We start from the raw sequence: 72,089 nt of genomic DNA, 5'->3' as shown, positions 1-72,089 counted from the left end.
TGTAGTTAAAAAAAAACCCTACAAACACCTTGTGAAATACCCATTGCGGAATATCCCTGGGTTTAATCTTCCATGAAGGTCATAGTCGACCCTAAGCCGCATCTGCACAAACCATGACAGTACCTCATCCATAAATGTGAAATATAACTGTCCAGTGGGCGACTGTGGTCATCCAGAACAGAGACAGTACAACATATAACGACGCAATGCCCTATTGACAAATACCAAGAAGACAGCACGGCAATACACTTCTCTGCTCCTGACATAGAAATTTGGCTGGACCTCCTGAATGTGAAACATTAGTTGTTGCTCTGCATATAAATTATCCATATGAAATAATTCCATCCCTCCACTTGTATGTATGTTGAACTTCTTTCGTACTATATGTAGCAAACTTTGCTAATCAGAGTTACGAGGGAAGGGCAACGAACTAATAAACAACTCAGTTCCAAAGAAATGGAGTTTCAACCTAGATGTAAAAGTGCATAAGTACCAGTGGCATCCTAATACTACACATCCAATAAAGGAAGCAAATCTTCTCAGTCACATGGGTAAACATATGTCAATGCATACCTCATCAAGCTGGACAATAGATCCTCGTTTAAAGTTATCTCTGGATGTTGCCTAGTGATCAAAATGCAGTGCCTTTACCTCGAGTATTCAGCCACTTATTCTGTCATGATAATAGGCACATGATGATGCATCGATTATTGCATCGCGCTGCATGCATTGCATAGTGGGTTTGAGATACGAGTGTTTGATATTCGAATACATGGTGTGTTGTCATTCCATGTCACCTCGGTGGTCAATAGGAGTTTATTCAGTACATTGACCATGCACAATCTAAAAATTACCCCATACATTATTGAACATAATCATGACCCTGAATTGTAGTTATTTTTAATGTCGCATGGCAGGCGAATCGTTATACGTCAATATATAATTTGTGTCTTTTTTAATTATTAGATATGTCAATTCGGCTGGCTGGGAATGTCACCGCATGTCAGGGCCGGGTGGAGGTGTTCTACAATGGCGAGTGGGGCACGGTGTGTGATGACAGCTGGAGCCCACAGGATGCCAAGGTCGTGTGTCGTCAACTGGGTTGTGGGCTCACTGCCTTTGCCGTGTCATATGCTTACTTTGGATTGGGCAGTGACCGTATCTGGCTCGACGAAGTTCAGTGCTCTGGATACGAGACTCAGCTTTCCGACTGTAGACATCTTCCCTGGGGGATTCACTACTGCAGCCACTATGAAGATGCCTCAGTCATCTGCTTGCAAGGTTACTTAAATGAATGTGTGTTGGTCAATATGTCTATGTGCTCTGTTTTCTTGTTATTGCATACCCAAGAAAATAATGTTAATTGCTATCAAGAAATGTCTTCTTGATCCACTTAAGAAAAATTACACATGTGTTTCATGCATTAATTCGAAAGTTTATCCTTAAACTGATTTTTGAAGGTTTAAATTGGATTCAACAACAATTTCCGCATGATAAGCCATTTAATTGAATTATCATTTGTGGCTATGTCGCTTCTGAAAAAGATTTATAGTACATAGCTCAGTGGGCCTAACCTGGTAAAATAATCAAGGTAAAATTTAAGTAATATTTCAATTGATAAAGCTAACTTCAATAGGCAGAAAATATGTGCAGGCCAGAATAAAAAGTATAACTTACACGCCAAAAGGTGTCTAACATCAACACAATTGGAATCTCAGCATCCTATGCGTGTCCAGATGACATTCCGATTTATTTTCGTGAAATATAAAATTTTCCACTTAAAAATACAATCTAAATATCAAAAGTTTAGTCAATACAATATTCTCACATTTAGAAGTTTGTATCAATAGTAAATCCATTAAGCAATGAATATTCAACTTCAGGTGCTAATAGGAAATGTAAATTTAATATAACATGAAACAATTTAATGACACATTCATTTCAAAATTATTCGATTATGAAAGTATGTTAAAGGGTGGTCACCACATTCACATAATTTGTAATGTTTTAAATTCGTCTGTCTATTAATAATTTGAAAATATTCTCATAAAATAAGTGAAATACTATCTTGATAAAATATCACCCGTGCCTGTTGCAGTGCCAAGTTACATCGTTTTAACCATCACTAGCAAGACTACCACGACCATGACAGTCTCAGGGACGACTTCTCTCCCAGACTCGCTCTCCTACTCGGCCTACTTGCGAGAGACTGCGAGTGGAAACTTGGTTACAACATTCCCGATTAACTCAACCACCGCAACATTTACTGGCCTGGTTCCTGGAAGGAACTACTCCGTGTCTGTGGAGGCTTCCAATACAACGTTTTCATATGAGTCAGATGTGGTCACGGACAGAACTTGTAAGTACCAATGTGGTAAACTGTTCGGACTATTTCGATTTAAAGCTTTCGTGACTGCAGGGATTCATCTTCTTGGTTCTTTCGGTAAAGTCACGTAGAAGGGAAGTAATAAAATAATAAAAATAAAACATAATAAAATTAAATAAATTATTAAAATTATTAAAATAAAATAAATTATTTTATTTTATTATGTTTTATTTTTATTATTTTATTACTTCCCTTCTACGTGACTTTACCGAAAGAACCAAGAAGATGTTCGGACTATATTAATAGAGACAGAAATTTACGTATGCTACTATATATAAGCGCATTTTGTATATTACACATTGTATTTCTTTATTTGGTATTAAAAAAATTTCACCACCTTGTGATGCTGCATTTTTCCTGCATGTATAGTTACGTAGAATCGGTTACGTAGCAGCATAGCACTGGTTGCTGCCAGGAAAGGGGATCTGCAGCTTACAACAGCCCTGACTGACAGCAGGTCACGTGATAGACCAGAGAGGGATCTAGGGGAAGGGTCACAGAAGGGGCACATCGAGAACCCTCTGGTAGGTTCCAGAGGGGGCGTGGACAGGGGCGGATCCAGGCCACGCTGACAGTATAAGAGGGGCCCCGAGAGGGGACCTCGAGGCTGTCGTTTTGGAGTGATATCCCGTCGTGCTGCTGGAGTCTTCACTGTCGTCTCCGTGTAAACCATCTCGGCGTCGCCAGAAAGGCAGTCTACCAGTGTTCCTGTCAGGCTGTTATAATAAACAGAGTGCCTCCTACTCTTAGTGTATCTGAGTCAGTCACTATACATGTAAAATAGAAACATACTCGATGTTTATCATGGTTGGCTACGTACTGGGCCAACGAAGCTCTACATACATACACAAACATACATGCAATAGTGGTGGGCTAGAGACTCCTCGCCCGACCTCCATTACTCGGATACAATGATCCTCCTTAACAATGTCTGCAGTATAAAGCCCAGCCCCTCAATTGAAACAGCCCTGTGGGGCATGAATCTAAACGGCGTTTAAAAATGTTCGTCTGTATTGCTGTAAATCCTTGATATTATGGCTGGGTAGGCCGCTGGTAAACTGCAGAGATCATGGGCATTCTTTATGGAAACTGTGGAACGGTAATCTTTTAGCCATCGTGTGACCAGAACATTTAGCCACAAGCACGAGGGTAAGCAGTGAGAGTTCATAGTCAGGCGGTCCCCACCCCCGTGGATCTTGTTTTGGCGTGTGCATGCAAGGAGGTCGGATGGAGGAGGTGGGCGCTTCGGGTTTTGCCCTCCTTCCCCCCTCTGGGGATAAACGGGGATTCAGTTACCGCCCTGCGGGACTTTTGTTATGACAACTGCACTTGGCATGTGGGGGCTCCCCCAACTTTTCGCCCGGATCCTTTATTCTCCCCTCACCATATTATAATAACCGACGCTACCTCTCGTAGTCCGCATGTGTGTGCGCTAGTGAGCCCAATCTCCTCCCCATCTTTTTACCCAGGGGTATTGAGGGTCTCAGTCCACGTAATTTTTGTACCCCCCCCCCCCTTGTTGTGGTCAATGCCTTATACTGAGCTCTTGTTTTGTTGCAAATTAAACACGTACTTTTCTCATCAATACATAGTTGGACCAAAAAAGGGGGCATATACAAAATATGTGGTGATCGTGGTATCTTATGTGTTATATGCAACTTTAGTAGCTTAAATTAATGACGTAATTAGCCCTTTCACTTCGTCTCTCAATAATTTTATTTGACATTGCAGTGCCTCCTAAAGTCAATGTCACCGTCATCGTCAACAACTCTACTGACATGACGGTATCATGGATGGCTCCTATTTCAGATGTTGACTACTACATAGTCTATATAAATGAAACTAACAACGCATTAGCACGGTATAACTTCATTTTTTCCACCAATGTTACAACACAACTCTTTACTGGTTTTGTTCCTGGTAGAAGTTACCAGATATCTGTAACAGCATACAGTGGCATCAAATCCCAATCATCAGCGATCGTTACTCAAAGGAGCTGTGAGTATTTCCCTGATTATACATTTATTGTCATTTGTGTTATAATTTTTTTACCTATTTAATCACTTGTTCACGAACAACATCGCATATATTTACTCAGTGTTTATACAGAAATGAATACCTCAATCAGGGAATGATCCATTTGTGGATGTTTGCAATGGGTCATTCTCAACTTGGTTAGGTATGGTCATGGACAGATCTGTTAAGTACCGATGCAGGCAACTGTTCAGACTATATTAATATCGACATTAATCAGTGTATGCTACTATATATCACTAAAAAAACTACATTGTGTGTCTTACACATTGTATTACTTAATTTGGTATTGAAAGCGTTTCACCATGCAATGCTGCCATTTTTCCTGTTTCAAATAGACAAATGCACGATTCACTCGTTGGTTACGTTCATGTGGGCTCTTGTTTTGTTGGAAATAAAACACGGATTTTTCTCATTAATATATATTTGGACGAAAAAAAGGGCATAGAGAAACTATATGGTGATCGTTCGATCTAATGTGTTATATGCTAATTTTGTGGCTTAAGTTATTTTGAGTTAGATTGTGGAAAAAGAATTGTCCCGTTAAACCCACCACTACCTGACACAGCCAATTAGTAAGGTTCGGCACGTAAACATAACATGGCACAGACTTGAACTTGGAGGCAACACGTTTATTCAAACGCCCCAACAGGGTAACTGCATAAACGTACAGGATAACGGCATAGGTGGTTACTTCCATGAGTAACTCAGACCACAACGGGGTAACTAGACTACAATGGGGAAACTACATAACCGGGTCAGTCGGTAACATACTGCCTGACCCACAAAGCCGAGCGGAACGACCGAAGACCAAAGAGACGTAGAACGGCGGGTTGATTCCAGAAGACAGCCCCGATCGGCTCTCGGGAACTCCCTTTTATGCGCCTAAGCGTGGCCTGGCTCCGCCCACAGCCACGCCCCCTTCTGGATCATACTAGAAGGTTCTAGGCCATATATCACGTGTCCCACTTGCCCCCATCGGGCCTACCTCACTACCCTGTCTTGGTCACATGCCTTCCTCGGGTTCTCCTAGACTGTCATGTCCTGATGTGCCCTCTCTCTGCCCGTTACCAGAACCATGACCCCTAGGGTCACCTTACATGCCATACACACTGGTGCCAGAGAGAGGCTCTAACATGTACAGCACCCCTCTTCTCTCAGTAGCTGGCGCTAAACGCCGTAGTGACTCAATATACGTCACTGCACTAGCACATCACACCGGTGTGTTGGAAAGTAAATCCACAACATTTACAAAATTCCAGTAAGACGTTTCACCAATAATTATAACTAGCATCATCAGGCAACAGCCAGAGTTGTGGAGACATCCTCCTGTTTTGTTCTTAAATAGAGGGGAAAATATGATGTCGTTATTTGAGCCCTGTTAAGGGATATTTAAATTTGAACTATGTATTCTTTTCAAGTGAAATTTGTAAAAAATAAATATTTATTTCCATATTTACTAAGAATATAGGACATTATCTAAATTTTCACACCGAAATTAATACCGCAATCTTGGAATTATGCCTCTGTCAATGTTGCATTAACCCTGTTATAAAAGGAGTTGAAGAATCACAAACCTATTAGTTTCTTATTGAAAACATATTCACCATTCATGAAGCTCATGTGGAACAAAACATATCAATTGTAGGAACCTTTTTTAAACGAGGTAATTTCACGGGAATTGTTCGTACATGATGTGAGGCATTGTGTCATATCAGTCAATCTAATGTATACATCGTATCCACTCCAGTTGCCGTTTCAGTTGCACTGAAAGTTAAAGTGACCATCACCAAAAAGATACGGACATTCATGATAGTCTCATGGGCGGCCCTTGGTTTGACATAGACTTCTAGACAACCCAATAATTAGAAACAGCAACTTGTAACAAGGTCAGATACGAACTATATACGTTCATATACCACGATATTTTGTGGTTGGAGCCCATGGTGAGCAAAATTTGGTATACAAATACTTACATCATGTAAACCTTATAGAATGCATAGTATGTACTCATGTAAATTAAGATCATTGCCAACATCATTTGTGAGTTAAGTCTGAACCAATCCTGAGCGACCCACCTCCCCCATTCACCGTTTCACACTGACCATGGTAATGAAGTCTCAGCAAATGTTCCTGCAAATACTGACTTTTAAACAACACAAGCTAAGCCAGCCTTTCATTTCATAGTACTCTATGGCAAGTTCTGTGTGCCTCAATTGACACTTTTAAATATCCGTTATTAAATTACATACTTTTTTAATCAACACAGTTGGACAAACAAGAGGACATATATACAACATATATGGTGATCGTTTGATCTAATGTGATATATGCCACTTCAGTGGTTTACATTTATGACGTAATTAGACCTTGCAATCAGTCTGTGCCAATCATGTTTATTTGACATTGCAGTTCCTCCACAAGTCACTGTCACCGTCATCGTCAACAGCCCTACAGCCATGACGGTCTCGTGGGTGGCTCCTATTTCAGATGTGGACTACTACGTGGTATACTTAAGTGAAACCTACAACCCAACAGCAGTGATGAGCTTCATTTTGTACTCCGGTACAACACAAGCATTTACTAATCTGGTCCCTGGTAGAAGTTATAACGCATCTGTAACCGCGTATAGTGGCATCAACTCCCAATCGTCAGCCATTGTCACGAGCATAACCTGTAAGTATATGCATTATTTATATTCAGACCATTATTTCGGTGAGCACCACAGACGAAACACATTTTCACAAGCAAGACCAATCACCATAAATAAAATCCAGGTGTTTCATTACAATAGCTTTGTAAACAACCACAATATAATTTTTTTTACGTATTATTGTTATTGATCCGCGTTAAGAATAATTAAATACAAATTCGAAGATAAATAATAATTCAAATATAATACATTGCATGAAGTATAGCATGCTGTATTGAAAAATATAAAATACATTTCGACTCCTTATTGCTAAACACAACTTTATTTACCAAATCCGGCTGTTTCTATGTCCGTAAACCTCCTATATATAACTAATAATAGTTACATAAAATACCATCATGTGGCAATTGCTAAACAATTTGAAATATCTTTTGGAGAAATACAACTGAAACACGTTAGATAATTATACATAAGGAGCTTTTGAAGGCAGATCTAGATTATGATAAAATAATGAATGCATAGAAAATTAAAAGTGCTCAAAGACTCGAATAAGTGCATGCTGGGATTACACCAAGAGACAGGACATGTCATTAGAAGGGATGACGGCCAGTCGTTGAGTGGCATCAATAGGAGGGAACGTGCCTGAGAGTGTATGCACCCAGGAGATGGTGCGATGAATCAGTTTGTTGCAGGAGCTAGATGGACTGTTACATTACATAATCATTAGGGATGCTGATTTTCCTGGGGAAGCCTTCATCCAAAAGTAGATTGATCATGGTTGATGTTGATGACAAAGCTTTATATGATTTAGAATTACATTGCATAGCACCATCGTTTCCAAGAATCAAAGTGGGAGCATACTTCTCTGATCATGCAAAATACTTCTAAGCTTCCCCCAAAGTCACCATAGGTCCATAATTGCCCACATTGGCATCGAAATTCCCTTAATTGTGTAATAACGATTACCAAGGTGGAACTTCCTCAAAGCTGACTGGGGCCAAAATTAGGAGGCTGTACAGAGAGTGTAGAGCCGAAGGCCCACAACACCGAAATGCTATCACCATTTTATTAGCCTCCTTACTGCAGCAACCAAGAAGAGGATCCCACGAGGCTTTCAGAAAGAATCCAGTCTCTGCTGGACAAAAGAGACCCAGGACCTGCACCGACAGTACACGCAGGTTGGATAGGCCCTGCTAGAGTCTTTAGACTCTGCCAGACGCCAGCGGTGGAATGAGTTCGTTGAAAGCCTGGACTTCACTCACTCCAGCCGCTATGTTTGGGCACTACTATGCAACCTAGGTTCGGCTAATACAACAGAATACTGGCCAACTCTACAGCCTTACTTAGGTCCGAGGCGACCTGGCATAAACTGTACACCAAAACCATTACACTCTGATGAATCCCAAAAGCATGGTTGGAGGCAATGTTCATTGCAATATCCAAACTGGGTAAGCCAACTTATAACCTGGTAAGTTATAGGACAATATCACTCTTGTACACGACCTATAAACTCTTGAAACACATCATCCTCCACCCCCCTTGTCGAGTCTGATCCCTGCAGAACATGCGGGATTCCAGCCTGGGTGCATCTGCTGTGATCCAATGTTGGCCCATGCAATGCACATTGAGGCTATATTCCAGAATAAATCCAAGACCAGCGCACATTCTGAACGTGACCTTCTGCAGCAACAATGTGCGACATAACACCACTCTGACCTATCTGAATGAAGCTGGACCCTACGCTAATATTCTATGACCACCTGAAATAGCCACCAAGATAAAAACAAGGGTCAACCTGGTCGATAAACTGAAAAGCACAAGCTGTGGAGTATCAGTACCAGTGCTAAGGACATCAATGGTGGTCCTTGTGTACTCTAAAGCCGAGTACTATGCATCAGTATGGACCAAAGGTTGTCACACTCGACTTTTGGATGTCCAACTGAACACGACAATGCTCTGTATTAGGTTGACCACAACACCTTGGCTGGCCTTGATGCCACATATCTCTTCCCCACCCATCCACCGCTAAGCTGCAACCACCTGGGATCTCCTGCGAATAGAGGAAAAGAGTCGCCTTGCCATTCATAAGGACCTCGCTAACGTCCCTTTTCATCCATTGAAGTCACACAAGCCCCTTTGGATGAATATGTTTTACCTTAATCAATGCAAGTTCAACCCCGATGCATCCTGGGGAGTTGAATGTAGTTAAAAATAAATCACAAACACCTTGTGAAAGACCCATTGTAGAATATCCATGGTTTTGATCTTCTATGAAGCTCATAGTCCACCCTAAGCCGCATCTGCACAAACCATGACAGTAACTCATCCACAAATGTAAAATCTAAAACTGTCCAGTGTGTGACTCTGGTCATCCAAAACAGACACACCAACACCAACCGCCACTAAGTGACAGTGACGTCACCACAACGCTTGTGCCAGACTATGTGCACCTTGAGTCCACATTAAGTGTCGAACACCCGCTGGCAGTAGGTCACTGGGCAGACCCAGATGCCACAGGTCGACTGAGACGATTGGCTGATGCACCACCTGTGCCCCCTACTGTGTCAACTTTCTGTGCTTTAGCCAACCAGTGCTTCGCTGTTGTGAGCATCCCTCCTCCGCTCTTCGTTGTTGTTGGAGGGCGACTGCCTCCCACTGCCATGGAGCGTCCTTCACGAGCCTCCTCCACAGAGGCCGATCCTGACACCGCTGGTACCAGTCATTGGCAACTGCACTCAGCTCCACATCCTCCTGTAGTTGTTACAGTCTGTGCGGTCCCCCTTCTTAAAGAGGGGGACCACCAGGGCATCCTTCCAATCCTGTGGAACCCGTCCAGTGGTCCAGACTGTTGTTATGATGTCATGTAGGGCAGTCTGTGCACGAACGCCACCCTCCCTCAGTATTTCGCTTGGGAGATCATCTCTGCCCGGTGCCTTTTCTGGTCTCAGTCTCTGGATCGCCTTCTGTACTTCCTCAACAGATGGCACCTCAGCCAGCCACCCACAGCGGGTGACTTCCTCCTCCAATATTTGAGGCACCACAGCCTCAGCAGGGTCATCCCCACGTTGTCCCACGTTTTCCTGGCTGAGGGATTTCCCCTTCTCCAGGACCTCATAAATCCTCAGGAAATCTGCAAACCTGTCCCTGTGGGTCAGAGATTGGATCTCCTTTCTTTTCCCTAATGATGGTAATGGGTGTGGCGCTACAGGTTACTTTTTTATTAAATTAAATAGCGATTTGTTAATCGCGGGCCACTGAGGCAGACTCAATCTCTTCAACAACCCGCGCCCACCACCCATCCTTGCAGCGCCTCACGGCTCTCCGAACCTCCGAGCGAAGGCTGCGGGAAGCCTCCTCATTCTCCGACGTAGGATGCTGTAACCTAGAGTGAGCCTGTTGCTTTTTCTCAGCCAGCTTGAACGCCGCCTCTGTCACCCAGCGTCTCTGGGGAGGTCTGGACCGTGTACCCAAAACAGCCATTGCAGTTGCATGAGCCACAGTCCTACACCTCGCCCATTCCCCCTCGACATCAGGAGTGAGGGACGATGCCAACCCCAGCTGCAAGTGGTGATTAAATTATTGCTTGCAACTGTCATCTGCTAGCTGGGATCATAGCACTCAGGGTTTGAATGGGATCCTAGATGTACACCAACCACCAGGGTGGAAGAATGGCAGGCGCATCTTACAGATGACAAGTCGATGGTCATTGGGCAGATCAGTTGAACGGTAGATCCTCGGAACAGACACAGTACAACATATAACGATGCAATGACCGATTGACAAAAACGAAGAAGACATCATGGCGATACACTCAGCTACTCTGGACATAATTATATGACTTGACCTCCTGAATGAGAAATTGTAGTTTTTGCTCAGCATATAAATTATCCATACGAAATAACTCCACCCTTCTGCTTGTATGTACGTTGAACTTCTTTTGCACCATTAGTAGCAAACGTTGCTGATCAGATTAGCGAGGGAAGGACAACGAACTAGCAAACATAACACAGTTCCAAAGAAATGGGGTTTGAACCTAAATGTAAAAGTGTATAAGTACCAGTGGCTTCCTAATATTGGAAGAGTGTTCCAGACGTCCGCAGAAACGCATCTGGAAGCCCACCATCTACACATTCAATTAATGAAGCAACTCTTCTCAGTCATATGGGTAAACATATGTGAATGCATACCTCATCATGACTGCCAATAGATCATCGTGTAAAGCTATCTCTGGATGTTGCCTAGTGATCAAGATGCAGTGCCTTTACCTTATTCTGAGATGACAATAGGCACATGATGATGTATAGATTATTGCATCGCACAGCATGCATTGCATAGTGGGTTTGAGAAACGCTTATTTGATATTAATATACATGGTGTGTAATCATTCCATTTGACCTCTGCAGTAAATAGAAGTTTATTCAGTACATTCACCATGCAAAATGTAAAAAATACCCCATACATTATTGAACAAAATAATGACCTTGAATTGTAATTATTTATAATGTCTCATGGTAGGCAAATCGTTCCACGTCAACAACAAATTGTGTGTGTTTTTTTACTATTAGATATGTCAATTCGGCTGGCTGGGACTGCCACCGCATGTCAGGGCCGGGTGGAGGTGTTCTACAATGGCGAGTGGGGCACGGTGTGTGACGACTTCTGGAGCGCACAGAATGCCAAGGTCGTGTGTCGTCAGCTGGGTTGTGGGCTCACTGCCTTTGCCGTGTCATTGGCTTACTTTGGATTGGGCAGTGGCCCTATCTTGCTGGACGATGTTCAGTGCTCTGGTTACGAGACTCAGCTCTCCGACTGTAGGCATCGTCCCTGGGGGACGCACAACTGCGGCCACTATGAAGATGCCTCAGTCATCTGCTTGCAAGGTTACTTAAACGAGTGTGTGTTGGTCAATATGTCTGTGCGCTCTGTTGTCTTGTTATTGCATACCCAAGAAAATATAGTTCATTGTTAGCAAGAAATGTCTTTTTGATCCACTTAAGATCAATTACATATGTTCTTTGGTTCTTTTGGTAAAGTCACGTAGGTTTATCGCGGCATCTCTTGAGAAAGGTTAGCGACTCGACCAGTTGTGCCTTCTTGTCTCGAAGTCTGTTAAAAGCTCTAACAGATGTGTGAAAACCCTCCACGTAGAGGCGGTTCAATCTAGATTTTATGTTTTCGCGACTGCAGGAATCCACACTCTTTGGTTCTTTCGGTCAAGTCACGTAGATTTATCGCGGCATCTCTTAAGAAAGGTTAGCGACTCGATCAGTTGGTTACGAGACTCAGCTCTCCGACTGTCGTCATCGTCCCTGGGGGATTCACTACTGCAGCCACTTTGAAGATGCCTCATTCATCTTCTTGCAAGGTTTCTTAAACGAGTGTGTTGGTCAATGTCTGTGTACCCTGTTGTCTTTTTATCGCATACCCAAAAAATGATGTTCATTGCTAGCAGGAAATGTCTTCTTGATTCACTTAAGATCAATTACATATGAGTTTCATGCATTAATTCGAAAGTTTATTCTAAAACTGATTTTTGAAGGTTTAAAGTGGATTCCACAACAATTTCCGCATGATAAGCCATTTCATTGAGCTCTCATTTGTGGCTAGGTTGCTTCTGAAAAAGATCTACAGTACATAGCTCAGTGGGCCTAACCTGGTAAAATAATGAAGGTAAATTTTATTTAAGTATTATTTGAATAGATTAAACTAACTTCAATAGGCAAAAGATATGTGCAGGCAAGAATAACATTATAACTTACACGCAAAAAAGTGTCTAACAGCAACACTTAACTGGAATCTCAGCATCCTATGCGTGTCCAGATGACGTTCCAATTATTTTTCGTGAAATGTTCATTGTTCCACTTAAAAATATAATCTAAATATCAAAAGTTCAGTCAATACAATATTCTCACATTTATAAGTTTATCGGTCAATAGTAAATCCATTCAACAATTAATATTCAACTCCAGGTACTAATAGGAAATATTAATTTATTATCACAAATGAAACAATTTAATGACACGTTCATTTCTGAATTTATGTAAAGGGTGGTCACGACATTCACATATTTAGTAATGTTTTAAATTCGTCTGTCTATTAATTATTTGAATATTTTCTCTTATCTTGATCAAATATCATCCATGCCTGTTGCAGTGCCAAGTTATATCGTTTTAACCATCACTAGCAAGACTACCACGACCATGACAGTCTCAGGGACGACTTATCTCCCGCAATCGTTCTCCTACTGGGCCTACTTGCGAGAGACTGCGAGTGGAAACTTGGTTTCAACATTCCCGATTAACTCAACCACGACAACATTTACTGACCTGGTTCCTGGAAAGAACTACTCCGTGTCTGTGGAGGCTTCCAATACAACGTTTTCATATGAGTCAGATGTGGTCACGGACAGAACTTGTAAGTACCAATGTGGTCAACTGTTCGGACTATATTAAGAGACAGAAATGTGTGCATGCTACTATATAGCACTTTATATAAGCGCATTTTGTATCTTACACATTGTATTACTTAATTTGGTGTTGAAAACATTTCACCACCATGTGATGCTGCCATTTTCCCTGCATGTGTAGTGACATAGAATCGGTCACGTAACAGCATAACGTTGGTTGTTGCCAGGGAAGGGGATCTGCAGCTTACAGAAGTTTCAGTTGCATTTATTTGGTATAGCCCTGTGAGCCATTCGGCTCTTGAATCGGGTGCAACCGCAACAAAAAGAAAAACTTGAACAAGAAAACATCTTAAAGTGACTATGCACAAACAGAAAAAATCCAGGAAAAAACAGCAAAATCTTCCTGAAAATGCACTGTACACCAACGCTGTTTGCAAAAATCCCAGTGGGATGCAAGTCCAACAACAACAACCATAAGACAACTTCGATTAAAGCCATCAGTCTAACTCTATACTACAACAAACAAACAAGGCCAAACCAAAAATCTTTTAGAAATCACCAAAATAAAGCTATAAAAGCAATGTAATAGTGATCATAGTGTAATAAAGGACTCGTTCACTGGGTCTGTCTCCGTTGTCCTTTATTTGGGTTCTTTACACTTGTCCCACACGGCCCTCGCTCAGAGCCTCCCCCGCTTGGCAGCTCGACAGCTGCCTTCGCTCCCGTAGCCTTTCTCGCTCCGATGCAGTTCCGCTGCAGGTTCCCTTTGTGCAGTCCTCCGGCTGCTCTCACTGCAGCTCCACCGCTGCTCCCCGTTCCTCCGTTCTCGGTCACCGCTGGCCGACGGTGCCGAGTCTTACTGTGTGTGGCGATCTCGCCACTCTTCAACCTCCGCCCTGCGTGGCCTCACTCTGTCTCTATTCCCAACTCTCTCCCGTCTCTTCCGGTATCTCTCCCTTAAGACCTCACCCCTCTCTCTCACGTGACCTAACTCCTCCCCCCGTGACGTCATATCCGCGAGGCCGTTTACGCCCGCATTACAATAGGAACTGTGACCAATTTCACAATAAACGACATAAACAACATGTACCACCAAACCCTGTAGCCATCGCGGGCTACATGAGTCACTCCATAACAGCAGGAATATCAGTAGGAGTATCAAGATTTTCAATGCACTTTTAAAGATCAGCGCACTATAATCAAAACACAAGATCATATTTTGCAGTGGTCATCCGGAGCAAAACATTTGATTTCAGGCCACTTAATAACAGTGGCAGCTAGGGGTGTACAACTCTTCTAGAGCAGTTTTGAGTGATGATCTTACAGGTAGTGATCCCAGTTGCAGTTTATTTGCGATAGCATTCCAGACCCTGGGGGCATCAATAGCAAAGGCCCTTCCTCCACTATTTGTATGGCAATAAGGAATGTGAAGCTGGTAAATGAGCGAATACCTTAGGTCATATTTATTCTTCGAAACAGTGAGGAGATCCAGCAGGTAGTCTGCGAATTTTTTTGTAAGTACATCAGCCTGTCGTCTCCGTGTTCACCATCTCGGCGTCGCCAGAAAAGCTGTCCTGACTGGGAACTGTAGTTACTAAGTGTTACTGTCAGGTCGTGTTAATAAACAGTACCTCCTACTCTTAGTGCCTCTGAGTCAGTCACTGCACATGTATAATAGACACATGCTTAATTCACGTGTTTATCATGGTTGGTTACGTATTGTGCCAACGAAGTTCTACATACTTACACAAACATACATACCATAGTGGTGGGATAGAGAGTCCTCACCCGACCTCCGTTACTCGGATACAGCGAACCTCCTGAACAATGTCTGAGGTATAAAGCCCAGCCCCGCAATTTAAACAGCCCTGTAGGGCCTGAAACTAAATGACGTTTTAAAATGTTCGTCCATATTAATGTAACCCCTTGACATTATGCCTGGGTAGGCCACTGGTGAATTGCAGGGATCATGGGCGTTATTCATGTAAACTCTGGCACGGTAATCGTTTAGCCCTCGCGTGATCAGAAGATTTAGACACAAGCATGAGGGTAAGGAGTGAGAGTTCATAGTCAGGTGGTCCCCACCCCCGTAGATCTTGTTGTGGGTTGTGCATGCAGGGAGATTGGAGGGAGGAGGTGGGCTCTTAGGGCATTGCCCTCCTTTCCCCCTCTGGGAATAGTCGGGCATTCAGTTACCGCCCTGCAGGACTTTTGAGCAAGACAACTCCACTTGGCATGTGGAGGCTCCCCCAACTTTTGTCCGGGATCCTTTATTCTCCTCTCACCATATGATGATAACCGATGCGACTTCTCGTAGTCCGCATGAGTGTGGGCGAGAGAGCCCAATCTCCTCATCTATTGACCCAGGTGTATTGAGGGTCTCAGTCCACATAATTTTTGTACCCCGCTCCCTCGTTGCGGTTCGTGCCTTTATACTGCAGTCTTGTTTTGTTGCAAATATAACACGTACTTTTCTCCTCAATATATAGTTGGACCAAAAAAGTGGGCATATATATACGATGTGATGATCGTGGTATCTTATGTGTTATATGCCACTTTAGTGGCTTAAGTTAATGACCTAATTAGCCCTTTCACTTCGTCTCTCAATCATTTTATTTGACATTGCAGTGCCTCCTAAAGTCAATGTCACCGTCATCGTCCACAACTCTACAGCCATGACGGTCTCATGGGTGGCTCCTATTTCAGATGTTGACTACTACATAGTCTACTTAAATGAAACTAACAATGCATCAGTAGCATATCACTTCCATTTTTCCTCCAATGTTACAATGCAGCGCTTCATTGGTTTTGTTCCTGGTAGAAGTTACCAGATATCTGTAACAGCGTACAGTGGCATCAACTCCCAATCATCAGCCATCGTTACTAAAAGGAGCTGTGAGTATTTCACTGATTATACATTTATTGTCATTTGTGTTATAAAACATGTGTGCAACTATGTTGAGAGAATTAGAATTTTGATTGTAGGTTTTATTTTCGTTTGAATTTTGTCCAAAAATGTACTTATTTAATCACTTTTTCACGAACAACATAGGATATATTTACTCAGTGTTTATACAGAAATGAATACCTTAATCATAGAATGAGCCATTTGTGGAGGCTTCTAATGGGTCCTTCTCAACTTTGTCAGATATGGTCATGGACAGATCTTGCAAGTACCAATGCAGTTAACTGTTCAGACTATATTAATATAGACATTGATCTGTGTATGCTACTATATATAACTGCATTGTGTATCTTACACATTGTATTACTTAATTTGGTATTGAAAGCGTTTCACCATGCAATGCATCCATTGTTCCTGTATTTAAAATAGAAAAATGCACGATTCACACGTTGGTTACTGTCACGTGGGCTCTTGGTTTTGTTGCAAATAAAACACCTACGTTTCTCATCAAATATATGTGGACGACAAAAAAGAGGGCATATATAATCTACATGGTGATAGTTGGATCTAATGTGTTATATGCCACTTTTTGGCTTAAATTGATTACATAACAGTTTATTTTGGGTTAGATTGTGTAAAAATAAATGTTTCGTTAAACCCACCACCACCCGACAGCTAATTAGCATGATTTGTCACATAAACAGAACAAGCCAATTTGTTACTAGTACAGCACACCGGCGTGTTGGAAAGTAAAACCACAATATATACAAATCGAGTACGACATTTCACCAGTAATTACAGTATAACTAGCATTATCAGGCGACAGCCATAGTTTTGGAGAAATCCTCCTGTTTCGTTCTTACATAGAGGGATAAAGGTGATGTCACTTGAGCCATGTTTAAGGGATATTCAAATTTTAACCATGTATTATTTTCACATGAAATTTGTCAAATTTTTTACTTATTTAAATCCCTATTTACTAAGAACATAGGATATTCACTAAATTGTCACACAGAAATGAATACCTCAATCATAGAATGATGCCTCTGTCAATGTTGCATTAACACTGTTATAAAACGAGTTGAAGAATCACGAACCTATTAGCCTCTTCTTGAAAACATTCACCATTAATTAAGCTAATGTGGAACAAAACAGATCAATTGTAAGAACCTTTTTATTTTACTAAGTAATTTCGCAGGAATTTTTCGTTCATACCTTGAAGCATTGTGTCATATCAGTCAATCTATTGTATATATCGTATCCACTTCATTTGCCATTTCATAGTTCCACTGAAAGTTAAAGTGAGCATCACCGAAAAGACACAGACATTCATGATAGTTTCATTGGCGGCCCTTGGTTCTGACATAGACTTCTAGACAGCCCAATAGTTAGAAACATCAACTTTTAATAAAGTCAGATATACGAACTCTATACTTTCAAATACTGCGATATTTCGTCGTTGGAGCCCATGGTGAACAAAGTTTGGCATTATATAATACTTACCTAATGTAAACCTTACATAATGCATAGTATGTACTCATGTAAATTAAGATAATTGCTAGCATCAGTCGTGAGTTAAGTCTGAACCAATCTTGAGTGACCCACCTCCCCCATTCACCGTCTCACACTGACCACAGTAATAACGTCTCAGCAAATGTTCCTGCAAATACTGACTTTTAAACTACACTACATGCGAAGCCAGTCTTTCATTTCATAGTACTCTATGGTACATTATTTTTTCCTCAATTGTCACTTTTAAATATCTGTTTTTAAATGACATACTTTTCTAATCAATACAGTTGGACAAACAAGAGGGCATATATACAAAATATATGGTGATCGTTATATATAATGTGTTATGTGCCACTTTAGTGGTTTAAGTTTATTACGTAATTAGACTTTGCAATCAGTCTGTGCCAATCATGTTTATTTGACATTGCAGTTCCTCCACAAGTCACTGTCACTGTCATCGTCAACAGCCCTACAGCCATGATGGTCTCATGGCTGGCTCCTATTTCAGATGTGGACTACTACGTGGTATACTTAAGTGAAACGTACAACACAACATCAGTAATGAGCTTCATTTTGGACTCTATTACAACACAAGTATTTACTGATCTGGTCCCTGGTAGAAGTTATGACGCGTCTGTAACCGCGCACAGTGGTATCAACTCCCAATCGTCATCCATTGTCACGACCATAACCTGTAAGTATATGCATTGTTTATATTCAGATAATTATTTCGGTGAGCACCACAGACGAAACACATTTTCACAAGCAAGAGCAATCACCATAAATATAATCCAGGTGTTTTATTACAATAGCTTTGTAAACAACAACAATGTAATTTTTCTAAATGTATTGTTTTTTTGATCCACGTTAGGAATAATTGAATTATACATCCGAACATAAATAGTCATTAAATTATAATACATTGCATGAATCTACAAAGTCTAGCATGCTTTATTGAAAAATATAAAATACATTTCGACCCATTATTGGTTAATACAACTTTATTTACCAATACCAACTGTGTATATGTACATAAACCTCCTATATATATAACTAATAATAGGTAAATAAAATACAATCATGTGGAAATTGCTAAACATTTTAAATATATTTTGGAGAAATACAACCGGAACACGTTGGAAAATTATATGTATTGGTGCGTTTCTAGGCAAATTCATATTATAATAAAATAATTAATGCACAAAAGATTAAGAGTGCTCAAAGACTCGAATAAGTGCATACTGGGATTACACCAAGAGACAGGACATGTCATTAGAAGGGATGACGGCCAGTGGTTGAGTGGCAACAATAGGAGGGAACGTGCCTGAGAGTGTATGCACCCGGGAGATGGAGCGATGAAATCAGTTTGTTGTAGGAGCTAGATAGACTGTTACATTAATCATCAGGGACTCTGTCTTGGGGAAGCCTTCATCCAGAAGTAGACTGATCATGGCTGATGTTGATGACAAAGCTTTATATGATTTAGTATTACATTGCATAGCACCATCGTTTCCAAGAATCAATGTGGGAGCATACTTCACTGATCCTGCAAAATACTTCCAAGCTTCCCCGAAAGTCACTATAGGACCATAATTGCTCACATTGGCATCGAAATTCCCGTGATTGTGTCAAAATGATTACCAAGGAGGAACCTGATTAAAGCCGACTGGGGCCAATATTAGGAGGCTGTATTGAGAGTGGAGAGTCGAATGCCCACAACACTGGAATGCTATCACAATTTTATTAGCCTCCTTACTGCAGCCGCCAAGAAGCGCATCCCGCGAGGCTTACAGAAAGAATCCACTCCCTGCTGGACAAAAGAGACCCAGGACCTGCACAGACAGTACACCCAGTTTGGCAGCCAGAGGTTGGATGGGCCCTGCTAGAGTCCTTAGACTCGGCCACATGCCAGCGGTGAATTGAGTGCATTAAAAGTCTGGACTTCACTCACTCCAGCCGCAATGTCTGGGCACTATCATGCTACCGAGGTTCTGCTAATCCAACAGAATCCTGCCCAACTCTAGAGCCTTACTTAGGTCCGAGGCGACCTGGCATAAACTGTACACCAAAACCATTACACTCTGATGGGAGGCAATATTCATTGCAATACCCAAACTTAGCAAGCCAACTTATAACCTGGGAAGTTATAGGCTAATATCACTCATGTGCACGACCTATAAACTCCGGGAATACATCATCCTCCAGAGAATCACCCCCCCCCCCCCCTTGTCGAGTCTGATCCCTGCAGAACAAGCGTAATTCCAGCTTGGATGCATCTGCTGTGATCCTATTTTGGCCCATGCGATCCACATTGAGGCCATATTCCAGAAGAAATCCAAGAGCAGAGCAAACTCTGAAAGTGACCTTCTGCAGCAACAATGTGCGACATAACACCACTCTGACCTATCTGAATGAAGCTGGACCCTACGCTAATATTCTATGACCACCTGAAATAGCCATCAAGATCAAAACGAGGGTCAATCTGGTCGATAAACTGACAAGCACAAGCTGGGGAATATCAGCACCACTGCTATGGACATCAATGGTGGTCCTTGTGTACTCTTTAGCCGAGTACTATGCATCAGTACGGACCAGACTTTTTGATGCCCAACCGAACACGACAATGCATTGCATCAAGTTGATCAAAACACCCTCGCTGGCCGTGATGCCACATCTCTTCCCCACCCAGCTGCCTCTAAGCTGCAACCACCTGGGAAGTCCTGCGAATAGAGGAAAAATAGTCGCTTTGCCATTCATCAGGACCTCACTAACATCCCTTGTCATCAGTTCAAGTCACACAAGCCCTTTTGGATCAATATTCTTTACCTTAAACAATGCACGTTTAACCCCGATGAATTCTGGAGAGTTGAATGTAGTTAAAAATAATTCACAAACACCTTGTGAAATACCCATTGCAGAATATTCCTGGGTTTGATCTTCTGTGAAGCTCATAGTCGACCCTAAACCGCATCCGCACAAAACCATGACAGTACCTCATGCACAAATGAAACATTTTAAACTGTCTAATGTACGACTGTGGTCATCCACAACATAGACAGTAAACATATAACGATGCAATGCCCGATTTACAAATATGTAGAAGAGATCACGGCGATGCACTCCGCTGCTCCTGGCAGAGTTTTCTGGCTTGGCTTCCTGAATGTTAAATTGTAGTTGTTGCTCTGCATATAAATAATCCACGCGAAAAAAATTCCACCCCTCCACTTGAATGTATGTTGAACTTCTTTCGCACCATATTTAGCAAACTTTGCTAATCAGAGTTGCGAGGGAAGGACAACGAACAAAGAAACATAACGCAGTTCCAAAGAAATGGGGTTTTAACCTAGATGTAAAGTGCATAAGTACCAGTGGCTTCCTAATATTGGAACAGTGATTCAGATGTCCGCAGAAACGCATATGATAGCCCACAATCTACACATTAAATTAATGAATCAACTCTTTTTAGTCATGGGTAAAAATGTCAATGCATATCTCATCATGACTGGCAATATATCATCGTGTAAAGCTATCTCTGGATGTTGCCTAGTGATCATAATGCAGTGCCTTTACCTTGATTATTCAGCCACTTATTCTGACATGACAATAGGCACATGATGACGCATAGATTATTGCATTGCACTGCATACATTGCAAAGTGGGTTTGAGAAACGATTATTTGAAAATCGTATACATGGTGTGTAATCTTTCAATGTGTCCTCTGCAGTCAATAGGAGTTTATTAAGTACATTCACCATGCACAATGTAAAAAATACCCCATACATTATTGAACCGAGTCATGACCCTGAATTGTGACTAAGTATAATTTCGCATGGTAGGCAAATCATTACTTGTCAGCATCCATTTGTGTGTGTGTGTGTTTTTTTAAATGATTAGATATGTCAATTCGGCTGGCTGGGAATGCCACTGCATGTCAGGGCCGGGTGGAGGTGTTCTACAATGGCGAGTGGGGCACGGTGTGTGATGACAGCTGGAGCCCACAGGATGCCAAGGTCGTGTGTCGTCAGCTGGGTTGTGGGCTCACTGCCTTTGCCGTGTCATATGCTTACTTTGGATTGGGCAGTGACCGTATCTGGCTCGACGAAGTTCAGTGCTCTGGTTACGAGACTCAGCTTTCCGACTGTAGGCATCGTCCCTGGGGGACGCACAACTGCGGCCACTATGAAGATGCCTCAGTCATCTGCTTGCAAGGTTACTTAAACGAGTGTGTGTTGGTCAATATGTATGTGCGCTCTGTTGTCTTGTTATTGCATACCCAAGAAAATATAGTTCATTGCTAACAATAAATTTATTCTTTATCCACTTAAGATCAATTTCATATGTGTTTCATGCATTACTTCGAAAGTTTGTCCTAAAACTGATTTTTAAAGGTTTTACATTGGATTGAACAACACATTTCCATGTGATAATCGACTTCATTAAGCTCTCCTTTGTGGCTAGGTCGCTTCTGAATTTTTTTTTACAGTACATAGCTCAGTGGGTCTTACCTGGTAAAATGATGAAGGTAAATTTTATTTAAGTATTATTTGAATGGATTAAACTAACTTCAATAGACAGGAAATATGTGCAGGCAAGAATAAAATCATAACTTACACTCAAAAAGGTGTCTAACAGCAACACTTAATTGGAATCTCAGCATCCTATGCATGTCCAGATGACGTTCCAATTATTTTTCGTGAAATGTTCATTGTTCCACTTAAAAATACAATCTAAATATCAAAAGTTCAGTCAATACAATATTCTCACATTTAGAAGTGTATGGGTCAATAGTAAATCCATTCAACAATGAATATTCAACTCCAGGTACTAATAGGAAATATTAATTTATTATCACAAATGAAACAATTTAATGAACGTATGTTAAATAGTGGTCACGACATTCACATATTTAGTAATGTTTTAAATTCGTCTGTATTTTAATAATTAGAAAAATTATTCATACAATAAGTGAAATGCTATATTGATAAAATGTCACCCATGCCTGTTGCAGTGCCAAGTTACATCGTTTTAACCATCACTAACAAGACTACCACGACCATGACAGTCTCAGGGACGACTTATCTCCCAGACTCGTTCTCCTACTGGGCCTACTTGCGAGAGACTGCGAGTGGAAGCTTGGTTACAACATTCCAGATTAACTCAACCACGGCAACATTTACTGACCTGGTTCCTGGAAGGAACTACTCCGTGTCTGTGGAGGCTTCCAATACAACGTTTTCATATGAGTCAGATTTGGTCACGGACAGAACTTGTAAGTACCAATGTGGTCAACTGTTCTTACTATATTAAGAGACAGAAATGTGTGCATGCTACTATATATCACTATATATAAGCACATTTTGTATCTTACACATTGTATTACTTAATTTGGTGTTGGATAAAAATGTCACCACCATGTGATGCTGTCATTGTTCTTGCATGTGTAGTGACATAGAATCGGTCACGTAGCTTCATAGCGCTGGTTGCTGCCAGGGAAGGGGCTTACAGCAGCCCTGACTGACAGCAGGCCAGGTGATAGACCAGAGAGGGATCTAGGAGAAGGGTCACGGAAGGGGCACATCGAGAACCTGCTAGGATTCTAGAGGGGGCGTGGCCGGGGGTGGAACCAGACCACGCTGACAGTATAAGAGGGGCCCCGGGAGGAAACCTCGAGGCTGTCGTTTTGGAGTGGTATCCTGTCGTGCTGCTGGAGTCTTCACTGTCATCTCCGTGTTCACCACCTCGGCGTCGCCCGAAAGGCAGTCTACCAGCTGTCCTGACTGGGAACTGTAGTTACTAAGTGTTATTGTCAGGCCGTGTTAATAAACAGAGTGCCTCCTACTCTTAGTGCCTCTGAGTAAGTCACTACACATGTAAAATAGACACATGCTCAATTAACGTGTTTATCATGGTTGGCTACGTATTGTGCCAACGAAGTTCTACATACATACATACACACATACATGGCATAGTGATGGGCTCGAGACTCCTCACCCGACCTCTGTTACTCGGATACAACGAACTCCCTTAACAATGTCTGCGGTATAAAGCCCAGACCCTCAATTGATACAGCCCTGTGGGGCCTGAAATTAAATGGCGTTTTAAAATATTCGTCCGTATTACTGTAAACCCTTGAAATTATGGCTGGGCAGGCCACTGGCAAACTGCAGGGATCATGAGTCTTCTTCATGGAAACTCTGGCACGGTAATCTTTTAGCCCTCGTGTGATCAGAACATTTCGCCACAAGCACGAGGGTAAGGAGTGAGAGTTCAGAGTCAGGCGTTCTCCACCCCCGTGGAGCTTCTTGTGGGGTGTGCATGCAGGGAGGTCAGAGGGATGAAGCGGGCACTTAGGGTATTGCCCTCCTACCCCCCTCTGGGGATAGACGGGGATTCAGTCACCGCCCTGCGGGACTTTGAGGAAGACAACTCCACTTGGCATGTGGAGGCACCCCCAACTTTTGTCCTAGATCCTTTAATCTCCCCTCACAATATAATAATGGACGCTACCTCTCGTAGTGTGGGGGCCGTTGGCCCCCGGGGTCTCTCCCTCACGCATCCCCTATTCCGGTTGCATTGCCGCACCGCCCTATTACCCGCTAGGGTTTCACCGGCATTCGAACGCGACGCCCCTACTGTTACAGCCTCGCGCCGCGCTCCCACGCTGCGAGCATACGTACGCACAGCATCATCAATCAAACGCCATACACCGTCACGTACAGCTCTCGCACGCTGCGAGCGTGTGCCCGTCTACCACCCTGTGCAGCACTCGCCTCCACGTCGAATAACCACGTTACCAATGCGCACCCGTATCCGACACGTAGCGAACGTACGCACATTCACGCACACAGCTCCCCGCGGCACTCACTCACCACTGAATACTCGCGTTATGATCGCGCACCTGTATCATACACGTAGTGAACACACGCGCACCCACAAGCGCAGCTCCGCGCAGCGCTCCCACGAGGCGAGCCGCTGTATATGCAGCACTACATGCGTTCACACTGCTCGACGAGATCACACGAGGCCACGCTTCGCTATTAATGATTTATTGTTTGCTACCTGGAACTGGTTGTTGAGTCAGTACGTATCGACGAGGCTGGCCTATCCTACTACCCCTGGACCTATTCCCTATTTATCGGCTTACGATACACTTTCACCTTGCTACTCATGGTTCGAAGTATTCGGCATCTTGTGGCTTTTCCTCTATGCTCGTCTAGACACGTCACGCGGACGTCCGGAGGGCAGAGCTGGGAGCCGACTTGAACGTGGGCCTCTTGAAGAGAAGTGAGATCAGATATCTCCCTACCTTGCTACGCTCCCTTTTATCCTAATTCCCCGACTCAGGCCCCTCCCCCCTTCCCACGTACCGGGTGCCTTTGATATGCTAATCAGATGTGCCGCAAGTGTGGCGTTACGCAAGTGCGGCGTTAATTCTAATTAATCCCTTTCTCATGCATGGCGCCGTGCTCTTGCGCATCATGCAGCGGCGTCCATCCCCACGGCCTGCTAAACTATGCCGCCCCATCCCTCCTCTGTCTGTCTCGTCGACCCGTGGGGGGTGTGTGTGGGGGGATGCGTTTCAACCGCGGTGGCCGAATGCCCTTCGCCGCGACCATACCATCTTAAGGCCGGTCGCAGCGCCGCGGTGCAACGTAGCATTGGAGGAGGTCGTCCAATTCCCTGGTCGCCGGAAACCGTGAAAGTCAATCCCGATAAGGGTTTCTCGGATAAAAACCGGTCGAACAGGTGACCTCCCCTTCCAGCTCTATGGGTGGGGGGAAAATGCGTGCGGGTGTGTTCATGTGAGGTGAGGGGGACGCGGGGTCGGCTCCGTCGGCTTCGTGGCGGCGGCATCACATAGCCCCCCGAGGTGCCAGTCCCTGTCCCGGGTTGACTGGAGCACCTCGCTTGGGCCGCGCCCACGAGGAAACGCTGCGGGGTCCGGGGGATCCGTCCGGACCTTGTGGCTGCTCTCGGGGCGGGTGGCTCGGTCCTCTGTAGCTCCTGCGGCGGCCTCCTCCTCCACTCCAGCGGCTCTCCCTGTCCCTCGGTACCTGCGGGCTGGGGCACAAACTCAGCAGCAGAAGGGTTTAGGAGCTGTCGTCCGCGTCGTCTCCTGACTGGATCGGGGCATCTTGGGGGCCCGGCGGGGCCCATGTAGTGTGCGAGGCCCCCCAACACGAGGGGTGCGGGTACCCCGGGATTTCGGGGCCTTCGGGCGACGGGGTTCTCTCTCGCCGGGGCCGCTTTCCATGGTTTTAAGCGGCGGACGTTGACCACCGTCTCTCGACCCCTCTCCCCGCCATAGATTAGTACCGTCCAGGGGGAGATCTGCCGCACCACGGTCCAGGGTCCTCGCCAGTAGGTCGTCAGTTTCCCTACCTGCCCGGCACCGACGCGAGGGGTGTGTAGCCATACCTTAGCGCCTGTCAGGAATAAGGGGGGTTCCATGCGGGGTCGGGTGCCCTGTTCCTGCCGCCGATGTGCAGCTTCCCCTTGCGGGTATGCTCGGCCTCGGGCTTCTCGCAGGGTCTCCAACAGGTGTTCCACGGGGCGGCTTCCCTCCTCCGGCTGGAGGGAAGGAACGCCGAATAGCAGATCTGCGGGTAAATGAGACTCAAGGCCGAACATCATTAAAAACGGGGTTTGTCCCGTCGACGTGTGTACGGTGATGGCGTAGGCGAAATGGGCGTAGGGGAGGTGTTTGTCCCAATCCCGTTGATTTGCGGCCGCCATACGTTTGAGTTTGCCCGCTAGGGTCTGATTCATGCGCTCTACCATACCGTTCGCTTGGGGGTGGTACGCTGTGGTTCGGTCCTTCTGGATTCCGAATTCTCGGCACAGTGCCTGGAACAGCTCGGCCTCGAACTCGCTACCCTGGTCGGTGAGGACTCGTTCTGGGATCCCGTGCTTAAGTACGTAATGTTCCACGAATGCCCGGGCCACCACCAAGGCCGTTTTATCAGGGATGGCCACTGCCACGGGGTAGCGGGTGAAATATTCTACTGTGACTAGGATATACCGGTTGCCTCGATGGGATCGCGGGAATGGCCCCTGTAGGTCGATCCCGACCAGCTGATTCATGCGGCTGACGCGGAACGGCCTTAGGGGTATCTGGTATCGTGCCGGTTTTGGCCCGCACTGCTGACAGGCGCGGCAGCCCTGTACCCAGGCCGCCACTTGTGCCAATTTGGGCCAGAGATACTGGCGACGCAGGGTCTCTCGAGTGCGTCGTTCCCCATCGTGGCCCCGGAGTGGGTGGTCATGCACCAGCCGTAGCAGCTGGGGTCGTACCTGGGCTGGAACACAAATGCACCCCGGCTGGCCGGCCTCGGTTAACTCCCGTACCACTCCGTTCTGCACACACAACCGGGCATACAAACCGCTCCAGGGTCCTGGTAGGGCGCTCTTTTCCTCCCGCAGTGCCGCCTCCACTGCCGCCAGATCGGGATCCCGCTGCTGGGTCTGTCTCAGCTGCTCGTTGTTCAGGCCCGGGAAGGCGCAGCTGACGTCCTCCTGGATCCGTCCGATCGGGGCGGGGTGATCCGCCGGGTCCCGAGCCGTGGGTCCCGCGCTTGCCGGGCGGTCGACGGGATCCTCGGTGCCACCTGTGAGGGTCTCTGTGGCGCACACTGCACTCTTTATCACTGGGGGGGGGGTCAGTGGCCACGGCCTCTCAGGGGTCCATTGCCTACCGGCAGCGTCCCCCCGTGAAACACGGGCAGGCCTCCTCTGCCCTTGTCTCGGCGTACACCGTGGGCCGCCTTGACAAGGCGTCCGCGTTTGCATGCGTCCGCGTTTGCATGCGTCCGGCCAGCCCGATACTCGATTTGCAGGTTGTACTCCTGCAACTGCGCCAACCACTGGGCCATCTGCCCCCGTGGCTCCTTGAATGTAAGAAGAAACTGCAGAGCATAATGGTCAGTGCGTACGCGACATTTCCTGCCGTACAAATACGGCCGGAACTGCTTACATGCGAAAATCACGGCGTACAACTCTTGGTGGGTCACGCAAGAGTTCAGCTCAGCCCCACTCAAGATCCGGCTGGCGTACACGATGACTCGTTCCATCCCATCCTGTACCTGTGACAACACCGCGCCCAGCCCGCTGCTGCAGGCGTCGGTGTCCAAAATAAAATCGGTGGTAAAATCGGGGAAAGTGAGGGTGGGGGCGTGGGTGAGGTGGTCTTTGATAGTGGTGAAGGCCGTCTGGCAGGCCCCCGTCCACTGATAGGGGTGCTTAGGGGAAGTGAGTTGGGTGAGGGGGCGTGCAATCTCGCTGAATCCCTTTACAAATCGACGATAATAGGTGGCGAGCCCCAAAAATGATCTGATCTCCGTCAGATTCCTTGGCCGTGGACACTCCACTACGGCGCGTACCTTCTCCGGATCGGTGTGTACACCTGCCTCGCTGACGCGATGCCCGAGGTACCCCACCTCGCGTTGTGCGATGTGACACTTATGTGGCTTGAGCTTGAGATGAGCCGCTCGCAGTCGCTGGAATACCTCTCGTAACCTGGACCAATGCTCAGACAAAGATCTACTGAACACTATCACATCATCCAAGTAAGTCAGGCACTGTTCCCATTGCAAGCCCCGCATCACCAATTCCTCCATCAGCCGATGGAACGTCGCGGGCGCATTGGTGAGTCCGAACGGGAGTACTCGAAATTCGAATAGTTCCATCGGGGTGGTGAATGCGGTTTTCGACCGATCCTCCTCCGCCATCTCCACCTGCCAGTACCTGGACGCGAGATCGAGGGTGGAAAAATATCACGCTCCGGCGAGGCTGTCAAAAGTGTCGTCGTTGCGGGGTATGGGGAAGGCGTCGCCGAGCGTGACTGCGTTCAGTTTACGGTAATCGACGCAGAACCGGGTTGACCCATCCTTTTTCGTTACTAGTGAAGTATTCGGAATGACGGCAGGAAACCACTTGACGGGTAGCACACTTTTTATTAAACCTTGACTTGTCACGATACAACGTGTGGTCACTATTCCTCACACTACACACACTTCACTTGACACGTGTGGTCACTATTCCTCACACTACACACACTTCACTTGACACGTGTGGTCACTACCTTTCCCACTACACACTCCACTTGACACGTGTAGTTACTATGGCTCACGCTGCATGCTCACACTGCATGCTCACACTGCACTTCAGCCCCGTAACGTCCGTGGAGCCTCCAGGCCCACCCCAGCTTGGGCGTGGGTCACAACCTCTGGGTCCCGAGGGCCGGCCCTCACACGGACGTTCGGCCCCGTGTCCCAGGGTCCCGCCTCTGGGTCACACAGAGCCCCGGCCCTTACAAGGACAGCGGGACTAGGTGCCGCAGGGCCCTATCTCTTCCTCCTCCGTCTTCAGTCTTCGCTGGTCACAAACTCCCCGTGCGCCTGTGCGCACCACCTTATATAGCCCCCGCTCTCGGGAGACGGAGCGTATGCGGACCTCGACGTGAGCATCCCCCTTAGTTGACCAATCCCCGCGCGCTTGTCCCAGGATCCCATCGCTGTCAGCGCGTGTCACCGATACCCAGCCAATCAGTGATCCCATCGCTGTCAGCGCGCGTCACCGATACCCAGCCAATCACTGCCTCATAACCCCCGACCCCGCGCTGACCCCTGATCCTTCACCGTCAGCGCGCGTTACCAACACACACAGCCAATCACTACGTGCTGGCACACGATTCCCACCCCAGCGCGTATCACCACTATACTAGTACCACTGGGGCTGACCAGGGGCTCGCCGAGGGCTAAATTATGTTATCGCGAAGCATGTCCCCAACTGCCTCATTGATCTGGACGCGTTCGCGTGCGCCCACTCGGTATGCAGGGAGTTTGATGGGTCGGGCTGCACCGGTGTCAATTTGGTGCTTAACAAGGTCGGTCCGACCCACGTCCGAGTCGTGTTCACTGCATACGTCGGCATACTCCCACAGTAACTCGCGCAGCCGATCAGCCTCTCCCTTAGGTAAATCCGCCCATGGTACATGTAACGCGTCGAGCAGGAGAACGACCTCGACTCGGGGAGTCGGGCCGACTCGCCAGGCCAGGTCCTGGTCACCCTCAGGACGACCGGGGTCCTCAGCCCAGAGTGCGAACACCGAGTCGTCAGAGTGTCGTGCGTGCAGGGGGTGTACGGTGGCTATCGGGGTGCGCCGTCGCAGTTTCGCTGGGGTACTGTGCGGGTTAAACATCCGCATAAACAATCGGTCCCCATCAGCGTTTACCAACGTGGCGGATCCCACGACCCCATACCGTTTTGCCAACTCCGGGTGAGGAGTCAGCATTACCTCCCCTGATGGTCGGAGCGTGGGGTCGGTGGGGGATGTTGCCACCGGCACCAGCATCTCGGTGAGCGGCCCGATGGTGACTGCCATCGCCAGGATAGCGGCCACAGGTGCGAAGCGGGGGCACGTCGGTTCTCGTCCCAGGAACGGTATCCGCTCGCCGTTGCTCTCCATGGTGGCGCATCGCTGGCGGGGTTGCACGTTGAGTCGCAGCTGTTCTAAGAGGTCGGTACCTGCGATACACTCGTGACACAACGCACTCGACACGTAGAACTCCTGGGTGCACACCTGACTGCCTATGCGGACCTCTAGGGTGGCTCTCCCCAGCAACCCCATTCCGGCTCCGCTCGCCGTGTGCAGCGCGCGGTCCGGTGCCTGCAGGTGACGCACATCGACCCCGATCGCGCTGCAGTGCGCTGCACTCACGAGCGAAGCCACCGCCCCCGTGTCCAGCAGGATTCGGGTACGCATTCCGTTTACCTCCCCTTCCACCAGCGACGTGGCCCCCGTGATCCCCACCACCAGCTCCTGCAGCCAGTCGCCAGGAGTCACCGTTTCCGTGGGCGTTGTTGCTGGAACCTGTGTGGAGATCACTCACTCGCCATTATTACTACAGCTTGTTTGTGTCGGGGCTACGTCGATTTCACCCCCCGGTAGTCCCCTCTCTAGGGGGGCCTTAGTGTTTGACCTTAGCTCTTGTCTAGCTCGGGCGACCTGAGGACAGTCCCTCCTGAGATGCCCTCGCCGATCGCACACATAACACGCCTGGGGGGGGGGGGGGGTGGCGGCTCCGTAGTGGGCTCTCTGCCTACTCCCTCCTCCCCCAGTGCGCTGCTGCTCATACTCTGCTTCTAGTCGGGCTATCCTTCCAGTTAGCCCTCCTACCGTGGAGTCTAGTTCCCCCATCTCGGATCGGATGGAGGATTGCAGCTTGGTCATATTCTTACCTACGTGGGTTACCTTACCGTCCATTTGGTCTACCCGGCCAGCAATATCTCCCATGCCGGTCTGTAACCCGGCAACCCACCCCGGGGTTGTCTCGCTGGGTCTCTGGGGCTCCCTTGCCCGTCCCCTTACTGCGATGGCGAGCTCTTCCTCCTCGTCGGAGAGTAGGCTCGCTACGGCGCACTCTCGTCCCCTCCCTCGAGGCTGCGTGCACTCACCCGAGAGTTTCTCGCATTTGCGCGCGCGCTTGACGAGGGTGTAAAAGGAGAGGCGTGCACCGTCTACATTTGGCTGCCACCATGGGGTGTGTGCCAAATAACGCTGGACCTTCCCGGCGGCGAGGCCCTCAATTATTTTTGACTCGTACTCCGGGTACGCGAGCTGGGTCAGCGTGCGTACGTCCTCAGCGTAATCTCGCAAATCCTCGCCGGGTTGGCGGCGGCGTGCCTCTAAGGCCGCCTGCGCCTCCTCCTCGTTATACGTGCCGAAGTGCACTTCGAGTTGGCACATTAGTTCTTCCCACTGTGTGTGTGCGCTTGCGGGCAAAGCTTCCACAAAGTCAGCTGCCCACCCATCTAAATGTAGCTCTAACTGCTGCAACGCCTCCTCATCTGACCACCGATTAACCTTTTTAGCCCCCCTGATGCTGCGGGCAAACGATTTCCATGATGGAATTCCTTTGCCCGTAAATGTGCATTTGATTTTAATCTGGGTTGGGGGGCCTCTTTCCCTTGGGGGTGCGGGGGATCGTCCCGTTTCTGACACCAATATGTGGGGGCCGTTGGCCCCCGGGGTCTCTCCCTCACGCATCCCCTATTTTGGTTGCGTTGCCGCACTGCCCTATTACCCGCTAGGGTTTCGCCGGCATTCAAACGCGACGCCCCTACTGTTACAGCCTCGCGCCGCGCTCCCACGCTGCGAGCATACGTACGCACAGCATCATCAATCAAATGCCATACACCGTCACGTACAGCTCTCGCACGCTGCGTGTGCCCGTCTACCACCCTGTGCAGCACTCGCCTCCACGTCGAATAACCACGTTACCAATGCGCACCCGTATCCGACACGTAACGAACGTACGCGCACTCACCCACACAGCTCCCCGCGGCATTCACTCACCACTGAATACTGCGTTATGATCGCGCACCTGTATCATACACGTAGTGAACACACGCGCACCCACACGCGCAGCTCCGCGCAGCACTCACACGAGGCGAGCCGCTGTATACGCAGCACTACACGCGTTCACACTGCTCGACGAGATCGCACGAGGCCACGCTTCGCTATTAATGATTTATTGTTTGCTACCTGGAACTGGTTGTTGAGTCAGTACGTATCGACGAGGCTGGCCTATCCTACTACCCCTGGACCTATTCCCTATTTATCGGCTTACGATACACTTTCACCTTGCTACTCATGGTTCGAAGTATTCGGCGTCCTGTGGCTTTTCCTCTATGCTCATCTGGACACGTCACGCGGACGTCCGGAGGGCAGAGCTGGGAGCCGACTTGAACGCAGGCCTCTTGAAGAGAAGTGAGATCAGAGATCTCCCTACCTTGCTACGCTCCCTTTTATCCTAATTCCCCGACTCAGGCCCCTCCCCACTTCCCACGTACTGGGTGCCTTTGATATGCTAATCAGATGTACCGCAAGTGCGGCGTTACGCAAGTGCGGCGTTAATTCTAATTAATCCCTTTCTCATGCATGGCGCCGTGCTCTAGCGCATCATGCAGCGGCGTCCATCCCCACGGCCTGCTAAACTATGCCGCCCCGTCCCTCCTCTGCCTGTCTCGTCAACCCGTGGGGGGTGTGTGTGGGGGGATGCGTTTCAACCGCGGTGGCCGAATGCCCTTTGCCGCGACCATACCATCTTAAGGCCGGTCGCAGCGCCGCGGTGCAACGTAGCGTCGGGGGAGGTCGTCCAATTCCCTGGTCGCCGGAAACCGTGAAAGTCAATCCCGATAAGGGCTTCTCGGATAAAGACCGGTCGATCAGGTGAACTCCCCTTCCAGCTCTATGGGTGGGGGGAAAATGCGTGCGGGTGTGTTCATGTGAGGTGAGGGGGATGCGGGGTCGGCTCCGTCGCTTGGTGGTGGCGAGGTCGTAGATGGGGCGCCTGCTGAACGGCTTCTTGGCGGCGGCATCACAGTAGTCCACATGTGTGTGGGCTAGTGAGCCCAAACTCCTCCCCATCTTTCGATTTAAAGCTTTCGTGACTGCAGGGATTCATCTTCTTGGTTCTTTCGGTAAAGTCACGTAGAAGGGAAGTAATAAAATATTAAAAATAAAACACAATAAGATAATTCTCACGACGTTTCGGCCACAACGCAAGCAGCCGTCCTCAGGTGAAAACCAGGCCTGTCGAGGCGACAGAGTCTGAATGAAACATTGTATTGGGCATATGGATGTTGTGCTGTTTGTTAGTATGCACTGTACTATTGACCGTCGTGTGAAAGATACTATAGCAATACAGTATATAATTTAATGTTGGGTTTGTCTATGGCAGTATATAGTACGGTGTAGACTCGTGTGATTAAGAGAATAAAGTTTAGATGGAAGCATATTATATAATTTTTATGACGTAGAATTGTAATGTATTACTTACTGTTAGTAACTCAGCTTATTGTAGAGTATAGTAAGTATACTGATGATACTATGTAGTTCATATTTTAGTTGTTTACGTGTTGGTTTTAGTTACTGCAGCTACATACTATTAACACTCCTTCCCTTTATTAATGCTACCCCTATCCCCTCCCTTTGATGCTGAATTACCACTATTCACACACCTGCATTTCCCATATCCTCTCCCTTTGATGCTGTTAATCCTGTATAATGCACATGCATATGTAGTACTAATCACATTCCTGCATTTCCCATAAATATGCTAAATTCCTCTTGATATGCAAATTCTTTTGTCAAGGGGCCCAGCTTATATATATGCTCCAAGCTCGTGTGCTGTTTCATTCAGACGCTGTCGCCTCGACAGACCTGGTTTTCACCCGAGGACGGCTGCTTGCGTTATGGCCGAAACGTCGTGAAAATTATCTTATTGTGTTTTATTTGTATTATTTTATTACTTCCCTTCTACGTGACTTTACCGAAAGAACCAAGAAGATCCTCCCCATCTATTGACCCAGGGGTTTTGAGGATCTCAGTCCACATAATTGTTGTATCTCCCTCCCCTTGTTGCGGTCTGTGCGTTAGACTGGGCTCTTGTTTTATTGCAAATAAAACACATGCTTTTCTCATCAATACATAGTTGGAGCAAAAAGAGAGGGCATATACAAAATATGTGGTGATTATGGTATCTTATGTGTTATATGCCACTTTAGTGGCTTAAGTTAATGACATAATTATCCCGTTAAATTAATCTCTCAATTGTTTTTATTTGATATTGCAGTGCCTCCACAAGTCAATGTCACTGTCATCATCAACAACTCTACAGCCTTGACGGTGTCATGGGTGGCTCCTATTTCAGATGTGGACTACTACGTCGTATACTTAAGTGAAACGTACAACACAACAGCAGTGATGAGCTTCATTGTGTACTCTCTTACAACACTAGCATTTACTGGTCTGGTCCCTGGTAGAAGTTATAACGCGTATGTAACAGCGTACAGTGGCATCAACTCCCAAACGTCAGACATCGTTACTAAAAGGAGCTGTGAGTAATTACCTCATTGTACATTCGTTTTCATTTGCATTACAGTGTGCAGCCGTGTTTACAGAAATTCGAATTTCGAATTTGTACGTTTTATTTTTGTGTGGAATTTTGTACAAACATTACCTATTCACTAACAACATAGGACATATTTACTAAGTTTTTTTTAATACAGAAATGAATACCGCAATTATGGAGATGCCTTTGTCAGTGTTTGTAATTAAACCGAGGAATGTTGTCACATCAGTCAATTTGACTTGAATCTTTTTTATCCACTCCAACTGCTGTTTCGCAGTTACATGGAAAGTCAATGCGATAATCGGTAACAAGACATTGTCAGCCATGACAGTCTCATGGGTGACTCGTGTTGCTAAAATAGACTTCTACACAGCCTACTTGTTTGAAACAGCAACTTGAACTTGGTCATGTATATGAGCTCTATACTTTCGAATACCACAATATTTATCAGTCTGAGCCAATGGTGAAAATAATTCTGCACTACGTGATAGTTACATCGAACGTAGTTTAATCTACGCATTTTTCGGTAGAAACAATACTCACTTTGAAGAGTGCTTGTGCTTGTTGTGGAATTATGATATCTGTAAATTTCCTATAAACGATTGTGTTCAATCCATGTTCCAATTTGCGACCCATTTTGCTGAGTGAAATTTGTGAAGTCCCATTGCACGAGAAAAGATAGCAGCGAATCATGATCTGGGAGATCAGGGCCCAATGTTGGCAAATAATCTCGCACATATAGGTCTTTTTTTAGAAGCATATGGCAATCATAAATGATAGCAAAAACGAAGTGGCTTATCGCGTGTAAATTTATAGCAGCCAAATACTCGAAACGCCTGACTTTTAAATCAGGAGGGAAAAACCAGAAGACCCGGAGAAGGGGTGAACTGGAAAGCATGCGCACCGAAGGGAATCGGGCCCAATGTTGGCATGCTCGTATTGCCAATAGAGCCGACAACTTTAATTGCCAACTGTATCTCACATGCACGCACATTCTCATAACCGAGCATCTGCAATGGGTCAGTTTTTTGTGCCATTGTGTTATGAATCAAATGGGTTTGATTAATGGCTATGGTAATATCAGAGGTGAGTTACATCTTCACCAATCCTGGATCCCCTCCCCCCCAACTACCCCATTCATCAACTTTTCCCCCCCAGATCCAACATCTGTCAGAGACTTTTCTTGCTTCACGTATTCCTCGGAGAATGTATCCTGCAGTTGGTCACTCCCCGATGGTGTATGGAGCATGCTGTACCTGCGAGTGATCAACAGCAGTAATCTTATGCAGGCCGTAAGCATCTTCAATGACAATTTCACAGTCATAACCATGTATTCTTTGAATGAAATAATTATGGATCCTCATGGAAATGGAAGAACAAATTTAACATTTGCCATGCTTGGACGTCTGAAGCCGAACACTGAATACTTAGTCAATATCACCACCTACTCAGGAGATCTTCCCAGTCAAACTCTACAAGGAAAAGCACAGACCGACATAAGCGGTGAGTTCATACATTTTTATTGGCACATGAGTGGTTGTGATTGTTGAGTTTTTTTAACAAATGTGTAAACAAATTAATTTGTCTCCCTAACATAAATGTGTGCAATGCATTTTGGAGACAATCAGGTGGTCTGGTCTGGTAGCAGGGGGTCCATGTCCAGGCATCCAGGCACCCATCCACTCACACCAACCTGTATCAGTCATTTTAATTTCTTAACCGTTTCCTAACTTTCTGACATGCCAGTAACAATAATTTCGTGCGTGATATTTTTCTAAAGAGTTCAAAGTTGTCATCGTACACACCCAACAACTTAAGTTAAGTTCTGGGCCTCGCCTTACTCACCTGTACCTCAAATTACCACCTGGTTAATTGTTTAAACATTAGCATTTTTATTTCTCCTGCACCTCCGATTTAGCATGAGTGGCTACGTACGGTGCAAAAGAAGTTCACCTTATATACGTACAGCACTGCAGAGGGAAAAGCGGCTGGTTCTGGGAGTGGCCTTATCAACTCCCTTGTGAGCGGTGTCACCTTTGAAATGGCTGCTCAATAAGAGCACATGCCATGACGACTGGCTGTTCAAAAACGGCTCCGATGGATTTTTGTTTAAGCCTCACTTGTTAAGCTGGAGCAGTGGGCACCATATTTAGGGTGTTGTGCTACGAATATAGCGACCCTCCCCCCATGCATTTTCTGACTATGGTAAATATCAGCATCTGAACTGTTGGTAGCTCCACCAGCCCTGGCTTCGCTATCCCGCACTGACCAGCATGGAAAAGTATAGTTAAATAATGTCCATGCCTTCATCCAGTAGTGGATTAACAGATGGCTCTAAATTACGACAGTCTGTGTACTTGTGCTTATTTCCAAAACTGCCATGTTCATGTGGGTAGCTCCTCCGCCCGTTCCGGAGACGGTGAACATCACGACGGTGCAGAACCAGGTGACACCGAGCAGCCTAACCATCTCCTTCAGCTGCAGCTGGTTCCAGAACACAAACGGCGACCTCAAGTCCTACACGGTCATCGTCAAGCAGTCCGAGGGTAATGCAATGGACGTGCCATGAATACGGCTCGGTCAATTAATTCATGCACGACTAAAATGATAGTTAACTTTCTTAGGGAATGAGATGAGACATTAGAGTGCTTGCTAAGCATACGAGAAGTAGCGGCATTAATAACTGCATCTTCCACAAATACCATTTTTTTTATCCAGGCCTTGGTAGCTATGCATGTCTGTAATCCACAACAGTGAAGGTGAGGATTGGTGAATTACTTTGTGTGGTGAAACGCCCTACCCATTAACGGCTTGAACCCGTAGCCCTCTTTTGCCAGGAGAAGGCATCTGTATGGAACGGTCTTGCCCTACGTGAGTTTTCTCTGGGTACTCTGGAATCCTTCTGGATGTAAACACTCATTAATTGACCGATAACACCTCAATATACAGACGACTGTAGAGCTAACTTGGGGTGGTAGAGGGTGAGAGTCTGGGTCTGAATTTGATGCCAGCTCACTTTCTGGCTGCTGCTGCATTTCCATCTTGCCTGTGGTTCCACCATTCACCTCTATGAGTCATTCTCCATCTTCGAGTTGAAATCTTTACAGTTATGAAAACCGTAGTATATGCACATTTTCAATCTGAAGTGCAAATTTTCAAGTGCAATTTAGTTCCACGTTTAAGGAGTATACCATTGAGGATTTATTTTGGAAACTTTACGTGCAACTTTTTATGAATGTATGTTAAAAAGGAATCCACCGATGAATGGATTCACTCTGTCTGATCACACAGAAACGAGCAGCGAAAGTCCAGAGAAGAGGTGGCCTCTGAGCACGTACTCAGAATATGCAAATGGAAGCACGAACGTGTACCAGGTGGACGATCGTGTCTACCCCTCCGAGTGCTCCAACTCCAACTCTGTCGTCAGTGTCAAAATTGGTACCGGCAGAACAAGCGGCAGCTTCTCTGATGGCCCCTTGAAGCAAAACACTGCCTACAGGTATGTCCCCCGCCCGCGTGAGTTTTTCTGTGAGCTTTTTTCAACGAATTAAAACCCTGCTGAAATGTTGAAACGATATTCCCGTAAGGAGGGTGACATCGCGTGGTTCCAAGAGCAGGGGCCTTGACCAGACCTATGTGGAACATGTTTGTAAATTGGAGAGGTTAAACCGGTGCAGTTTTCCTCAATCTAACAGTAGCCGATGAGAGAATCTGCCACGCTGCTCTGCTGCTAAAAAATGCACCTAGCCTGGCACAAGTGCCATGTTGTAAAGTTGCAATGACAAGAGATATAACAGGCATATGTGGGAGGTATGAACCCTCAATCACCTCTTCCATACAATGCCAATGGATGCATATTTCCCCACTCATCAGTTGTCTAATCTCTTTTCCCCATTCTCGTGTTGTTCTTCGACCTTGCCCATTGTCACCATTCAGGATCAGTTTCCGCGTCTACACGTACCTCCCAAATGCACGCTCTGTCCGCGCTGGAGGGGTAGCCATCTACACGGACACACGCTTCTCTCTACCACTCATGACATTAGTGGGTGGCATCGGGAGTAAGTATTCCCAATTACTGCCATTTAGCATAAGAGCATACCCAATCAGCTCGTGCACATGTGTATGTATGTTGAACTTATTTTCCACCCTACACTGCCAACTGTGCAAATTGGAGGTGCGGGGAAAGGACAACAAACTAAACAGAAAAATTTGTTCCAAAGAAATTAGTTTTAAATTTAGATGATTTTCAAGTGCATAGGTCCAGTGACTTTCTAATATCAGAAGTAAGAGCATTCCGGACGGCCACAGAAGTGCATCTGAAAGTGCCGCATGATGCGCTGGTCATCATTGTACGATGGCTAGCCAAAGGCCGCTGCTGCTGTGAGAATGACCGGAGTTTGCGTGATGGTTTATGCTTCGTGATGAGATCAGTAAGGTGTCACTTTTAAATTGTGGCAAATGCTTTGTATGAAATCTAGACGTGAAGTCAATGATGCTATGAAACTCGGACTCAGTTTAGACCATCTTGCATCTTCACTACAAACCAGTCACAATTGTACAGTCTCCAGCAAACCAAATGCCATTGGATCAAGCTTAATATGCTCATGGCTGAAGGCCTGTCAACGCTGTCTTGACCATGTTTCACCACACGTGGGAGTTGCGTGGCCATGTCTCACAACACGTTGGAGTTGTGTGGCCACGTTTCCCCACACTGGTCAATGTGCGTTGGTGAACAGGGGTTGAGGACAGGACCGGTTCAGACATCAGTCACCCCTGACATGAACTACATTCGGGAATTCAACTCTGGTAACCAGGTTCATTGAGCACTGAACTCATCAGTACGCACAATAAAAGTTAGTGTTAAATATTGACCATTTACAATGCGCATTGTTAAATGAAATTATTTAATCGAAACTGTTATTTATTGCTTTGGCCGGCACGGTCCCGGTTCCAGAAAGGGTGTTGTCAGTGTTCTGAAGAATTTTGAAAAAACTGTGAAAACTGAGCAGTGGGCAGGGATGCTGGACAATGAGGGGTAAGCAGCAGGGCCAGTGTCTGAGAGAGCAGAGCGCCACTTACTGCATGGGCCACAAAAATGGTTACGTGAGGCCATACACAAGTGGGGGCTGACAGAGGTCGAGAGAGGAGAGGAAATTAATGAGAAAAGATGACTGCTTAATGTAGAGGGGTAAACTTCTTCCAGTGAAGGGGCTGGGAGGGAGAGAAGAGAGTAGGTGGGCGAGTCCAGACCAGGTAGAGCAGGTGAGTGAGTCAGGGCCAGGTAGAGGAGGTGGGCGAGTGAGGACCAGGTAGAGTATGTGGGTGAGTTACGACCAGGTAGAGTAGGTTATTGAATCAGGACCAAGTAGATTATGTGGACGAGTCAGCAGAAGGTAAGTAGGTGGGTAAATCAGGAGCAGGGTTCTGGATTATGCCGACGAGTGGGGACCCGAGGTGGTGGCACCGCACACTGAGGGGGGTCAGGAATAATAAGTACTTTCACAACCAATATTGTTCACTAGCGGTAAGTACCTGGCATAGCCCGGGCCAAAAAGGCAGACACACACATGGACTTACACACAGACATCGATCCCCACACATAGAAACACATCGACTTACACACACACACATATGGACTCACACACAGAGACATCCACTTTAGATACACACACATGGAGTTAGACACACAAATAGACATACACACATACAGCGAGTCACACACACATACGTAGACTCTCACACATCGACCTAAGCACACATATGCACTTACACACATTGACGAAGACACACATGCACATGGACTTACACACAGACATATGGACTCACATACACATCGACGTAAACACACATATATGGTTAAACCCAGGATGGATCGTTGGCAGGCCAGCCGAAATGTTTGTAACCAGCGAAGATGTTCCATTAGGGGGGTCCACGTTTCGCAAGCCTAGAGAAGGGAGGGAATTACCATGGCCAAGAAGACCTGGAGCTTCATGTGGAGCGAGAGAGCAGGTAGCTTCCACACAGCGTTACGCAGCCGATGAAAATATAATGGTGCTCGACTGATTCGGAGTGATACATCTGCTGTTAAACTGGAGCTGGTCATGACCAAACTGGCCAGGTATGGGAATCTCTCCAATCTTTCCAAAATTGCCCCATCAGCAATTATGAGTTGTGGAGGTGGATTGTCCAATGGTAGAAAATACCCAGGCAGGTGCTTAGTTTTGATGGGGCTGATTGCCACTAAGAGGTGGGGCCTTACCATCAGCCCCACTTCTTAGTGGCAAGCTCCAGGTTCAGCAGCAGTGCCTCCAACTCCTCCTCTGAGTGAGCAGCAATCACCAGAGCATCGGCATACATAACATGGTTGAGCAATAGGGAGCCATCCCTTGACCGCACCCGGGCATCGATCAGCCTCCCATTGTATCTGTACCATATGGTAATTCCTCCGGTACAGCCATTGAAGGCTTCATAAAGTACGTGGTCAAAATATATGTTAAATAATGTGGGAGCCAGAGGACATCCCTGTCGCACTCCAAGGTGTAGAGGGAATGGCTCCGACTCACAGCCACGTAGTTTGATGCGGGGCCACTCACCATCATTAAGGTCCTTAAGGATCGTGAGCAAAGGGTGAGGGACTGCGAAAGCATGAAGAACAACCCACAGGCCTTGACCAGGTAAGTAAAGCACACACGTAGACTCACACGCACACATGGACCTACAGACACGCAAAGAAAATTACTTACACTGACTCACATGGAGCCACAGACACAAAGCGACTAACACACACGCACATGGACTGACACACACACAGACATATACAACAACAAAAACCGCCATTCGCCATTAAGTGGCGGTGACGTCACCACGACGCTTATGCAAGGCCATTTGCACCTTGAGGCCACGTGAAGTGTCGAACACCAGCTGGCAGGAGGTCACGGGGCAGACCCAGGTGGCACTGGTCGACTGACTGAGATAACTGAGATGACTGGCTGATGCACCACCTGTGCCCCCTACTGTGCCAACTTGTGCTTTAGCCACCCAGCGCTCTACTCGTTGTTGTGAGCGTCGCTCCTCCGCCCTCTGTTGTTGTTGAAGGGCGACTGCCTCCAACTGCCCAGTAGCGTCCTTCACGAGCATCTTCCACTGAGCCTGATCTTGACACCCCTGGTAGCAGTCATCGGTAAGTCCACTCAGCTCCACGTCCTCCTGTACTACATCAATACATCTCTTCTCTAGCCCGTGCCGCGCCCATTTAGCCCCCTCGATCCGGCCGAACAAAAGCTGTTTAGGCATGCGGTGGCTGGGCATGCGGGCGACATGACCCAGCCAACGCAGCTTTGCCTGCCAGAGGAGCTCACTGATGGGACTTTGCCCAGATCTTTCAAGGATTTGTGAGCTCCTCACACAATCCAGCCTGGTTAAACCCAGGATGGATCGTAGGCAGGCCAGCCTAAATGTTTCCAACCGGCGAAGATGCTCCATTAGGGGGGTCCACGTTTCGCAAGCGTAGAGAAGGGAGAGAATGACCGTGGCCGAGAAGACCTGAAGCTTCGTGTGGAGCGACAGACCAGGTAGCTTCCACACAGCGTTACGCAACCGATGAAAAGATAATGCCGCTCGACTGATTCGGAGTGAGACCTCTGCTGATAAACTGGAGCCGGTCATGAGCACACTGCCCAGGTATGGGAAACTCTCCACTCTCTCCACAACTGCCCCATCACCGATTGGGAGTTGTGGGGGTGGAGTGTCCGATGGTACAAAATACCCAGGCAGGTGCTTAGTTTTGGTGGGGCTGATGGTAAGGCCCCACCTCTTAGTGGCACTCTCCAGTCTCAGCAGCAGCGTCTCCAACTCCTCTTCTGAATGAGCAGCTATTACCAAATCATCGACATACATAATGTGGTTGACCAATAGGGAGCCATCCCTTGATCGCATCCAGGCATCGATCAGCCTCCCATTATATCTGTACCAAATGGAAATTCCCCCGGTACAGCTATTGAAGGCTTCACGAACTACGCAGTCGAAATAAATGTTAAATAATGTGGGAGCCAGAGGACATCCCTGTCGCACCCCAAGGTGTACAGGGAATGGCTCTGACTCCCGGCCACGTAGTTTTTTTACCCAGACATATGGACTCACACACACAAACACATTAACTTATACACACAACAACAACAACCGCCATTCGCCACTAAGTGGCGGTGACGTCACCACGACGCTTGTGCCAGGCCAAGTGCACCTTGAGGCCACGTGAAGTGTCGAACGCCCGCTGGCAGGAGGTCACGGGGCAGACCCAGGTGCCACGGGTCGACTGACCGAGATGACCGAGATGACTGGCTGAGGCACCACCTGTGCCCCCTACTGTACCAACTTGCTGTGCTTTAGCCACCAGGTGCTCCGCTCGTTGTTGTGAGCGTCGCTCCTCCGCCCTCCGTTGTTGTTGGAGGGTGACTGCCTCCAACTGCCCAGTAGCGTCCTTCACGAGCCTCCTCCACTGAGGCCGATCTTGACACCGCTGGTACCAGTCATCGGCAAGTCCACTCAGCTCCACGTCCTCCTGTACCACATCACTCCATCTCTTCTATAGCCCATGCCGCGCCCATATAGCCCCCTCGATCCGGCCGAACAAAAGCTATTTAGGCATGCGGTGGTTGGGCATGCGGGCTGCATGACCCAGCCAACGCAGCCTTGCCTGCCGGAGGAGCTCACCGATGGGACTTTGCCCAGATCTTTCAAGGATTTGTGAGCTCCTCACACAATCCAGCCTGGTTAAACCCAGGATGGATCGTAGGCAGGCCAGCCTAAATGTTTCCAACCGGCGAAGATGCTCCATTAGGGGGGTCCACGTTTCGCAAGCGTAGAGAAGGGAGGGAATGACCGTGGCCGAGAAGACCTGAAGCTTCGTGCGGAGCGACAGACCAGGTAGCTTCCACACAGCGTTACGCAACCGATGAAAAGATATTGCCGCTCGACTGATTCGGAGTGAGACCTCCACTGCCAAACCGGAGCTGGTCATAAGCACACTGCCCAGGTATGGGAAACTCTCCACTCTCTCCACAACTGCCGCATCACCGATTGGGAGTTGTGGGGGTGGAGTGTCCGATGGTACAAAATACCCAGGCAGGTGCTTAGTTTTGGTGGGGCTGATGGTAAGGCCCCACCTCTTAGTGGCACGCTCCAGTCTCAGCAGCAGCGGTCTCCAACTCCTCTTCTGAATGAGCAGCTATTACCAAATCATCGGCATACATAACATGGTTGACCAATAGGGAGCCATCCCTTGATCGCACCCGGGCGTCGATCAGCCTCCCATTATATCTGTACCAAATGGAAATTCCCCCGGTACAGCTATTGAAGGCTTCACGAACTACACAGTCGAAATAAATGTTAAATAATGTGGGAGCCAGAGGACATCCCTGTCGCACCTCAAGGTGTACAGAGAAAGGCTCCGACACTCGACCACGTAGTTTTACCCGGGCCTGCTCACCATCATGAAGGTCCTTAATGATCGTGAGCAGAGTGTCAGGGACTCCAAAAGCACGAAGAACAACCCAGAGCCCAGGCCTACTGATGGTATCATAGGCCTTGACCAGGTCAATAAAGCAGAGAGGTAGGTCTTTTTGGAATTCCCTACACCTCTGCTGTAGCAGACGGATGGAAAATATGGCATCTGTGCAGGACCGCCCTTTCCTGAAACCGCATTGGGGCTCCGCAAGCCTCTCCTCAGCATGCCGAGCAAGGTGATTTTGAATAATCCTTGCCAGGACCTTTCCCGGCACACTGAGGAGTGAGATGACCCTGTAGTTGTTACAGTTGGTACGGTCCCCCTTATTAAAGAGGGGGACCACCAGGGCATCCTTCCAGTCCTGTGGAACCCGTCCAGTGGTCCAGACTGTTGTTATGATGTCATATAGGGGAGTCTGTGCACAAACGCCACCCTCCCTCAGCATTTCGCTTGGGAGATCATCTCTGCCTGGTTCCTTTCCTGGTCTCAGACTCCGAATCGCCTTCAGTACTTCCACAAAAGATGGCACCTCCGCCAGCCACTCACAGGCGGTGACCTCTTCCAATATTTGAGGCACCGCAGCCTCAGCAGGGTTATCCCCACTTTGTGCCATGATGTTTTCCTGGCTGAGAGATTTTCCCTCCCCCAGGACCTCACAGAAATGGTCAGCAAATCTGCAAACCTGTTCCTGGGGGTCGGAGATTGGATCACCGTTTTTTCCTCTAATGATGGTAATAGGTGTGGCGCTGCAGGTTACTTTTTTGATGGAGTTAAATAGTGATTTGTGATTGCGGGCCACTGAGGCAGACTCCATCTCCTCAGCAACCCGCTACCACCACCCATCCTTGCAGCGCCTTATGGCTCTCCGAACCTCCGAGCGAAGGCTGCAGTAAACCTCCTCATTCTCTGACGTGTGATGCTGTAGGCGATGAGAGTGGGCCTGTCGCTTTTTCTCAATTAACCTGAACACCTCCTCTGTCAGCCAGGGTTTCTGGGGAGGTCTGGACCGCGTACCCAAAGCAGCCATTGCAGCTGAATGAGTCACAGTCTTAAACCTTGCCCATTTACCCTCGACATCAGGTGGAGTGGGGGACGATGCCAACCCCAGCTGCAAGCGATGATGAAATTCTCGCTTGCAACTTTCATCAGCTAACTGAGACCAGGCCACTTTTGGTTGGAATGGGGTCCTGGGTGTACACCCACCACCGGAGTGGAATAATGGCAGGCGCATCTTACAGATGACTAGTCGATGGTCAGAGGGCAGATCAGCTCCACGGTAGGTCCTAGTGTCAAGTACATGGGCTCGCATCCGCTGGTCCGTCACTATGTAGTCCAGCAGATGTTCTTGCTTGGACCCGGCATGCATCCATGGTGTTGTGTGGATACGCCGATGCCGGAAGAGCGTGTTGGTAATTAATTGCACAAAAATCTATCAGCCTCCTACCGTTGTTATTGAGCTGATCTGGCCCATGCCTTCCAATCACTCCAGACCAGGTGCCAGCATCATGACCAACTCGGGCATTGAAGTCACCCAAGAAGATGACTCTGTCCTGAGTGGCCACTTTAGCCAGCACCTGTGACAGGAGGTCATAGAAGGCATCTGACTCATCGGCTTTGCCTGCATCCCTCCACGGATTTTCGTCTTCGGTGGGGGCATAAGTAACCACGACCACCACTTCTCGCCTCCGGTTGATGGGAAGGCGGGCCCAAAGTATCCTGGGGCTTACAGCTTCCCACGCCTCACCGCCACACTCCCACGCCCCCTTCATTCTTTTGTTCAGAAGAAGAGCCACACCCTGTTGTTTGGCAGTCTCCTGCCCCGAGTGGAGGACTGTCCACCCCTCATGGTGGCAGGAACCAGAACCGGTCCACCGGATCTCCTGAATGCCACAGAGATCCAGGTGGTACCGGTCCAGCTCCCGACAAAGGAGTGGCAGCCTCTCCTCCGCAGTGAGCATTCGAACATTCCACGTGGCCATCCGCAATGGTTTTTCGTTGTTTCTGGAGGAGCCCCGAGGGTGAAGATTCAATCTCCTGGCTCCGCCAAATGGGGTTTGGCCAGGAGACGTCATAAAAGCCTGTCCCCCCGGGGCCACTGGCACAAGCTTATTAGTTACAGGTTTATGTTTAATTCGTGGTTTCGTGGTAATTAATTGAAGGTGGAGGGGTTACCAGCCCCTCGCACCCGTCCAGAGCCCCCGTTTAGCCACTGTGGTGGTCACAGACGCCATGAGGGGAGAGGCCAATGGGCATTGGCCCTCCCACCATAGCAATGTCCACGACAGTGTTGCCCATCCGGCACCGCGAGGAGGTAGCAGGTTGTTTTACACATACACACATATGCACACACACATATGGACTCACACACACACAAAGACATCCACTTGAGATACACACACATGGAGTTACACAGACATATCGACGTACACACATACAGCAACTCACACACACACACACAGACTCACACATTGCCCTACAAACAAATACATATATTGACTGTGACACACAGGCATCTACTTAAGATACACACACATAGATTAACACACACATATCGACTTACACACACGCATTGACTTACACATTCAGATGGAGCCATGCACACACGTCAACTAACACACGCACATGGACGAACACACACACAGCGACTGATACGCACACAAATGGACAGACACGCACACTTGGACCTACACGCACACACATATGGACTCAAACACACACATCGACTCACACACACACACACATCGACGTGAACAGCAATCCCCGATGATGGCACAGCTATGAGCATGGCAGTCCTATGTATCAGTAAATGGCGTGACGTGAGCAATCGAAACAATAGAAATGCATTGAAGAAATAAGCAGAAATAATCAGCAGGCAGCAGGCCACATCACAGACTGGCAGTAGACCGTTGTGGCATCATAAAAGCACAGCTAAAAAAGTCACTATTTAGCAACCTAATAATGAAAATTTTGTTTGTGCAACACAAACATTATTATTGTAATATCTGCCAACGTATTTGTTTAATAATAGTAAACAATAATACGACATTGATGCTTTGTAAGCACTGTAATAATATTCATATCTAGGTACTTCATAGCAGTAACTGCACGCATCATGTTGGGGGGCAGGGGCAGCGTTGTGTATATTTATTGCATTTTAAACGCGTTAAAAAAAAATGTCCCCCGTGAGCTCGACCGAACGCGCATCACTTGGCAGGGTCCCCCCCAACGCATTTGGCGTGAGTTGGTACAGTCGATGTCGCAGAATAAATATAGCAAAATCCCACTAAATCGCTAATTTAACTAATTTAAAGGTGACGGACGTGAAGAAGGAATAGCCTATTCCCATCGCGGGGCTTAGGGCGTGCTGGCTGGCAAATATTTTTGTACGTGAAGCCCACCGTTCGAGAGCCAAATTCCTCGCAAGCGCACGCAGATACTTTTATATATAAGACTAGCGGCAAGTACCCGGCATTGCCCGGGCAAAAAAGGCAGACACATGTAGTTACACACACAAATGGACTCGCACACACACAGAGTTACACACACAAATCGACTCACATACATACATAGACTGAACAAAAACCGGCATTCGCCACTAAGTGGCGGTGACATCACCAGAACGCTTGTGCCAGGCTATGTGCACCTTGATGCCACGTGAAGTGTTGAATGCCCGCTGGCAGGAGGTCACAGGGCAAAGCCAGATGGCACAGGTGGACTGACTGAGACGACTGACTGATGCACCACCTGTGGCCCCTACTGTGCCAACTTGCTGTGCTTTAGCCACCTGGCGCTCCACTCGTTGTCGTGAGCGTCGCTCCTAGGCCCTCCGTTGTTGTTGGAGGGCGACTGCCTCCAACTGCCCAGTAGCGTCCTTCAGGAGGCTCCTCCACAGAGGGCCGATCCTGACACGGCTGGTACCAGTCATCGGCAAGTTGACTCAGCTCCACGTCCTCCTGTACCACATCACTCCATGTCTTCTGTAGCCCGGGCCATTTAGCCCCCTCGATCCAGCCGAACAAAAGATGTTTAGGCATGCGGTGTCTGGCCATGCGGGCTACATGACTCAGGCAACGCAGCCTTACCTGGCAGAGGAGCTCAACGATGGGACTTTGTCCACATCTTTCAAGGATTTGTGAGCTCCTCACACAATGCAGCCTGGTTAAATCCAGGATGGATCTAGGCAGGCCATCCTAAATGTTTCTAATCGGCGAAGATGTTCCATTAGGGGGGCGCAAGTGTAGAGAAGGGAGGGAATGACCGTGGCCGAGAAAACCTGAAGCTTCGTGCGGAGTGATAGACCAGGTAGCTTCCACACAGGGTTACGCAACCAATGAAAAGATAATGTGGCTCGACTGATTCGGAGTGAGACCTCTGCTGTTAAACCGGAGCCGGTCATTAGCACACTGGCAAGGTATGGGAAACTCTCCACTGTCTCAACAACTGCCCCATCACCAATTTGGAGTTGTGGGGGTGGAGTGTCCGATGGTAGAAAATGCCCAGGCAGGTGCTTAGTTTTGGTGGGGCTGATGGTAAGGCCCCTACTTCTTGGTGGCAAGCTCCAGGTTCAGCAGCAGCACCTCCAACTCCTCCTCCGAGTGAGCAGCAATTAGCAGATCATCGGCATACATAACGTGGTTGAGCAATAGGGAGCCATCCCTTGACCGCACCCGGGCATCGATCAGCCTCCTATTGTATCTGTACCAGATGGAAATTATAGCGGTACAGCCATTGAAGGCTTCAGGAACTACGTGGTCCAAATATATGTAAAATAATGTGAGAGACAGAGGACATCCCTGTTGCACCCCAAGGTGTATAGGGAATGGCTCTGACTCATGGCCACGTAGTTTAACGCGGGGCCGCTTACCATCATGAAGGTCATTAAGGATGGTGAGCAGTGGGTGAGGGACTCGGAAAGCACGAAGAACAACCCAGAGCCCAGGCCTACTGATGGTATCATAGGCCTTGAGCAGGTCAATAAAGTACACACATGGACTAAGACGCACACATGGGCCTACAGACACGCAAAGAAATGGACTTAAACTGACTAACATGGAGGCATGCACACACAGCAACACACACGCACATGGACTCAGACACACACACATATGGACTCACACACACAAACACATCGACTTACACACACACACATATGGACTGACACACACATAGACATCCACTTGAGATACACACACATGGAGTTACACACACATATGGACGTACACACATACAGTGACTCACACACATACATACATAGAGTGACACACACATTGCCGTACACACACATACAGACTGTCACACATAGACATCCACTTGAGATATACACACATGGAGTTACACATATATCGACGTACAAACATACAGCGACTCACACACAGACATACGTGGACTCACACACACATTGACGTAAACACATATATGTACTTACACACATATGGACTAAGACACACACACATGGACTTAGACACACATAGATAGACTAACACACACACAGCCCTACACACATACGACAAACAGACATCTACTTGAGATACACAGACATTAACACACATATGGACTCACACAAACGCATTGACTTACACACACACATCGAGTGAAACACACATGTATAGACTTACATACACATGTGGACTAACACACACACATGTGGACTAACACTCACACACATGTGGACTAACACACACATATGGACTAACACACACATATGGACTGACACACACATACACATGGGCGTACATGGCCACATCACAGACTGGCAGACCATCGCGTCATAAAAGCGCAACAAAAAAAGGTAAAATTTAGCAACCTAAAAATAAGAGTTTTGTGCACACAAACATTATTATTGTCATTTTTGTCAACTAATGTGTTTAATAATAGAAAACATTGGACTTGATTTGTTAGTGTAAGAAGGTTGGAACTTTGTACTTACCATAGGCGTGTTGAGGCCTTGTGCCATGCGTAGCCCCCCTCCTGGCCTACATTGGCGAGGCGGCGGAGTTGGCACGTTGCCAGGCTAGGGGCTGGGCCGCTACCCCCTCCCCCAGCATCCCCTGCCCGTGCAAGAATAATGGTATGTAAGCAGTAAAAAATAATTATCTAGGGAGTCTTCTGTAGTATAAACTGGACACATCGTGTTGGGGGGGGGGGGCGAAGAGGACATTACACTGTGAAGAAATATCCGCAGCGTCATGTGCGTATGTGTTGGCTGTTAAACGTGTAAAAGGAAATGTCCCCCGTGAGCTGGAGCGAAGGCGCATCACTTGGCAGGGTCCGCCCCCCACCCACGCAATTGGCGTCAGTTGGTACGGTCGATGTCGCGCAATAAGTAAATAATTAATAATAGAAACGGCACAAATGTGTTAATTAAACTACTTTAAAGTTTAGGGATGGGAAAATAAAATCGCGTATTCCCACCGCGGGGCTTAGGGCGTGCCGCCTGGCAATTTTTTTTCTATATATAGCCCATCGTCGAGAGCCAAATCCCCCGCATGCGGGAGCGCGCGGAGACTTATATATAATAAAGAAAGATAAAGAAGAAAAAGAAAAGAAAAAGAAAAGAAAGATAACGATTTTTTTTACATCACGTAAATATGAATGCATCGTTAATCCCGCCACCACCCGACAAGGCCAATTAGTAAGGTTCGTTGAATCTGGCCGTCGTCTGATGAGGCTGGTTGTAATTACTGGCGAAACATCGTACTCGGATTGTAAATGTTGTCGGTTTACTCTCCAACACATAACCGCTTAGTGCTGAACTAGTAACTGATTGGCACGTTTATTTTTAGAAATATCTCAAGTATTTTCGGTCTCGACACAGCACTGATGCCGCCCGTCTCCACTTTTTCTTCCCTATCAGGCTCGGGAAGCATCGTTGGCCCTGTGGTGGGAGGTGTGCTGGGAGCGTTGGTGATCATTGTTGGAGGGGTCTTACTCTACATACGCCGGGAGCAGCTGTACGTTCTGAGTGCAAACACACACATAGCACAGCTGCCAACTTCACATTCACTGCGATATCAACTTTGGTCACAGGTGTACATGAACAACCCGTCGTGAATTCACTGCTGGATGAAGACTTGTCCACACCACACGGGATCTGGGGTTATTTGGCAATCCTTCGAGACCCTGATCAGTGTCTCTCTTAACTCACGCAGCCTCATTGTAAAAAGCCAACTCTGCTTTCCTAAATAAAGTGATTCATTAAGTTTTGGTAATTATGTGTATTTCCCTACAGTGCTGTTTTGATAGTGCTATCGATGTTTCTTATCCTTTCAGATCTCTGTCAGAGTAGTGCATTACCCCGTGTTAGACAACGACGGTCTGCGGGAAATAGATATCACATAACTACGACCAATATTCCCTAAAGTTATGTCTGAATCAGTCACACTCCGGCCATCCTTGCAGCGGCAGCGGCTTTTGGCTGGCCATCGAACAAAGACGGTCACTGCATCGCACGCTTTTGGATGCACTTCTGCGCCCATCTAGAATGCTCTTCCATCCGATATTAGGAAGCCACTGGAGCTTTGCACTTTAAAATGATCTCGATGGGAAAACCAATTTGTTTAAATTATTTTTGTGTTTAGTGTCTTGTCTTTCCCCTGCACCTCCGATTAGCGCGGCTGCCACCTACTGTATACATACAGTCACACAGTAGGGGGCAGCAGATTCCTACTCACCCAGCTACGGAATAAGCAATATTCACTCTAGATTTGAAGCTTTCGTGACTGCAGGAATCCATACTCTCTGGTTCTTTCGGTAAAGTCACGTAGGTATACAATTAAATAAAACATAAATCACGACGTTTCGATTGCAACACAAGCAATCGTCATCAGGTGGGAAAACCACAGCAAGAAAATATTTTGCTGAAGTGGGAGAGAAATACCGTGGTAAGAGGTTATATAGCTAAGAGAGGGGGGAGAGGCAAGGAGGGGGGTAAGGGAAGGGGAGCGTTGCATGGACGCGAGGAGAGGGAAGTGAAGCTGGACGGGGGGAAGTGGACGGGGCTGGAAGTGGAAGGCTGAGAAAGCTGGGGATGCGCGGGGGGGAGGATGCAACAACAACGCCACTGCAGAAACAATGCCAATGAAGCCAACAAAGCCAATGCAGCAGCAATGCCAAACGCTGGGGATGCAATTAACTGTTGTTGCATCCCCCCCCCCCCCCGCGCATCCCCAGCTCTAGGCCTCGGCAAGGTAAGGTAAAAGTTAAACGGTAAAAAAAACAAGACAAACTTTACCCTACCTTTTACCTTACCACAATACAATCGTTCTACCCTACCTTTTACCCTTTAGCAGGTAAAGTAAAAGGTAAACGGTAAAAAGCAACTAGCTTACCTTTACCCTACCTTTTACCCTTACCCAATACAAATTACCCGATTACAGGGTAATTACTAGGGATCTACTACACATGAACAAGGTTTATAACGGTAAATGCTAGGTAGAGCGCTTTATACATATAGAATACTCTCGATGATTCCAATTTTACACGCTTTTACCCGGTAAAAAGGGTAAATTACCTTACCTTGCCAAGGCCTAACCAGCTCTCTCAGCCTCGCACTTCTAGTCCCGCCCACTTCCCCCTGTTCAGCTTCACGTCTCTCTCCTCGCGTCCACGCAACGCTTCCCACCCTCCCTTGCCCCTCCCCCCTCTCGTAGCTATATAACCTCTTACCACGGCATCTCTCTCCCACTTCAGCAAAAAATAAAACATTCTATGGTTTCCCCACCTGATGATGATTGCTTGTGTTGCAATCGAAACGTCGTGATTAATTTAATTTAATTTTATACCTACGTGACTTTACCGAAAGAACCAGAGAGTAAGCAATATTCACCACATGGTACTCAAACCTATTATTTTAATATATTTTTGTGATACTGCATTGGCAGTAGTTCATGAGCATAGATAACAAAAACTAAACGCATTTGTTAATACCACTGCTCTAAAAGGAAATACAATGATGACGCTTTTGATAATGGTCCTTTATCTATGTGTTATAAAGAAACGCCATTGCATGAAACATAATCTAGTATATATTTACTTGCAGGAAAGTTTATGACTGAGTTTGTAATTCTCAGAGCTGGAATTTATAAAAAGTGCAGAAGCAAGTTGTCAGGTTTTTGTTCATTCCTTGCCAACTGGGTTGAGCCCAGTTTTAAAAACAGGCATCTGCCCAGATTAAACGCCAGGAACTCAGTTCGTTCCTAGACCTATTAGTGCTTTTGTCAGTCCATTCATCTGTGGGTCTGTCCACCTAGTAGTCTGCCTATTGGTTAAATGTTCCCAACATGTCCCTCTTTCTACAGGAACTGTTTCAAGAGACCCGATTCCACACTGCAAACTAGGTAAGTATTCATTCCTCTTATCCACTTGTCTTAGTACCTGCATGCTCTGCTTGTCTCTTCGACGAATCGTATGTGCTTACCACTGAGAATCTCCCGCTTTTGTATGTACAGTGAGGGAAAAAAGTATTTGATCCCCTGCTGATTTTGTACGTATGCCCACTGACAAAGAAATGATCAGTCTATAATTTTAATGGTAGGTTTATTTGAATAGTGAGAGACAGAATAACAACAACAAAATCCAGAAAAATGCATGTCAAAATTTTTATAAATTGATTTGCATTTTAATGAGGGAAATAAGTATTTGACCCCCTCTCAATCAAAAGGATTTCTGGCTTCCAGGTGTCTTTTATACAGGTAACGAGCTGAGATTAGGAGCACACTCTTAAAGGGAGTGCTCCTAATCTCAGCTTGTTACCTGTGTAGTAAGTAGAGGAGGAGACGATGTCGAAGTTGAGACACGCTGTTTATTAACTCCGGGACAGATACAATAGTTGAAGGGGTATCGGCCCCTTCACCCGTACTATGGGAAACCCACCCTAGTACTAAGCCCTCTGTCCTGTCTCCCAGTCCTCCTCTACTGGGCTACGGGAGGCTGACTGATCTGGCCCTGGCAAGCACAGATCTCGGCACCAGCTAACCAGCCTTGCCCTGATAAGGGCAGCGGTCTGGCTTACCCGGCTCGGCCCTTATAAGGACGGCGAGACCGGGGAGTCCCAGGGCCTAATCTCCGAGTCTTGGATCTTCACTGGTCAGCTTCGTGTCGAACCCCCCTCGAGCTCTTTGGGTTCCACCTTTTATAGGGATCGCCTCCGAGGGCTGGGGGCGTGGGCAATAACTGATGCGGACGTCGGTGTGACCCCCCGTGTATGTGAGTGCCGACAGCCCTGTGTTTGTTGTCCGCCGTTTCTCCCGTAATAACCCCTACATCACCCCCCCATGTACAGCTCGCAGCCGTCCCGGCTGCAACAATCCCTCAACCCCCAAGAATAAAGATTAACACCGTCAATACACGTGTGCCTCGTAACAGTAACAATAACAAGAACAAGCGTAACATCAACCGATGGTTCCCTATAAAAAAAAACCCCCACCCAGAACCGCAACACATATACAGAACGGTATAACAGCACATGCAATCAGCATATCGCGATCACACGCGTACATTGAAGCACAATAGCAAGCAAATCTGCAGGCGACCAACACACCATCAATCCCGTCGTAACTTTTCAACCACAACACAGTTATTCCCTCTCATGCAACGACCGCATCGCACACAGCACCTCGCAGCACAATACAGCCCAAAAAAAACATTTTTTTTTCTTTTTTTTTCAATTAAGCCCATCGCGCACGGTGACCCACGAGATGGTACAGCACAGGATACCCGACGCTCCCACGTTAATAATTAACTTTACCATCAAGATAACAACTCCACGCAGCAGCGCACACACTCCCTTTGAAACTCAGCAACCACAGCAGACTCTCCGTCCATTCCCAACACACGCACACACTTACATGGACAGCAAGCAACAAGCAGATAGCGTGGTCATCGTTATTACACACACATACAACCATTAAAAAAACATATATACAATGAGCGGGTTCCGCAGCAACGGAACACGCGCGGAAAGCTAATCATAACAACCGGCGCGTTTTGGCGCGAGTCCGTGCAGCGGGCCCGTCACAAGGGGCCGGCTTGGTAGAGTCGGTGGCAGGTGTCGCATCAGCAGGTGCCTGGTCGTCCGGTTTCCCGGACGTGCGAGCGCCGCCCCCCACGGGGGAGGCTGGCAGCCAAGAGGGCTTCAGTCCTGGGGCTCCTGAAGACGGGACAGTCATTAGTGGATCAGAGGCTGGCATCGATCCCGCCCCCCCGGAGTCAGAGGACTCCCCACATGTTCGGCCATTTACGTGGGAGGAAGCGTGCGGAGCAAAAAATGGCTTTAACCGTGAAGGGTGCACAAACCACCGACGCTTCCCCCACTTAATGCGCACACATTGAGGCCGCACAACCTGCACAATTTCAACGGGGCCCCTCCATGGTCGCAACAACTTAGCCGAGGTGGCCAATGGCACCTGGGGGCAGTGCAACCATGCTCGGTCGCCCGGGTGCCATTCGTGCGTGTGAGTCCGGCGCGACCGCAATCTCTCGTTTTGTTTCTGGCGAGAGTCAGAGTTTTGCATGGCCGCCTGCCGTGCCTCCGCCAAGCGAAGGATGTTAAATTTAACATGGTCGGCGATTTTCGACTTAGCATGAGGCGCGGCAATCGTCAGCTGAGTCGCGACAGGCGGGTCAACCTCGCGACCATACATAAAAAAAAATGGCGAGAACCCGGTCGCCGCGTGAGGAGCCATCCTGTATGCCGCCAGGACTCCCCCGATCCGTAGATCCCAATCGTTTTGGGACTCAGATACCTGGTGGGATAGCATGGACGTAAGAGTCCTATGCAAGCGTTCCACCATCCCATCCGTTTGTGGATGGTAAGGCGAGGTACGAACTTTCTTTGTACCCAGAAAGCCACATACCTCGTGTAAAAGGGTACTAGTGAAATTCTTTCCCTGATCGGTCAACAACCGTTCCGGAGCGCCCTTGTTGAGGACGTAGCCCTGAACAAAAGCCTCCGCAACGGCCGCTGCGGACTGGTTGGCGAGGGGCCAAGCTATAGGCCATCGCGTGAAATATTCCACGCCAACCAGCAGGTACTTATTACCCCTCGGCGTGGAAGGAAACGGTCCCAAAATATCAAGGGCGACCAGCTCGTTAACCCGGGTGACCGAAATGGACTGGAGCGGTGGACTGGCTCCCTTCGCCGGCGGCTTCCGTTGTGCACACTGGGTACAGGACCGCAGCAGATCGTCCACGTCTCTTGCCATGCCCGGCCAAAAGTAGTTAAGCTGGAGCATGGCAAGTGTTTTGAGGGTACCCAGGTGCAGGAGCCGTTCATGAGCAGCCCATACAGCCCTACCCCTCAACGTGGAAGGCACCACCAGCCTGTGACGGCGGATCGTCCCGTCCCAATGCATGAGTAAGCCCTGGCACCACCCCCATGAGTCAACGCCCGACTTCCCTTGACCTGATCCTTCCGCGCGACGTCGTAGCGCCAGGAGGGTCGCATCCTCCATTTGGAGGCGACCCCACTCAGCACTTGACAAGCCAAGTAGGGAATCACTCCCACCCTCCGAAATAGGACCAGCGTCCGAAGGAGTATCAACTGCGGCCGCAAGAACCCGATCCTGGCCGTCACTTGCCGATTTGCAACGGCCCGAACCCAAGAAACAAGTGCAATCCGGGGCGATCGGCAGGCGTGATAGGGCATCGGCATTGGTGTGGCGAATCCCCTTCCGGTAAGTTGTCTCAAAATCGAAATCCTGCATGATCTCGAGCCATCGGGACAACTGCCCCGATGGCTGGTTAATTCGTAGGGCATACTGCAACGCTGCATGATCTGTACGGACGGTGAAATGCCGGCTGTACAGATATGGCCGGTACTGTTGGATAAAGAACACGATAGCCAACAGTTCGCGGCGGGTGACGCAGTACCGCTGCTCGGCCGGGGACAGTACTCTACTACCAAAAGCCACAACGCGCTCCACGCCACCCACAATTTGTGACAGCACGCCTCCAATCCCGGTATTGCTTGCGTCCGTGTCGAGCACGAACGGCATGGAAAAATCGGGGTAGCTTAACGGCGGGGCCCCCACCAGGGCATCCCGAAGAGAGACAAAAGCGGCGTTCTCCACCGGCCCCCAATGAAATTTGACCCCTTTTGACGTCAAGGCATGTAGTGGCTTAGCGATGGAAGCAAAGTCCGCAACAAACCGGCGGTAATATGAAGCAAAGCCGATGAAGCTTCTAACCTCCCCCACCGAGGTGGGAATAGGCCAGGAGCTGACACAACGCGTTTTGGCGGGATCGGTTGAGATACCTGACTGGCCGACGATGTGACCCAAATATTTAACAGATTCGCGCAGCAAATGGCACTTTTGTGGCTTGAATTTCAAATTAGCAGCGCGCATCTTGAGAAAGATGGCCCGAAGCCTATCAAGGTGTTCCTCGAACGTCTTACTGAATACGATAACGTCATCCAGGTAAATCAAACACACCTCCCATTGCAAGCCAGCGAGGACCAATTCCATCAGGCGCTGGAACGTCGCGGGAGCAGAGTGTAATCCCATGGGTAAGCGATTGAATTGGAAGAGGCCGTGCGGCGTTCGGAAAGCTGTTTTGAGCCTAGATTCGTCGTCCAAGGGAAGTTGCCAAAATCCTGAGAGCAAATCCAAAGTGGAAAAGAATCGCGATCCCGCGAGGGCATCCAGCGATTCGTCCATTCGAGGAAGCGGATAAGCATCGGCCACCGAGATCTTATTTAATCGCCGGAAATCAACGCAGAACCTTAGGGACCCGTCGTGCTTTTTAACCAACACTATGGGTGCACCCCAAGGGCTGGTCGAGGGAGAAATGATGTCCGATTTCAACATGTCATCTACAGCCGATTTGACATGATCCTTTTCCGCGGGACTTAACCGAAAAGGATTTTGGCGGATAGGAGCGTTGTCACCGGTGTCAATATGGTGGCGTAGCAATTTGGTACATCCGATATCGTATTTGTGTTTACTGAAGACGTCGGAAAATTCTCGCAATAAGGCGCGTAATCTAGCACGTTGTGCGTCGGACAGGTCAGGTGACTCAGCACACAACGCATCCAGCCAACCCTCGTCAGCGTCTGAGGCTAATCGCGTTTGAGAATCGGTGGCCACCTGGCCAATGATCGGCGTTTCCGCAGGTACCGGAACCGCATGTGCGAACACGGTACCTTGCGAAACCACTGCCGTCCGTGTCCCGACATTGAGGACCGCGATAAACGGGTCCCCATCCCCTTTAACAATAGTCTGGGCCGTCACCAGATCTGGCCCACTCACCCCGGCTCTAGATGGTCCCAAAATAACGCCCCGGTCAGAGACCCCTTTATCGAACGGTCGACGCAAGCGCAGGGGTACCAACATCTGTGCCCCCGGGGGTACACGCACCGTCCGAGCAACAAGCGCCTGTACCGTAGCACAGGCAACACGCAAGGCAGGGGTGGCAGGTAGGAACGTCATACGTCGGCCCGATGGAAGCTCGATGCATTGCTGGTCAATCAGAATTTTGATGGGCAATTTGGCCAAAAAGTCTGTCCCCAACAGGCACGGAATAGCCAGCGAGGAGGAGACGAACACCGGGCCAGATAGTTTAATGTCCCCTATCGAAATTTGCGCTCGAATTTGACCGATAATACCCAACGAGCGCCCATTCGCAGCGTAAAACGGTATATCGACAGGGAGCAACGGGCGACTCTGAATGGGCAGGATATTATAAATCAAATCCGAAATGATAGTTGCCGAAGCTCCCGTATCGACCAATAGCCGTACCTCCACCCCGTCAATATGCCCCGCGACAACGGACGACCCCGCCGATGCAGCCACAACTCGGTGAGCCAACTCGGACCATTGGCCCGGTTGGAGCGCCCTCCCCGACATGCCGCGACCCGACGCACCAGCATCCAAACCCCGAGAATCGTGTGTCGGACCTTGTGATAGGAAAGTGGGTGTGTGCAGGCCGAACATGTGGGGTGCCATGACTTGCCCGAGGATGTTGCGAAGGCTTGTGAGGAGGGCCGTCCGCAGCTCCAGGTCTCGCACCGCGCTGTCGAGGAGCCCGGCATCCGGACGCCACGTGGCCCCGGAGGCCACAATTATAGCAGACGACGAGCGTTCCAGAGGACTTGGGCTGGTCTCGGTGGCTTGGAACGTCCCGAGCCGGTCGCTCGGCAGATCGCCATCCTGCAGAACGATCCGCAGCGAAGGCTCCCTCCATTCCGGAAGAGGTCGCCGCCACGGTGTGTCGTGCAGCTGCTTTGTTCGCCTTCCTCCGCTGGGAGATGAGATTGGCGTGAATGTGCCTTGCAGCCCGCAGTGATGACATATCCGCATCGTCCTGCGCTAAGATGGTGAAGTCCAAATCGTCAGCCAGCAGCAAAATTTTCTCGGCCACCATCGCATCGATCCCCTCTTCATCCATACGCGGGAAAGCGTCCTTCGCCAATGACAGCAGGGCCGTGCGATAAGCGAGTGGCGATTCCTTGTGACCCTTCTGCCGTTCATAGAAGAGCTGGCGACAATCGGAGGGCGGCCCATAAACGGTGGCCAGCAGCTGCAGCGCCGACTGAATGGTGGAGCGAGCCGACTTGGGTGCAGCAGTGAGGGTGCCCAGGGCGTCGCCGTCCAGTAACGCCGGGAGAGCACACAGCGCCTCGTTGTCCGACCAGCCTGCCATCTCTTGGTGGGCCAAGAACCGGCGCTGGAACCCCCCCCAATCGCCGTCGCTTGCAACAAATACCTGCAGGGCCGGCAGGCGTTGCTGGAATGTCGGCTCCGTCTCCGATCCTCTTGCAGCATCCGTAGCGCGTCCCCGTACTGTATGAGTAATGGCGGACTCTAATGGGTGTCGCGCCGTCAGTGACGTGTTGGTCGGGGCTTGGTCGGTGCTGGCGTCCGCTGGTGGTGACGTTGCAACCCCTGATAGGCCGCCACCGCGACCCGCCTCCGCCGATGACGTGGCGGCTGCTGGCTGGGCACCGTCCCCCGCGTGACGAGCTGGGACTCCTCCCTCCGCCCCTACTGTCTTCGTGGCGGGAATTTCGAGTCGCCCCGCTGTTGTAAAGGCGGGAGTTTCTGGCGGGCGTTGTCCATCTTCCCGCCGCGTCGCTCCTCCCGGCCCCAGGCGAGTTATTTGTTCCAGCATAGCGGCCGCTGCATACAAGAGCTCCGCCAGCCGCGAGTGAGCCAACGCCAACTCGTCAGTCGACGTCCCGGCCCTCTCCGACGACCCCGCCGATGTCGGAGCCGGCAGCTGTTGTGCAGGTACGTCGGCGGCGATGTCTTGCACTGCCCCTCCCTCGTCGTCATCCTCTCCTGGGTCTTGGGCACGAGTCTTCCGTCTCGTATCCATGCTTGGACCACTTCCAACACCAGATGTAGTAAGTAGAGGAGGAGACGATGTCGAAGTTGAGACACACTGTTTATTAACTCCGGGACAGATACAATAGTTGAAGGGGTATCGGCCCCTTCACCCGTACTATGGGAAACCCACCCTAGTACTAAGCCCTCTGTCCTGTCCCCCAGTCCTCCTCTACTGGGCTACGGGAGGCTGACTGATCTGGCCCTGGCAAGCACAGATCTCGGCACCAGCTAACCAGCCTTGCCCTGATAAGGGCAGCGGTCTGGAAGCTCTTGGGCCGCGCCACTGGCTTACCCGGCTCGGCCCTTATAAGGACAGCGAGACCGGGGAGTCCCAGGGCCTAATCTCCGAGTCTTGGATCTTCACTGGTCAGCTTCGTGTCGAACCCCCCTCGAGCTCTTTGGGTTCCACCTTTTATAGGGATCGCCTCCGAGGGCTGGGGGCGTGGGCAATAACTGATGCGGACGTCGGTGTGACCCCCCGTGTATGTGAGTGCCGACAGCCCTGTGTTTGTTGTCCGCCGTTTCTCCCGTAATAACCCCTACACCTGTATAAAAGACATCTGTTCACAGAAGCAATCAATCAATCAGATTCCAAACTCTCCACCATGGCCAACACCAAAGAGCTCTCCAAGGATATCTGAGACAAGATTGTCGACCTATACAAGGCTGGAATGGGCTACAAGACCATCGCCAAGCAGCTTGGCGATAAGGTGACAACAGTTGGTGCGATTATTCGCAAATGGAATAAACAAATAAGAACTGTCAATCTCCCTTGGCCTGGGGCTCCATGCAAAATCTCACCTCGTGGAATTGCAATGATCATGAGAACGGTGAGGAATCAGCCCAGAACTACACGGAAGGATCTTGTCAATGATCTCAAGGCAGCTGGGATCATAGTCACCAAGAAAACAGTTGGTAACACACTACGCCGTGAAGGACTGAAATCCTGCAGCGCCCACAAGGTCCCCCTGCTCAAGAAAGCACGTATACATGCCCGTCTGAAGTTTGCCAATGAACATCTGAATGATTCAAAGGACAACTGGGTGAAAGTATTGTGGTCAGATGAGACCAAAATGGAGCTCTTTCGCATCAACTCAACTCGCCGTGTTTGGAGGAGGAGGAATGTTGCCTATGACCCCAAGAACACCATCCCCACCGTCAAACATGGAGGTGGAAACATTGTGCTTTGGGGGTATTTTTCTGCTAAGGGGACAGGACAACTTCACCGTATCAAAGGGACGATGGACGGGGCCATGTACCGTCAAATCTTGGGTGAGAACCTCCTTCCCTCAGCCAGGGCATTGAAAATGGGTCGTGGATGGGTATTCCAGCATGACAATGACCCAAAACACACGTCCAATGCAACAAAGGAATGGCTCAAGAAGAAACACATTAAGGTCCTGGAGTGGCCTAGCCAGTCTCCAGACCTTAATCCCATATAAAATCTGTGGACGGAGCTGAAGGTTCGAGTTGCCCAACGTCAGCCTCTAAACCTTAATGACTTGAAGATCTGCAAAGAGGAATGGGACAAAATTCCTCCTGAGATGTGTGCAAACCTGGTGGCCAACTACAAGAAACGTCTGACCTCTGTGATTGCCAATAAGGGTTTTGCCACCAAGTACTAAGTCATGTTTTGCAGAGGTGTCAAATACTTATTTCTCTCATTAAAATGCAAATCAATTCATAACATTTTTGACATGCGTTTTTCTGGATTTTGTTGTTGTTATTCTGTCTCTCACTGTTCAAATAAAATTACCATTAAAATTATAGACTGATCATTTATTTGTCAGTGGGCAAACGTACAAAATCAGCAGGGGATCAAATACTTTTTTCCCTCACTGTATGTACACATGTTGAACTTGTTTCATACCTTACGTATTCAGCGGTGCTCATCGGAGGTGCGAGAAGCACAAACGAAACATAAAACGCAGTTCTCAAGACATGAGTTTTAAATCTAGTTATTAAAAAGTGCATGGCTCCCGTGGCTTCCGCATTAAATGGCAATTTTTAAATAGCAATTTTGGAAACACTACAATGAGCTAAAACATGTAGATTCCGTAAGTCACAAGTTGGAGGGCAGGAGCTTCCATTGATGTAAACTGTCTATTTGTAAATATGTTTCGACAAAGAAGAACACGATTCAAGTCCTTATTTCTGAAGTGAATAATTACATTAAATATTATCGGGCATGGAGTGACAGCGCAGTGGATAGTGTTGTTGCGGTTTGAGGCCGGCAACATCAGTTTAGCTACCTTTCCGATAGCAGTACTTTATGCACATTGCCTGCATGTTGAAATAAAAAATACTCAGCAATCTAATGTAATGCCATTTTATTTTTAAAGCACAAGAAAATGGGACGATCTCCCAGCTATACCAAGTGACATGAAAAAGGATGTTTGTGATGCAAGTTATAAGGCCGGCAATGAATACGTGATTCCTGACGACTCCACTTATGAAGATCTGGATAATTGGTACGTGGGCAAGTCACAATTACATAAAAGTGACACAAGTTGCTATTAGTATAGGTAATCCAATTTTAAACGAGTTATAATCATGCTGAATGTAAGCGCCTAGTTCATGCAATGAACAATTATATGGGTAATACTTTATATAAGCTAGAAACATTTACACTTTACATTTAAAATGTATCACATTCTGATCCAGGTTTCGTCGATTTAAAAATCTAAATCGAATTCAACTCGATTTAGTAGCAGTCCTTTTATATCTCACTATTCCAAAATGAAAACAAACGCAAATTAAAATATGATGTTACTTTTGAAGTGAATACACCTTCAAAACGTCCAGACATTGCAGGACATTGCAACAATGGATGAACGCTATCAGGGCAAATGGAGCCCATCAATTATTGCAGGCTATTGCTTGACGGTGACAAGATATGATCAATTTAATGCATACAAGAGACAAGCCAAGAAGCGCAGAGTAGACACTGAATAAGGACTAAACTATGTACTTATATATACTTAATAGTGTTTTGCCTTTTGTTTCATAACACATTTTATTTATATAACCCTTTTGCTGATTTATTGACATGTTATCATGTAAAGCAACCATAAACATATGCAAATACCTAGGTTTACAATTTATGAGTAAAACTCTATCTACACAATATACATAGACGTAAAATATTAAAACTTAAATATCTTGGGAACAGTAGACAATCAGTTGTTTTGATTGTCACATTTGAATTCAGCACATCAAAATCCATAATAAACAACACATTTCATCTCTGAAGCAGACGTCTAAAAAATTGTAGACCAGTGTAATTCTTAAATGTGTCTATTGTTTTAACGTTATATTAGTAACAGTCTGTGCTGCTCTCCAGCTTTTTGTGTGAAAAGTGAGTTAAGTTTAGCTTAATTGTGGCAAGTTGGCTCAACAAACTCAACTACAATCGAAAGTTTTGTTTCATATTTCGTACTCTAACGAGATATTTAAGCATACCATTGATTGTGATTCATCATCAGAATTTAGGCCGAGGTAAAAAAAAACTTTCTGAATCGTGAGTTACCGGCGTTGGTTCGACTATATTTGTATTGGATTTCATTATCTTTGTATTCCTTATAAAAACAACAAAATTATTTACGTCAAAATCACTGACACTTGTTTAAATAACTCGCATAAAAATGTAATGTTTCCGACGGTTTAAACTTTTAATGCATGTTATTATTATTCGCTTTCATCACAGTTCTTCATTTTATTCGAGTTTCGGGCGTAATTGAAAGTTATTATCAGCTTTCTATTTCGCTTAGATTGTATCTATACTTGTGAGTGGCGCTTTGTAAAAATAGGGATTATTATTATTATGTTACATGTGTGTTGGATCATCGTACTCAAACGTTTCTTTTCATCTTATTCAAGTACACCCCAAGTGGACCACCACTCAGGTATACCATCGAAGACAGGAGAAGATGATGCCAAGACCGAGGGCAGTTCCGATCCCACCTATCTCGTCCCCGACAATCCATACCTCATTGTGAAATAGCCATTCAAGTCACTCACCACTTCCTTCTGTTCGATGTAAAAAACGGCTCCCCTACTGAGGAGCCCTGAGAACAACTGTTTAAGGGCTCTTTATAAAATGTTACTTATTATAGGTCTCTGTACGAGTCTAAGGGTACCTATGCAAGATTAATGGTCTCAGTGGAACTCTATAAATAAGTCTTCGAATGGCTGATGTAGGTGAAGAGTAACAACTATAAGTTTTATACTCTTTGGTTCTTTCGGTAAAGTCACGTAGGTATAAAATTAAATAAATAAATCGTGACGTTTTGGGCGCAACACAAGCGTCCGTCATCAGGTGGGACAACCACAGCAGGAAACAATTGCTGAAGTGGGCTGTAACAAGAGGCCATATAGGCAAGAGAAGGGGGGGGGGGGGGGGGCAGGGAGGAGAGACAGGGAGGGTGGGGGTGTGGGGTAGGGGGAGTGGAGGACACAAGCACGGCAAAAATGCCCGTGTGGGGAGGGGAAGTGGGCGGAGCTGGGAGTGGGAGGGTTAGGAAACTAGAGATGCGGATATAAAGGCAGGCCAAAAGCAGTATTGGATGGTTTTAACTGGTTAATAACATCCTTCCAATGATTGCTCAATCTGTATCCATCTTCCGGGTTGAAGTTATTTCTGCGTGTATTAATCTGGATAGATTCATTTTTTTGCCGTGCTTGTGTCCTCAACTCCCCCTAACCCACACTCCCACCCTCCCTGTCTCTCCCCCCTGGCTCCTCCCCTCCTCTTGCCTAGATGGCCTATTGTTGCAGCAGCACTTTTGCCCAGTTCAACAATTGTTTCTTGCTGTGGTTGTCCCACCTAATGACGGACGCTTGTGTTGCGCCTGAAACATCGTGATTTAATTTATTTTATTTTATATCTACGTGACTTTACCGAAAGAACTAAAGAGTATGGATCCCTGCAGTCACGAAAACTTTTAAACTATAATTTTACATTGAGGTGGTCGTCCCAGATGACTGCGTCATATGCAGTCGATTGCACTGCTCTGATGATGCCTCCCTCCTTCATATTTGTGAATTGGGCATTGAGGCGTAATACCTTCTATGGTCGACACTGGGTAACCACAGGCACAATACCAGCAGATAATTGTTATGTTTATTTTAATGTACGCTTCAAGTATCCGCAAATGCCATGTTTTGTATGCATTAGATTTTGGGTTGTGCACATAATTTCCGTGGAAGATCGATCAAAGCCATGGATTGTCTGCATCGGGTCCACATTCTGGGTAAAAGTAGAGACAGCTGGCCCGAACAATACGAAGCCATGGATGATGCCAAATATAACATTGGGTGATATAAATATATGTATTATTTACTTACATAGACTATATAGGGGTGAATCAATCAAATGTGTTCATTTGTTGTTATTCTTTAAGAGAATCGGTTGACTGTCGGGACTCCTTTGTGGTCACATGGTGACGACCGAGTCACGGACACGCAGGATGGAAGACTGAGATACGAATCAAACGTGCATGAAATAATATAATTTTCACAAGCACGGTAAATGCCAAACCTGACCCCTTTGCAAATTCCACGTTAAAATGTATTCATTTTACCAATTGTATGGGTAAAGGTACTCTTGTAACATGGATGGTGCACCACCATATCTGCATGTATAATTATTTTTGATTTCTATTTACTATAATGTATATGTATCCACTTTATAAGACAATGTAATCGATATGTATCCACTACGCAATACAACTGGTTTAAAGGTAACCTGCAGGTTTAGTTATCATACATGAAAGTAAAGGGAAATAAATGAAACATCTTACATTTTCATACCCATTTGTTCCATTTAAAAATGTTACTTAATGACGAAACTTTATCATTCGTTATGACACGTACTTAGCTTTATCAGGAGCATCTGCTTTGAAAAAACTTTACCGACACCCGCATCAATTTACTCATATTTTTCACAAACACTTCTGCATGAGACATGCAAGGACGGATTATCGAGCTAATTTTCTGTAAGTTTCAGCTGCTATCAAAGTGTTCATCAGAAAGTTTACTACAAGAGGTCGCTATCAAGGTAACATGACACGCAGTTTGATGCCATACAGCAAACCCTTCCCTCTCGCGGGTTTAGCCATCTCGGTTTTTCGGCAAATGTATCGAGGTGTAGAGTTCGCCAATTGCACCCTCCGCTGACAGCTTGACCATTCGAGGTTTACCCCACGAGATTTCTGCTGTACAGCTTCGGCACCGCACTGCTCGTAATGATCTTCTTGGTTCTTTCGGTAAAGTCACGTAGAATGGAAATAATAAAAATAAAACATAATAAAATAATTCTCACGATGTTTCGGCCACAACGCAAGCAGCCGAGACAGAGTCTGAATGACTCTGTCTTCTCGACAGACCTGTTCTTCACCTGAGGACGGCTGCTTGCGTTGTGGACGAAACGTCGTGAGAATTATAAAATTATTTCTTATTATTTCATTATTTCCATTATATGTGATTTTACCGAAAAAACCAAGAAGACGAATCCCAGCAATCACGAAAGCTTTAAATCGAAATTTTGCTCGTAATGATGTTGCTGCTGTAGCACAGCGGCCATCTCGTCTCCATTTAATCTCCCAGGCCACGTGGTGGTGCTCCCAGCCAGCTTCCAGTGAGGAGAAAGCAAGGATTCAGCCACCCGCAATCTTTTGCCCTGTAGTGTGAAGTACCGTACGCCGATACGTGCTCAGTACCGCGCGTCGATACGTGTACAGTATTGTAAAGCACATTTTTTTTTCATTCTATACATTAACCGTGCAAGGTATATTTAAACACTCGACAATATTTATATTTTACATTAAAAATACTTCCTGTGTAATGCTTCGATTGATGTAGGGTCACATAAGATAAACGTAGGGTGTCGTATTACAAAATCAGAATATTTATACTTCAGGAGGAATCTGATGACCTATAAGGCTCCTTTCCATAGATGTCACAGTAGGGGGCACGGGTTCAGAACGCTACAAAAACAAACACAATAAACACAAACATGATGGGGGTTAACAGAACTGCGAACCAAACCCTCGTTTTCCCATAAGCTTTTAGAGTTAGCAGATCGTGAATTTTCCGATTGCCGCTCTTTTCAAGAAAGTAACCCCTGCCCCCTTCTGCCACGATGGGCAAATGATTTTCTGTACTCGGACGGATTTTCTCATCAGGCGATGTAATTCGACGCACGAGTTTCCACATGGTACAACTCATCGCTCGCAATCTTAGCAGCAAATCGTTATCATTTTTTTTACGATTACCTCCATGGAATACACACCTTCAAATAAAGTGTATAACCTGCCACAAACTATCGTAAGAAAGTTGTATTTTTATTTATTTTTTATTAAATTTCGTTGCGTTTAGTTAGTCGCCCCCCCCCCTCACACCTCCGATTAGCAGTTGGCTACGTACGAACGATTGGTTAAAATATCAACGTTTGTTATTCGTGATATTTATTTATCTGAACCACGTTGAGTCATGGAAGGGGAGTGGGTTACTCGGTTGAAATTAAATTCAACAAGGGGGTAACAGTACGGTCGTAGCCAAGCAAGGTTGAGAACCACTGCTCCACACTTGCTACACTGTCAGACCTTCACACTCCAGCAGTGGATCAGGCCCTCCAGGAGCACTCGGTGTGGTTGCCCCAGACTCCAGCAGTGGATCAGGCCCTCCAGGTGAACTCGGGTGTGGTTATCCCACACTCCAGCGGTGGATCAGCCCTCGCTGGTGCCACCTGTCTTTTATTCTCCTCCGTGTTTTTATTTGCCTTTTATACGACCCTCATTTGTATAATCTGGAGGGGATCTGACCTGGATGCTGTGTTGAATGAGCTATGCACATATCACATTTCTTCACATGTGTAGAGGAGCAGTGGGTGACCAGAAAAGGTCGATAGTCGAGGGTGCTTAGCAACAATAATTCTGAAAGATAGCCTACTGATGTGCCGGGATGAAGCTGCCCTCCGACATGTTGTCGTGGTGCCCACAGCCCTGCGTGGGAATATTGTGTGGGCCGTCCACGAGCGGCTGATGCACCTAGGTGTGCACAAAACGCTCGATATGATCCATAAGGACTTTTTTTCTGGCCGGGCATATCTGCTGACGTTGCCGACTTGCTAAAGGGATGTGTCCGGTGTGCATATCGGAATCGCCTGGCAAAGCCCTGCTACCCACCATTACAATCTATCAAAGTTTCACAGATCAATGAGCTTGTCGCTTTTGACATCTTGGGGCCTTTTCCCGCCACCCCTCGCGGGAATAAGTCTTTATTGGTTGGGGCAGAATACTTTACACGATTGCCCATGGCCTGGCCTTTCCTTAAACAATCCGCGGCGGCCATCACGGTAGCATTCCTCAACGTGTACGTTATGGATACGGGGGTGCCGGAAAGGCTACTTACAGACCAGGGGAAAAAATGTATCTTCTAAATTGCTGCGTGAGGTGTGCTACCTGCTTGGCACTCAGAAAGTGCGTACATCACCATACCACCCACAAACTGATGGAATGGTTGAGCGGTTAAATCGGATATCCGCAGTGATGCTCAGCCACCAGGTGAGCGAATCCTAGCAAGATTTGGGATTTGCGCATCCCACGTGTGTTAGCCACGTACCACATGGCCCCTCATGCTTCGACTTTTTACCTTATGTACAGCAGAGACCACGACCCCCCAATTGACGTTCAATTCGGTATAATTCCCTCTAAAACCACTTCTAAAATTGCAGATTCACTTCGTTTTAACAGCGAGAAGCTGACTGAGGCACGGGAGGCTTCAAGGATGAATTCAGAGTCACGGCAAATGGCTAATGAGCGTCTTCAGGGCTCGCGCACCTCTGACCACAGGTGGAATTCGGGTGACAAAGCGTGGCTCCACTGCCCGCAGGTCGCAGTGGGGACATCACCCAAATTATTTAAACAATGGAGGGGGCCTGCTGTTGTGGTGCACATCGTTTGCCCGCAATGCTTGCAAATTCGTTGGGGTCGTCGCAGCTGGTATGTGCTCCTGTCGCGTCCGGTCACGAGAACTCGGTCCAAAACCCAACGATTTTCTTGACCCTCCCAAAACATACACTTCTGCACAAGCTCCCAATGAGTACCGCACACTGTTGGTCATTCTTTGTTGCCTTTTATTGCATTGTTTAGAGTACGTCATATGGGGAGAGGGGGCGGGTCATGGACTCACGCGCGGCTGACATGACTCGTATTTATGTAAATGCTGTACATTTGTACAGTCGGGCTTGGGTATTTATGACGGGTAGTTTAATTATATATTTTGGTTTCGTTCATGTTGATTGTTCAGAGGCTCACGTACATTGCATGTTCGTTATTACATTTGTTAAGGGGATTGTTGACAGCCGAGACGGCTGTATGCTACGAGAGGGAGTGGGGGGAGTGATGTAGCGACATTGTTAAGGCGCTACGTGCATGTTAGTCTACTACTATGCCAATAGGTCAACAGGGGTTCGAGAAGGGAGGAGTAGTTTGGGGCGGAGTGAGCCCCGACACGTGTATAAAAGCCAGTCTTCTGAACGAGACCGGGGGTGGTCGTCCCCTCGAAGAACTGAAGACATCCCAAGCCTAGGACCCTGGGAGCCCTCAACTCAGGCTCTTGTTGGAGCCGTGTTCTAGTGGGCCAGTGGTGAGACCCGGAGACCCGATAGAGAGTGTAGTCCCGAGTTGGGTAGGACACGCTAGCCCGGAGGCTGTATCTCCCTGACACGAAGGGTCAGTACCCCTTCGTGTCAGGGAGAAATGTTATTGTGTTTATTTTCTGAATAAACGTGTTGCGAGTCTGTACCCACTACACATGCAAAAGGCACGCTCCAACTCTCACGCTCACAAACAAGCAAAACCAGTAATACACATAATTGGACCATCGTATTTGACAGGCACTATTCTTCAGTTACCGTATAGTTTATTCTTATTTTTTCACACAATGGTTTTCCTACTTTAAGTTTTACCACACATATTTGGCAAATCTAGAATTAATTCCAACAACGTAGCAAAATTGCTGTTTCATCTACATAACAAAGGCTCAGTCCCATTCACAGCAGCCGCACCTTTGCATCAGCCGCACCTTAACAACTCTTAGAACCTCCCAGTTCAACCAGTCTACACAACAAAGACTCATTCCTGGCAGCGGTTTCATCCTCACCATCTCTACATAACAAAAAGCTCAGTCCCATTTACACGTACCTTTACATCAGCCTTACCTTAACAACTCTTTTCAACCAGTCTACACACCAAAGGCTCATTCCTAACAGCATGCTTCAACCGCACCGAACCTCACAATAATAATATCCAGGGCCTACCTTGGCTCCTCCCACCCTCAACCAGTATATATACAAGGACTGTTATCTTGGAATTTCTCTTACTTGTTACAGCTATCGTGCTGTGACGGTTCCACCTGAAGACGGAGGCTTGTGTTGCCTCCGAAACGTCGTGATTTTATTTAATTTTTATTTTACTTTCATAAATTTTATTTGTTTACCTACGTGACTTTACCGAAACAACCTAAGAATATGAATCCTTGCAGTCACGAAAGCTTCAAATCTAGAACATAAACTCAATGTTGGGGGATGAGATTCTCTTTCACCTCATCTCGTTGTCTCTCACACAATAAGAATATGCAATGTTATATTTGTCTCTTTCAACACGAGCCTTGAAGAGAAACCGTTCCATACTGGATTCTACTTGGGTAGTCAGCTTCAATGTTTTTCGCAGCCTTTCCGTAGCCCGTATGGTGTAGGGCGTCCCCGATATGCAAACACTTCTCGATATACAGTGGTGCCTTGACTTACGAGTCTAATTTGTTCCGCGACGGAACTCGTCAAATCAATTTTCCCATTGGAATGAATTTAAATGCCATTAATCCGTTCCAGACCCCAACAAAACACTGCAATTTTTTTTGCTACATGTTTTTAAATAAGAAAAATGTACTTATAAATAACGAATATTGTATTAAAACACCATACAATATAATGTACTGCAATAAACTGGCTTTATTAAGTACATGTATAATGTACAGCATTTACCTTGGAGATCAGATGCTGACGGAATTGGAGGAGAAAGGCTGAACGGAATAACTGAATCTTATTCGCTGATTTTTGCCCTTTTTGCAACACTTTCCTCATTTTCATCTGCAGGGGTTTTCGATAAAAACCTATCCAATGAGGTCTGTTTCATCCTCCATTTCAGAATGTTTCTGAAATGAGTTAGGCAAGTGTCATTAAATAGCGCCGTCGCACGCCCAGTTGAAACTTTTTCTAGGTGCTTCTTTTGAATAAAGTCTGAAAGTTTCTCCCACATTCCCAACATTTACTTAATCTCACTTGTAGAGATAACCTCCTCTGCCTCCTCCACGTCACCTATTTCTTGCAAAACCTCCGAGTGCTGCTGCGTCTGTAACTCCTTTAGCTCCTCCGTTGTCAGTTCCTCGGA

The 72,089-nt window shown here is 47.3% G+C and overlaps 1 protein-coding gene across 1 annotated transcript; it reads left to right on the top strand.

Moving 5' to 3' along the window:
* The first annotated feature begins 34,528 nt into the window (after nt 1-34,528).
* Nucleotides 34,529-64,903, top strand: LOC133359831 (receptor-type tyrosine-protein phosphatase beta-like). Its single transcript, XM_061578372.1, has 9 exons — nt 34,529-34,797; nt 35,971-36,315; nt 37,209-37,358; nt 38,104-38,311; nt 38,749-38,870; nt 51,168-51,264; nt 53,611-53,649; nt 62,982-63,110; nt 64,519-64,903. The coding sequence occupies exons 1-9, from the start codon at nt 34,665-34,667 to the stop codon at nt 64,640-64,642; spliced, it is 1,347 nt and encodes a 448-aa protein (XP_061434356.1). The 5' UTR covers nt 34,529-34,664; the 3' UTR covers nt 64,643-64,903.
* Nucleotides 64,904-72,089: the final 7,186 nt, after the last annotated feature.

Source organism: Lethenteron reissneri, chromosome 66 (assembly GCF_015708825.2).
Source record: "Lethenteron reissneri isolate LAM-NWPU_2019-01 chromosome 66, ASM1570882v1, whole genome shotgun sequence".
Taxonomy (NCBI): domain Eukaryota; kingdom Metazoa; phylum Chordata; class Hyperoartia; order Petromyzontiformes; family Petromyzontidae; genus Lethenteron; species Lethenteron reissneri.
The sequence above is the reverse complement of the archived record's forward strand: the minus strand, read 5'-3'. Positions and strand labels throughout refer to the sequence as shown.

Bases quoted from the DNA above. Each gene is read 5' to 3' on its own strand.
- LOC133359831 (XM_061578372.1), top strand. From the start codon at position 34,665: ATGAGCTTCATTGTGTACTCTCTTACAACACTAGCATTTACTGGTCTG. The intron at 37,359-38,103 runs GTAATGCAATGG...CTGATCACACAG, and splicing joins CATCGTCAAGCAGTCCGAGG to AAACGAGCAGCGAAAGTCCA. The intron at 51,265-53,610 runs GTACGTTCTGAG...CTCTTTCTACAG, and splicing joins TACATACGCCGGGAGCAGCT to GAACTGTTTCAAGAGACCCG.